We start from the raw sequence: 71,081 nt of genomic DNA, 5'->3' as shown, positions 1-71,081 counted from the left end.
GGGAAACGCCGCTGTAGCTTCCGATCTCTCTTGAAGTAGTAGTAGTCCTCATCAAAGATGCAAGTTACAGTAATAATAATAGTAACACTTTATTTCCATAGTGCTTTTCAATACAGGTAACAAAGCGATTAAAATAACTCGAGCATAAGACATTGAAAATTCTAAATAAATAAAGGTACAAAGACATCACACGATGAAAGCTTTTTTCAGTTAAAAAAGGGAGGGGGGGGTTGTCTTCAGAAGTGACATGAAACAGGAAGCTACCTGCGTGACTCTGCTCTCCTCTGTCAGGTTGAGGGGCGCTGACAGGCAGTGTCTACTTTGGTGTTAAACCTAGACCTTGGAGTGGCCAAGCAACTCACAAGTACTGTAAGGGCTCACCTGAGGTCTGCATCCTGCCAACAATAAATTATTGTCCGGCAAATATTTGTGCACTTTTCCAATTTACATGAATTAAATGAATCTTGACTTGGCTGCAGGCTTGTGAATATTTAGAGGGGGAAAAAACCCGCCAGGCCCTGTAATCATTTATTTCCCAAATAGAAAACAGGAAACAAACATAATCAATTGGTAAATGTTAGCTGTTGGAGTCAATATTCAATCACCCTTCAGGCTAAATTTAATGTAAGACCCAAGAATCATTTTTAATCAAGGTAAAGAACTGAAGCAATTTTGAACTGAAATTACACACAGCCAGAGAAACTTTGGAAATGTTCGTCCACTTTCATTTCTGAGCTTCTAGAATCATGACCCAGCGCTGCAAACAGACAGATCCCATAGACAAACAAACACTGTGATGTTTGCCCTGCAAGCTGTGCTGCTGTGATAGTTGTCCTCTCTCAGTATGTTATCCAAATGGGTCACAGCATATGCATCCACTTTACAGCTCTGATATGTATGGTTGATGCCCTTGTGATAACAGCAACATTACAGATGGCTTTAACTCTGCAGGGGAAATGTTCCACCTGCAGTGAAGTCAGAGGTCAGCTGCAGGAAGCTGTGTGTTAAAATTGATACTTTTAATGAGCACTTGTCTGTGAAATACAGACCTCTTCACTCTCTGCCTACTTTGTGAAGATTTCATTTACATTTTTTGATGAATTATATAATAATTATATATAATAAAAATTATATAATTTTTGCCTATAAATTTTGCATTCAATGACCTGTAATGCCCATGAAAGCATATACATTTATAAAAATGTTTGCAAATGCATTAAAAACAAACAAACAAACACATTTCAAACTCCCATATTATGAAAGCATTCAAATTCTCAACTCAGTACTTTGCATAGGCCTGTTTGGCAACAATTACAGCTCCGCTTGGGTAAATCTCAACAAGCCTTGCACAGCTAGATTTGGAGAGTTTATCCCATTCCTCTTGACGGATCCTCTCAGGCTCAGTCAAACTGGGTGGGAAGTCTGTGTAGAGCCATCTTGAGGTCTGTACAAATGCTCTATTTGGTTTAATTCCGTGTTTGGACTGAGCCTGAGACTTGCCTGAAGCCACTCCCAGTGCTGTCTTGGCTACGAGATTCAGGTCCCTGTAGTGTGCTTGTCGCAGGTTATTGTGCGAGCTGGAGTGTGTTTTCTTTAAAACCATAAAGGTGTCTTGATGAAGAGTTGTTCATCCTTCCGGCTGGCACTCTTGTCTCTGCTAAGGTCTCGAAGGCGCCATGTGATGGATCGCTAGGCTTTTGGTACCCTCTCTGACCAAGGCTTTTCGCGTTTGCTTACTCAGTTTTGGTCAGATGGAAAAATTACTGAAGCCACTTTCCCACTGGGAATACATAAAGCTTGAGAAATTGCTTCATGACCACATCCTGATTTAACCCCACCTCAACTTTTAGAAGTCCTTGGACTCCATGGTTTGATTTATGTCCTCACATGTACTGTGTACAGTCTTGTGTACACACAAGTGTGGGCCTAAATTCAATTTGAAATGCACCTGCCCACTGTGGAGCACCATGGCAAGATATTTAAGTTTTTGAGCCTTAATCATACTGCCAAATTACCAAAACAACTTATTTTAATACATTTAAACGAAAGCACGCTGTTGTCAAAAAAGCGTTCAAGAGTTGGTGAATGCATCAAATTCTGTTGCTAACCTTCAATTTACTGATACCAAAGACCAGATGATTTGATTGTGCCATGCTTGGAAAGAAACAAACAATACATGAATGTTTGCTTGATATGCGGATATGAGCTAAAAGTTTGGGTTGGTGGAAAAATATAGCTAGAATTGCAATTTATTTTAAGAAATAGAAAACAATCTAGTCTCACTTTTAATTACAACAGATGTGTCAGTTTCTTAACGCATGAATGATAATTAGCAGCGGCAACTCCTCTTTTACCTCAAGAGCACAAAACAGGAGTTGAAAACCAGAAACATGTCTCGAGATCATGATTGTATGAATAGACCTTGAATCTGTGCTGTCAGTGAGCCTCTATTAATTACTCTTTGTTTTCTGAATTTTTAGACCTTTTCATACACAGTACAGCTTTCTCACAACACAGAGGATCTATTTTTTGGTTTGTGGCATCATCCTAAGCAAAGTCTGTGGAATTGTGCTGTAAGATGCGTAACACAGAGGCGGGAGGAGTATCCAACGCTGTGTGAGCTTGGTTTCATCCACCTTACCCGCTGTGCTTCTCAAGCTGTCCAAGCTGACCTTTTTCCTGTTGTTGATTTGGCATAAAAAGCAGGGAAGAGCAATTAAATATACAATAAGAGTTTTCATGCTCCTCTCGCAACAGCTTTCATTCATCTATTTAACTATTGAAGCAAAACTATAGTGAACTGCAAAAGCTAAATTATGTAATTTAGCTGAAGAAATTAATTATTACAGTAAAATACATTATTGCATTAGTGCAGTTATGTATTTCACAGATTCATTCACCCTGGGGATGTAGTGGTACAGCACATGCTATATATATTTAATTTAACTATAGTTATCATTGATTTCATTTGATTTGATTCTTTTTCAGTTTGTTGTGGAAAAAAAAACCAATTATCAATCTTGAGAGTCTGGCTTTGAGTCACGCAGCCATCAGTCAACGTACTCCGCAACAGGACTTTGCGTTGCTAGATGGGGGGAGAAAAATGGACTGCGCAGTTGACATGTTCAACACAGCCGAAAAACATATCACTTAAACAACATTCCTCTTCTGGGCATTAGAAATAATTTTTTGGTTCTTTTGTAGAAGTACTCTTGAACCAGGGCAACCAGAAGGACTCTTTTAATATTACCTTTAGTCGAAATTACAGCTAATCCCCTCAGTGTGCCTTAAAAGCTCTGTGAAAAGGAAAGGAGTGAAGCGGGGATGGGGTCAACAAAATGAAAATGCCAGGCAGTCGGTTTAGTAGTTTTTTTGTTTGTTTGTTTGTTTTTTTTTTACAGACGCACATAGAGAGGTGAAATATTCCTAACACGAACAAGTGAAGATTGAAATGATCATTCCTAACATAGATCAGCATGGCAGTTCTTCTTGCACTGCAACATGACATGTAAAACACAGTTTATGTCATCCTAAGTATTCCTTATTACCTCGGCTGATTACATAGCTTATCCCCTGTCCCCTAGAAGCACAGTTTCATTGGCTTTTAACAAAAGTTCATGTTTAAAAGCCCGTGAACTTCGGCACATCAGAGGGAGCCACCATATGGCTCAGATCAAAACCTCCCTTTGACTGAAAAGAAAACTCGGCTAATTAAACGCTTCCTGATTAATTCAGCCACTCTAATTAGATGAGAATTTATTCCACATCAATATTTCACTATGTCAGCAGAAACGCTGCCTGGGCCATGGGAGAATAGAGGATTCTGCCTCGTTTTCCCAACCTGCCCCCACTGCCCCATCAATCTCTACAACACACACACACGCTTGTTCCACTTATTTAATAATTTGTCTTTCCACTGTGACATTTTTTCCCCTGGTGACTGATTTTGAGGAATGGGTTGATGTAAGAAATGAAAAGATAAAAGTTGGCAAAATATTTAAAGCTACAACTGGAGCCACGCAGCCTTTAAACGTCTGACGAACGGCACCTAAATGACTGCCAACACAAAAGCACATTATGATTTATAAATTTAAAATACGAATCATGTAACATCGTTGAGTAGTAACTTTTCTTTCTCTTTTTGTTTTCCTTTTTTCACATACTACTGTGTCTTACTGAAACCTGTAGCCTGCTTACTTATGTTGTGTGTCGACACATTTAACATTTTCTTTTCTATTCAGATTGAATTTTTCTTTGACAAAGAAATAACCAATAAGTTCCTCCAGCTCTTTGTGCCCTCACCCAGCTGATACTCAAAGACCAGCCACAGCCTAAATTATGTATAATTTTAAGCCTTAATTAAACTTAAACATGTGAACGATACAAAAATTCACTCGTTATTTATTTAGCTATAAAGAACAAAAAACTATTTTTGTGAATTTACTGTAAACATTTCCAAAGAGGATTCTTGGTTTTCGAGCTAGCTTCAGACATTTTATGCTCTTCCATATGCGTTTCATTTTATAGACCTGGGGGATGCTTTTGCCCTTTCCCTCACTAGTGACCAATTACCACTCAAGCACAGGCAATTTGTGGCCACCGAGGTCCAGGAAAACAGACCAAGGCAACTCTGGATCAAGTAATGTACAGGATATTCCACCATTTCTTCAGATGTTAATGGCACTTTACTGCAGCACTTAATACACAAAGAATTAAACACGTTAATATCCTTGCTAGTACACCCTTAAATACATCATTAATTGAGATCTCTGATGGTATAAATGGAAGTATAATCTCAAGATGTCTCCTTTTAACATCCTTGAGATCCCTGCTGGGGCACTGCTGGTACACTTAAATATATGGAATGTACAGTACAATACATGTATGTCCATGTGTTGTTCATTCAAAGAAACTTTAACTGCTTATGATTAACCAAAATGCTCTGCGAAATAACATATAAATCTGTCATTTCTGCAGACATAAAGGATGCAAGATGTGTCAATACAAGTTCTTAACAGTACTGTAAGCTGTGACTTTGTGCGAGAATTTTAGTTGCAAGTGCACTCAACATTTACCTGCTCCATTTTGCAGTTTCGAAAGAAATAAATTCAATGCTGTAGCTGCTGTTGTTGTTGTTGCTGTTTGCTACTGTTACGACTGCCGTCATACTGTTAATTGTTTGGGGGCGTGTGTGTTCTGTTCTCTCTTTGTTTATGTAAATAGAGGTGTGCTGTGACCATCTCCTGATTGGCGGGCATTGATCAGCTCCCGGTGGATGATTGGTTGATTGCTGGGGAGAAGTCAAGGATGAGGAAAGTCTGCTGCCCCCCAGACTTTCCTCATCCTCCTTACCTCCCAGCTGCCCACACTTCTGTTGCTTGTTAAGATCTTCAGTTTTGTTGGTTTCTGTTAAAGCAGCAGTGGGAGTGAGCTGCCAGTTTTTTAAATCTTCTTTTCTCCTGTTTTAATAAAATGGGCTGGTAAGAGTTTGTTGTTTGGTTTCTCTTCCAGGTTAGATTTTACGTCTTTCTCGTTGGACTTGTTTGTTTGTTATTTTGGGCCTTGGCCCACCTTTGAGTCAAAACAGCTCTGTTTATATGTTTTCAGAGCCCTTAGACTGGGCATGACAGTTACTGTTTGAAATTGTACACAGTCAATTCAGTAAGAAACAGTTTTTGTTGGTTTCTCTGGTTCCAAGTTGGCTTTATGTGATATGTTGTGATGCCTTGACAACTACAAAAAGTGTTTGGATTTTCCAGTAGATTTACATTTATGTATTTGTGTGTATGAGGTCTGTCTTTTTTGCTGGACCACATATGCATATTTTTACACAACACAACAATGTTGGATGGTTGCGTATTAATGACGTCATTGCCGCATAAATGTCACTCATGCTCTCCTCGTGGGTCATGTACGTTATTTTAAGGGTAAGCATTAATAATCACCAACCTCCTAATATTGGACTTTACCGCAGACCACAAACATCTGAAGAGATCACAGATGATGGCTTTCAGTTCTTCAAAGGAAAAAAAAAGGAAAACATGGTCATATATACATTAAGCAACTACTTTGAAATGATTGTGTTTTATGCAATGGATAACATCATTGGGTCTTTTTCTTTGGTTTGAAGAATAGGAGTCACCAACAGGAGGCAAGGAAAGGAAAAGAAGGAAAAATAAAACAAAAGCACAAGCAGATAAGATACGAAATCAAATAATAAAGGGTGGATTGAGACCGCAAAATCAGACGCATGCAGTAAGAAGGAGTCATTTTTTTTACTGCTACACAGGAGTTCTATTATTGATCAAGCACAAACCACTCATTTGCCCAACAAACAGCACATTCAAAGCTGGTGTGAGACCCATTTTAAACAAAGGAGATAATTAACCAAGCCCGCGGGCAGTGGTGCAGGGGAATGGAAACACAAATGTGCAGGACACTACCACTTTCGCTTCATTAGTAGTGTTGTAACCAGTGACTCACTCTGTGAGGTAGACTACTGTTGACCTTTGTAGTGTGCTCGTGTGAAGATAATGTGCTGTGTTCAGGTCCCAGGGATATACTAGTTTAATTCATCTTAGGTTTATACAAATCTTCTGGAAATGATCAGCCGAGCCCACTGACTGTGTATATAGATGAATGACGCATCTCAACTTACTACCACTGTACGAAAATGCAGCCAGAATCTGAATCTGAAGCTGCTTTTCATGACATTATGCTCGTGTCTTATGACATTACATAACTAATTACAACCAAAGAACAAAAGTGACTGAAACTATTCTTGGGAAAAATTATTTTGAGCGTTAATTTTTTCCCCAGACGTATGGGGAGATGATCGTGATGGTTTGGCTTCACTTTGCTCCTGATCGATACAGACTTTGTTAAAGTCAACATCAAACCCCATCTGACAGATGGCATGTGCCATTTAAAGATCTCACATTGTGTTGCAGGGTACACGTAGACTGATCTGTGCAGACTTTCAAAGATTAGATTTTTTGATAACTCTGAAATTAGTTTTCTCCAAGCCCGTCAGAACTACCCTCTTTTCTGGTATGAGCTGGAATAGGCCGTAGACTCTCGTGAAGCTTCAGATGATAAGTGGGAAAATATAGTCAAGGGATGGAGTTAAAAAAAAAATATGTGCACAATGTGTACAATACAAGTCTTATAAAGCACAAAGATTTAGTGTGGCATGGTGATGCCACTGATTGTGATGTCTACTAATACCAAGGTTCAAGTTCACTGTGTCGTAACAGTTTGGACTGTGAAAAAGCTAGCCAAGGCCTGTATGTGTGGAGCTGTCATGCTCCCTCCTCGTGGCTTCAGCCCACTTTCATTCCACTAGTAAATTGGGGTTGTGCTGTCTGAGTGTGTGTTTTGCTGTTTGACTGCTCACCTATCTGAGGTGTTTCTCTGCACCTTGGGACAGAAACGTGATCAGGATGTATAAGGGAGAGAGTAGAAGTAGTAAAAAGCTTTACTAAACAAAATGGCAGCACTATGACTGTTGCGCCTCACAGAAGGCGCGTGACACATCAAACTTGTCGTGGTCTCTAATGGCATCGGTTTGGTGTCTGGCAGCCTATGGAACAAAGCCAAACATATCAGTCTGACAGTGACAAATAGGCAATCTGCATATACACTGCAGCAATGTTTCATGTAGCCAAAAATAGTGGTCAGGCTATATTAAATAGTTAAAGTAATTCTTATTAGCTGTACTGTGCTCTTTCATTCTGAGAGGATAGGTCATTCATGTTTTATCGTCTCACTTCTTCGGATGGACTCCGTCCCTTCTTCACTCTGAAAGTCATACAAGGTTGGGATGTTTTATGTGCCATGATTGAGAATTATTACTATTGGCATTGGGAGTGGGCCATTTCAGTTTGTAGATGAATGATAAATATGTTGAAGGGCTACTTTCAAACATCATGGACAATTTTTTGTAAAAATGCTGATAGTCTGCTGTTTTATCTCTCGTAGCATAAAGTTAGGCACACCACCCCTGCCGCCGTCTCCAGAGTAATAAATAATCAAGTTTTAAATAAAAATTGTGAATAAAGAAACCAATTACTACCAAGACTGAAGAACTGCTGGGTTGAAGCTCATAAATTTGTATTGAGGAAACACAGAAAATACAAAGATGAAATGATGACAACAGAATAATAAAATGCTAAACAGAGGAGGCTGGAAACACAAAAAGTAAAAAAATTAAATAAATTATGGAAACGAATAAGCTAATAATTTTCACAGTTCGAAAGAGTTTTTCACTCAATAGATGTTGATTAATTTTAAACTCTTCGTCAAACACAACTTAAATGTAGGAAATGCACATTGTTAAAAAATGCTTATATTCACCAGATGTTTCTCCACAGTAGTGCAGTGTTTCATACAGGGGGTTAGTGAAATAAAAATGTGTCTGGAATCAGTAAGAAAAAAAATAGGTTCATGAAAAATAAAAATCTTCTTTACAAAGTCCTGAGATTTGGGGCTGTCAAATCTGGCTCTTCGTTTGTTTTCAGAGATAAGACATGGCCCAGGGGCCTGTATCACAAAGCTCTTTTCATTACCTGGCTTCACTTAGCCAGACATCAGTTTCATGGGACAGGTTAACAACTGGCTAATTGATGTTTTCCCAGATGTTTTCCTGTCTAGATCAGTGAGGTTCACAGAAAAGGGTGGGGTTTGCTGACCAATCAGACCCTGGAGAAGATGCAAAGAGTAGCGTATTACATGATGGAGGAGCAAAGTGTGATAGACCAAAAATATCAGGAGTACAAATCCATTATTCAGGCAAAGAGTAACACAGCTTCAGCAGCAGGTACCAACAAAGAATGCTGTCTCTGTGTAAATTATATATATAATTATAACATTAATTCTCCACCTATTAGTGAGATTAATAACAATGTATGTTCCCCATAAATCCATGTTTCAGATTTTTTCACATTTTTATCACTTAATTGACAATTTGAACCTCATTATTTCAGTTACAGCCCCAGTGAGAGTAAATGAGAAACAAATATAAGAACATGGTTCAAAGCGTACAGTAGTTCTCCTATAATATCTTGTAGGCTGTGTATGTGTCCCTGTTGTGGGCAATAACCAACATTTATAAAGCTGGACTTTTTTACAGTCTCTTTGTTTTAGGACGATCACAGTGGTAATGATTTGATATTGTTTGCGGTCCACAGGAAACAATGTGACATGAAAAAGGCGAGGGTGGGGGGGTTCTGCTCAGGATTACACTCCTGCAGAGGAGCTTGTCCTTTAAATTAATGAGGATCCCTCTTGATGGAGGCTGTAGAGGGGGTCACATCAGACCCTGGTGGAGGTGGCAGCTCACAAAGCACCACATTTGTACATGGAATGGTTCAGTGAGCCAATGATAAAACACTGGGCTGCAGAAACACAACCATTTACTGTGAAAGTAAGACGTATCTTCTGCACAGTGGATAGTGAGACCTCGACAGTGACCGCGCTGCCCCCACTCACAAAGTGTCCTCCAGAAAAGTAACAGTAAATTCAACCTATCACATACATTTACATACAATCTGTTGCTGCTGATCGTATACTGCGGGAAAAAAGGGAGACAGTCACAAGATGTAAATAACTATTCATCTCCATAGGCAGTGTGACATTGGCATTATTTTAAAGTGAACCATACAAAAAACAAAGTACTAAAGTACAAAGTGCTAAAGCTGCTGTACTTTGTATTTTATTTGTTTCAGGTGGGTGCTTACACAGTGGGAGCACTTTTCAAGGAAAAATTGGAGCTTGATAGAAAGTTTGAAATATTGAAGATCAAAAAAATTTAACTTGAGGTGGAAAAACTAAATAAGAATAAGAAAAAAGTTAGTTCAGTCATTTACTCTCAACTGAAACTGAAATTAAAAAAAAAGAAAAAATTAACTGTGTTTGACAAATGTGTTTTGTTCTGTTCCTACTTCCTGTTTTGTTTTGTTTTACTTCCTGTCCTGTCTCATCCTCCATGTGTTTCGCATGTATTTTACTACCTACGTTTTGTTGATCCTTCCTTTATGTGTGTATATTTTCTGTGTTCCCTTGTCCTCTGTGCCAGATTATCTTTGTACTTTTTGTCAAATGATCCAGCGTCCCTAGTGTTTGTCTGCATTCCCATGTACTGACCCGTTTTCCCTGTTTCTGGATTTACCTTTGGCCTGATGCCTCCGTGCTTCTGCTACCTGTTTTACCGACCCCTTTTTGGATTATGGGACTCTGCCTTTGTTGTTTGTTCTTGTCCTCTTGCCTTATTGGACTGTCCTCCTGTGTACTGAATCCTACTGATAAACAACTCTGAGCATATCCCTGTCTCCTGCCGTGCAATTGAGTCCATTCAGAGTTTGAGACGTTACAAAGGAGATCAAAGTGGTCAAAGCGGTACAGCTGAGAAACCAACTCGGGCCTGCAAGGGAGGATTATATGTGTTTGAAATTAAGATGCTCTGTGGAAGGCACCACACAGCTCCCCCTCGCTGGCCCACTGCCTACTCACCTAACTTGTGGGAAGAGTCATCATGATGACCGATGATGTAAGGATCAACATAGAAGTGGCCTTCTGTTAGCCTTGTAGGTTTGCAGAAACTCTGGTCACAATTGCACAATAACACATTCAATCTTTGTGACATCAACAATAAAAGCTTGTGGTTCTACTGAAATGATGCCTCTTTCCTCTGGTCTGGGAAAGAGCTGCTTTTTTTTTTTTTTTTAACTCAGTGAGTGTGTGAGTGAGTAAAACAAGTTGTCAGTGAAGTGTCTGACTTTTTCTCTTGGCCAGTGCTAGCTCAAAATGATATGGTGCATATATGCTCTATGATTGTCAGGCGTCATTTCTGACAGCTTCCCAAGGGTCTTCATTGTCACGACCTTCAGCAATCTTAGTTTCAATAACATGGACAGTAGTTATGCACCATGTGAGAGACAAAATGATCAAGATAAACTTTTCCTTCAAACTTTTCCTCTCAGTTAATTAAATATAGTAAATTTTTTTTTGGCCATTTCCTCAGATGACATGGGAATGAAACAAGATTCTCGCTGTGCTCGTCACCATTTTGGAAGTGACTGCTAAGTAATCCCAGATGGATGCATGTGCAGTGAATCAACGACATAGGCTGACTCGCACCTCCCTAAAATTATAATTATGTATTACAACAATGCGGACCCCTGCTATTGTGATTGAGCTTGCCTGGTTGTATTTCTCATTCATCTCCCTCAGTGGATTAAACGAACACAGAAGAACTTGCTCTGTCTCAATCAGGTCATTGGTCAAACATACAGCATCTTTTCTGATGCTTGCTCCTTTCACTGCCCCACAGTAATCTCAGCAGTTGTTAGCTCCAACTCCATCATAGCAAAGCAGATGCATCAAGTATATTGTAAAAGTTCTCAATGTAGCCAGAATGAATAATGCTGTAGATCTCATGCAGAGTTAAGTTTGTTGCAATTGTTTCATTATTTTTTCTTTCATGAAAAATTGCACATTTAAGCTTTGAGTAGAAAATGACAGTCATTAGTCTGTACTTGCTATAGAAGGTGGCAAGTTGCTATGAAACTGTGTGTCTGTCAATTTTAAGTAGTTTTATTGCACTATTCCAGAGTTAGTTTTTTGTTTCTCTTTTATTTTTCATTGACTTGCACCCGTTTACAGGGGCATAGTTGTTGGCGCTGTTGCCCTGCAACAAGAAGGTTGTGGGTTTGGTTCCCAGGCCTGTGCCGAGTTTGCATGATCTCCCCGTGCCTGTGTGGGTTTCCTCCCACTGTCTAAAGACATCATCTTTGGTTAATTGGTGACTCTAAATTGTGTGAATGCTTGTTTGTCTCTGTGTGTTTACCCTGCGATGGACTGGCAACCTGTCCGGTGTGTACCTTGCCCAATGTGAGCTGGTACTGCTCCCTGGCTTCATCAACCCCTTGACCCAGAAACAGATAAGCGGTAGAAGATTAGTGAGTGTGTCTGCTTGTTGCTGTGCTTTTCATGTGTTCCAGGCATATTCCAGCATCGGCTGCATTGGCCTTCTGTGGGGTCTTGGACTGGATATTAGATATCCAGACGAAAGCAAAATTGAATGAAGCGGCATTTTGGTAGGCCCTTTTTTGCCAATTGAATTATCAAGTGGCTATCAGCCTTTACAATTTTTTTCTTTTTTTTTTTTTTTGCAGAGCTTCTTGACATTTAACAGAGGGTTCGAGAGAGATGTGCGTGAATCATACCCTTGGTGTTTACATGAAAGTATTTTGTATGCATCTGGGTATTCTACTTGTTGAAAAGCAACAGTTTTTGATGTATTTATTTATTGCAATCGTTGAATATAAACATGCCCTTTGTTTCATTGATGAAAAAATATCTGCAGCATTGATTCAATGTAACACAAAAAAAGACCTGTATCTCTTTAAATCTTAGATCAGATCACTGATTAGTGTTTAACAATCAGTGATCTGTGATCTTTAGTTGGAAGAATTAACTAGAGGCTTACTGAGGCACAAGATAAAAGGTGCCATCTGGACGGTGTGAGGAATACTGTGGGAAAAGCTTCATCATTATGAAAGCCTTGTTGTATAATATCCCTTACATCTTTGCACATAATAGAAGCTGTGCCGTCAGCCGGGATTGGCTTCAGCACCTCCGTGGGGGGCAGCTCAGCAGCTGTTGCTCCACAACAGGAAGGTTGCAGGTTCAGTTCCCAGCCTGAGGCCTTTCTGTGAAGAGTTGCCTGTCCTCGTCATACTTGCGTGGGTTTCGTCCAGGTACATACATGTTTAGGTTAATTGGTGATTCTAAATTGTCCATAGGTTGGAGTGTGAGTGGTTGTTGGTCTGTCTGTCTGTTTCTGTGTGTTGGTCCTGTGATGACTGGAGACTGGTCCATGGTGTACCCCGCCCTCACTCAATGTGAGCTGGGATTGGCTCCAGCAGCCCCTGCGATCAGCGGTAGAAGATGAGTGTGAGCAGCTTTGCCAATGTAATTTTTCCTTTACATTTTCCAAAGACTTTAAACTAGTGCATACTATTCCTTAAGAAAGAAAATAAGGAAAAGCATATGTTCAAGCTGTTTATGTTAACTGACTGCTTACAGAGTACAGTGCAGAGCTCCAAAAGAATATTTTCTGTTCTAACTGCAGTTTTTGATGTCCAGACTTAAACAGGAGGTGTCTGGATTTTCTAACAAATCCTTTGTTATATTTCATCCAATGGGGCTCTTGTCATATTCATGTTTTCTCTGGTTTTGAGCTAACAGCTGACTTCATTTTTTCCCCTGTATCCACTTTGTCCTGAAATGTTGAGCAGAGACGTAAAAATACACAGAGTTTCAGATTTCAATCATCTAAGGTACCACCTGCAGCATCTTCTCGCAATTTTTGTGCTAGCTAATAAAGTGTGGAAATCTTTCAAGCTGGCAGGGGTCAGGGAGGCAAACTGTCTCATGAATAGTAAATCCAGCGCCAGCACAGCATTTCTTCATTTTCAAAGCCTGAGTAAAAGGGAACCTAATGAGGGGTCAGACATCCCTTGATAGATGTGTTGTGCCGACTGCGGCAGGCTGCACAAATACTGCCTCTGTGTTCTTGGAGAAAGGTGGATTTTTTTGTTTGTACTGTACATACCAGACTTCAGGGATGAAGAAAACAAAGGAATGATACTAATGACTAGTTAAGGCTAGTGAAAAAGCCAACCCAGTGAGATTAAATGTTTTGGGATGTTAGTCCTCAGTTTTATACTAAATGTTACTTAATTTTGCAATGAATATAAAAATCTAAATATAGCATTTTTCAAAACTGAACAGTATAATATGTTTGTACAATTGTCTATCTGATATTCCAGCAGCCAGCCACACGATCAACATTCATGATTATTTCCTGCCACCTGCTGTTTTGAGGCCATAGTGCAACACTGATGTATCAAAAATGTCAAAAATTCACTACACAGAGTTTTGAGAGAAATTGATTGGTGGCAGTGCCATGGAGTTAATTAGGACATATTCCATTGCAGAGGATTTTTTATTTAAAACCAAAAGCTTCATTCTTATAGAGCAGATCTCATTAACTGTGTACGTAAGTATACACTCTGATATTATTAATAAACGGGTGTCATATCGAAAACATCTGAGCCGGATTAAAAGCGTAAAAAGTAAAGTTAAAGACATTGGTTTTCGGTTTTAAGGCCAGCTTTTTCTAAACAAACTTCCTGCCAAGCCTTCATTCAGTAACTCCTGCTGAACTTCAGAAGCTGCCCGTTCATACCAGTTCTTCTGTTTATACTGAGTATTATTTTGATGCAAGGTGTAACGTCACTCTTTTCTTTTCTTCAATCGATTAGTTTGTTTTTTTCTTCAGAATTGCCGACTTTTTCAGGTTAAACTCAAAGACCTTTTCCCAGTACGAGGATACTCTCATACCTCCTGACTGACAAGATTTAACACACCAAAATTGTCTTATATTGATTGGGTCACCAATTTTCGCTCTTATTTTTTTCTATTTTTAATCTGCATAACTATGGCATGGTGTGTGCTGTGCCAGGAAATTCTTGTTATACAAAACACACCTTGATATCATATGATGGGAGGGGCACGAACAGCATAAAGACACTTCCTCGTTGACTCGTCCTCCATGCAGAACTTGGAGAGGCTGTAGAGCAATAAACGACAATTCAAGGTATGAAAACCTTTTTACTAGGCCGTCCAGGAAACCAGGAAAAATTACAAACAATAAGGCGATCAATCATTAAAAACCAAAGGGTTGGTTACTGGCTAAAGGACGAATATAGCATATAAACCTTAACTCAAAATGAACTGTGATACGGAACACCTGAGTGAATCGGTTTCAATGACTATGGATACTGTCTCTTTAAATAAAAAAAAAACAACTGTCGCTTCGTGTAAGGAAGTAGTCATGTCCATGCTTTTGCCTCTAAGGTAAAAAATTTAAATGAATATTTTTAGTCAAAAATGTATTTACATTACGTATATCAGTTTTATATCATCGTGGATACAACATTTTCAAAACATAGGCGGCGACGAGTGTGTTTTCTTTTTCACTGCACAGGTGTCAGCTTTCAGATTAAGTGCTAACATTTAGCATCTCTCTCATGCTGCAGTTAATATTTCACTGTGAGTTTCACTGTTTTCTGACACAGAAGACAAATATTTAGCTCTCTGTTTGAATATGATGCTTGTTTGCAAGCAGAACAACAACATCAGATCTTGTTCTTGCCTGCAAAGTGAATGGATCCAAGACTTTGAAGTGTTTCACATCATCCAATTTTGACCCTAACCCTATATGAATTTTATTGTCACGCCTCCATCACACCTTAACAATCCTGATCTGTAATTGTTGAAGACAAATGAAAGTATTTGTTCAACAGTCAATGTCTCAAAATGCAGACATAAACTTTCATAGGGGAGGTGTATTTTTCAAGTGTGTGTGTGTGTGTGTAGTGGGGGGGGGGGGGGGGGGGGGTTGTTACAACAAACTTTCTTTCAGTCAATCTGACTTTTTCTTTTTTTCCCCCCCAAGAAGCCTTATTTTGAAATCCGGTCTGTTCTTTCACAAGGACAGACCGGAAGTCCCCCACTGTTGTTGTAGCAGCTGGCGGAAGTAGCAGTCATGTCTACGGCGTATAGTTAGCATGGCCGTGCTAGCTACATCGCAGCCCATTTAAATGCTCCATTATTTCACCCGGGCCGTCCTTCTTGCTCTGCAACCATGAACAGGACGCCCCTGAAACGGTTCACCATTTTGCGGATGGCCCTGGCCGGCTCGGAGAAGACGGCGGCGGCCGACCCGGAGGACAGCGGGGAGACCTTCCTCCTGCGGGCTGCGCGGATAGCGGCGGTGGTCGCTCTGTACTGGTTCATCTCGATAACGATGGTCTTTCTCAACAACTACCTGCTGGACGACCGGGACCTGGACGCGCCGCTCTTCGTCACCTTCTTCCAGTGTGCCGTGTCGGTGATGCTGTGCTGGATCATGCAGCTGCTGTCCAGAGCGTGTCCGGGGATCATCGACTTCCCGTCGGTCAAACTCGACCAGAAGACGTCCCGGGAGGTGCTGCCTCTGTCGGTCGTCTTCATCGGCATGATCACCTTCAACAACCTGTGCCTCAAGTTTGTCGGAGTGGCCTTCTACACGGTGGGCCGCTCGCTCAGCACCGTGTTCAACGTGCTGCTGTCTTATGTGATCCTGAAACAGACCACATCTTTCCAAGCCCTGCTCTGCTGCGGGGTCATCCTGGGTACGGTACCGTGGTTTATTCCTTGTGCAGACAAAGTTGTTTAACTTAATCTGGTTAATGAGTCATCAGTCAAACTCACGACTCGTGTCCCACCGATTTCACATAAATGGGATGCGATAATAAAACCAAAATATATCGTCCAACTTTCAGTCAACACAATCAAAAGCAAATTTTCCTGTCTTAGTTCTAGGAAAAAAAATCTATAGTTCATATATTGTAGGTCCATTACTGTGGACATTCACTAAATTGGTCTGATATAACCTGTATATTATCATTCAATTCTAATGGCGTTCAACTTTTGACTAGGCTAGAAAATTATATAAATGTTTGTTTCTTCATTTAAATGAACTGTCTCCCAGTTATATTATTTAGTGGTTACTGAAACAGACATGCCATTGTTCATTGACTATCAAAATATGACAAACCAGCTGCTGCCATTGGTTTGTCACGTGTGAGAGTTTCCAATGTTGTGTTCCATTTCGTTTTAAATATGTTTCATGAGCTCAAACTTTGCAATAGCAGGCAGTGGCTGATGTGCTTCTGTGCACAGGTGTCAGCTTTCAGATAATAGCTTGCTTATCCTGGAGCTGATATTTGATAAGAGGGCAGAAGAACAAATAACTATTCCGTCTTAAATCCTAATTGCTGTGTTATAAACGCAAATTGGGATTTTGTTTTCATCATCCCAAGTCTTGACTATAATCGTACTTGTGAACTGGGATTTTTCTTCATTGTTATCTGACACAAACTTAGAACATTTAGCTCACAAAATTATCACAATAATGAGAACAAAAAGTTTTGTTTTTCTTGCCTGAGAAGTCTATAAATCCACATAATCTAAGTGTTTCACTTGCATGACTGTAACAACACAGCTCATTACTATCCTGTATGTGTCCTTGCTTCTCAGGTGGATTCTGGCTTGGTGTCGACCAGGAAGGTATTGCTGGGTCCCTTTCCTGGTCTGGTGTATTTTTTGGTGTACTCGCTAGCGCTTGCGTTTCTCTCAATGCCATCTACACCAAGAAGGTGATGCCTTCAGTGGATGGAAACATTTGGAAGTTATCTTTCTACAACAACTTAAACGCCTGCGTGCTCTTCCTGCCACTCATTCTGGTGTTTGGAGAAGGGGGTCGCATCATCAGCTTCAGTCGCCTCACTGACCTCAGCTTTTGGGGCATGATGACACTTGGAGGAGTGTTTGGTTTCGGCATTGGTTACGTCACAGGTCTCCAGATAAAGTATACCAGCCCGCTCACACACAATGTCTCAGGGACGGCTAAAGCCTGTGTACAGACAGTTATTGCAGTGGTGTACAACTCTTCAACGAAAAGCCCACTGTGGTGGACCAGTAACATGATGGTTCTCGGTGGCTCATCAGCCTACACCTGGGTAAAGAGTCAAGAAATGAAGAAGACTCCCCCTAAAGAATCTCAGGACACAGCCAAGGAAAAACTGCTTCCAGTGGAGAAAAGCGGCATGGGAGTGTAACCAAGCAGCTGAGAAAGCTGAAGCCTCTATTCATGTTGTGTGAGAATTATAAGATTAAGAATATAACTGATTTGTGATTTTTAAGTTGATTTGGGTTGTGTTTAATAGACTTGTGGGTTTTATACACTCCGACCTAAGGTATTTGTGTGTATATAATATATATTTATATGCTTCATATTCATTTGAGGCCTTTCTTTTTTAAATTATTTCTTTGTGAGATTACTGAGAAATATAATGAAATTATGTCTCTTGTGGTCTAGTCATCAGATGAAGAAAAAAAGTCAGTTTTTAATCTGGGGGGGTTGAAATTATTTACTCAGTTAAAGAACAATGGAGTCAAATTTAGAAAGTGTTTCTATATAAATTCTGATTTAAGTTTTATTAACAGGATTTGGACATGAACATTGCTGCCATTTTATACAGAAGTGCATTATGATCATGTTTTAAGGGCAGCCTTTAACTCGGAGTTAATGTTATCTCAAATAAGAATAAAGCCAAGACAGGATATGTGTAGTTTTATAGGGAGTACAACGGTGAAGGGGACCCTCATGCTTTTACCTCCAAAGAAAGCACTCCTTTAGCATTACCACTCTTTTAACCACAAGGTGGCGTATCATGTTCTGCAGCAAACTGTCTCTCAGCTGAGTCATACTTTTTAAAAACAGGAGGAGTGTGTTTAATTTGCAGAGGCATCAGTTCTCGGATCATGTGCGAATGCTGAAAAGTCTCTCGTTGTAATGACTGATTGTCAGTCATACCTGTTGAGTAATGTATCAGTTGACATACTACAGACATTAGTCTTCGAAGATGAAAATTAGGTGTATCATTTTTCCTTGTACTGTATTACACAGAGGGGCAACTTTTTTTATGATAAAATACATTTTCTGACAAAACTTTGGAGTGTTTCTTTAACTGTTTCTGAATTCAGTTGGATCAGTGAAGGATAAAAATGCAACTGACGTGAACTGCAAGCTGAAAACTGTCTTTAAAATAATTTTTGGGGCTTAAGGATTAGGCCATCAGTGTGTTACAGGGCTGTTAAATAGAGATCCTGGTCTGCCAGCCTCAGACTCACATATGAACAATTTAGACACACCAATCAAAACCAAATACCCTAATGTATTTGGAAGCTGGAGTAGCCAAAGGGAACTCATGTACTAAATCCTACCTGGTTGTTTTGGTCTATTTTGGGTTTGATGCTCAAATTAAGTGTCTGCTTCAAAGCCTAATATTCTAATAACTATTAATCTGTTCATTTATTCTTTCTACTTCTTGAGCCTCATTAAAGGTAGCAAGATCCATTTCAGTGAGAGGGCGTCCCTATCGTCTTCAATTGAGGTGTGCTGGATGAGAGTCTGTGGCCTTCAAAAGGAATATTCCTCTGAGGAACTGAGGTGAGGAGACAAAATTAGTCAAAAGAGTACCATGGGTAATTACATGGGCTATAAAAAACACTGGTCTCTGATGTCAGGAACTAATTTCACAGTCAGTTTGGCCTTGTGACACAAATGAGTTTTAGAACTGTGTCATGATGTGGAATAAATAATCTGCCAGCCTTCATTTCTCACATCTGCTCGGGTCACTTCAACATGATAAGGGGAGGAAATGTATTAAGAAATGACTGACAGTTCAAACGTTGCAAACATTAATAGTTGTCACTCGTGTTTCTTTATACACGTCAGCTCAAACTGTGGTTGTCACTGTAAATGGAAGACTCAATGATCATTGAAACTTTTTCTGTTGACTACAGTCTGTGTGTTTGTGTATTGAAAAACTTTCCTGCCATACAGTATAACCCCTGTTACATTGTTTAGTACAGTTTAATGTTCCCAGAAAGATTCATTGCATCTTGAACTTTCATTCATTGGATCTTTTTTTTTATTATTATTATTTTTGGACAGCTGAGGGCAGTAAAACTCCACTTTGATGTAATAGTACCTTCTACAATTTATCTGGGAGACATAGGAAACTAAGATTCGGGCAACATGAATGTTCATACTGAGTCATTTTTCTGCTGATATTCACTCTCCTATAGCTACATGTTGGACAAACTTCTCTGTCTGAAGCTTTCTCTTGGTCACATAGAATCCAAGTTTATCCAAAGTTGTTCTTGTTTAAAATATGAAAGTCATGCTGATGAGACTGAACCAGGAGAGGAAAGTTACAAGCTGTCAAAAAATTAGATATATAATATGAGATGAAAGCTGGGAAAACGGTGTGTGAACTCTTTGGCAGTTCCCAATCATTTGATTCACTGTTGAGTAGAAGTATTACTGTGGGTTTTGTCCCACATAGTGTACGTAGTCTTAAAAAGGAACAATGTTTGAGATGAGATTTTGGAAGTGTGTCTACCTAAAACATTTTCCTGATCCAATAGCATGTAATGGGCTGAATACCCAGTCACACCTATAAAGTCAAAACATATATTGATGTTCACTTGTGTGTTTGCAATGATAACTAGCCAAAAAATAAAAAATAAAAAATAGGTCTATATCCTGGAAGGACAACATGAAATCATGACTCTTTTTCCTAGTAATTAAAATGGCAAATCTATCAGTCAACTCTTACAAGGAAAAAAGATCAGATATCGCAACAAATAAGTCAAATTGTGATATTTGTAGACTGTCTGATCACAACCTGCTGTAATGGAGAAGATTAGGAAAGATATCAAATAATGGAAATTTCCAGGTAACTCCTCCGCAGTGACAGTTTAGGTAATGGAAAAGCAACCTTGGTCATGAAATGGGCTGTGAGGTGTATTTGTGTCTTCTCAGCGTCATTGCTCTTGGCAAATCCATGCAGACTGACATCATAAACACTTCATGGGTTCATTGGAGGCAACATCTGTTATCTGCCATGCAAGAGGTTGTGAAATTGTCGTGTCTGGAGTGACAGCTGGTGCACAACGAAGCGTCAGTGAACACATTTGGCCTGATGCATGTGTGTATATGACTTTTATAGCATTTGAAACAAAAAAGGAGACTTTACAATATCAATGTGTATTTTTAAACTAATCCACTTACTTGAAAACTGTCAAAGCAAACTGACAGATGGAGTTTTATTTTTTCTGGAGATCACTGTTTTCCTCATTGGGATTGTTTTATTACCCTCAAATACACTTTCCATTTCTTTTGCCAGCAAGTATTTTTCCCCTGTTACTCTTCAGCATGCAGCACTCACTCTGAACTCAAACCAGGAGCAGAGAAGCGGGGACTGGCTGCAGACCTGCCATTGGTTTGAGCTGAACAATCTCAAAGAAAATCCAAAGTTTTGACATCATGAAAGGAATGGGTTAAGGATCTCTGTCCGCTATGCTGAGAGGGGAGACTTCATCATCAATAGTTGCGCCATATTTTGAGCAGAGAGGAACATCTGCAGATAGCAAAGAGCTTGCACTACCTCCGTGGAAATTCTCTCGAAGTTTATTGCTGTGAGTTTGGCAGCCAACATGTTTACTTTCCTCTCATGGAAAGTGCCATCGCCCTCTCTGGTGGATCCCAAGCTTTACTACCTCTTCCTAAATCTATATTTTCATGTAACAGCTTGGCCCCATGGTGAGTAAAAGGCGTTTATTGCAGTTTAGTTTGAATGTTTTTCCTTGTAATACATAATAACAAAGTCTACATATCTCTTTTTTGAGAAAATGGCAAAACATTTTGAAGAAAATGTATGTCTCCTTATCTTAACTGCTGACTAACTGTGGAGATTGTTGAGATTGTTGACTCATCGTTGACGATGAGTCAGTTCTTCTGCTCCGACTGGTCTCAATTCATGCAGCAGACTCAGAGTGCTGCACTGAAAAAGAATACCACCAAACTTCTCCTGCTGTAGTCTGTACACGACCTTCTCTTCCCATTTAATAAAGATATTGGGCATATTACTGAGGGCTGAATGTCTAGGAGGCTCTTATATTTAATTTAGCACAGAAATCCAAAACTATTGATGGGTAGGATTTAACTTGATGATGATTAGCTTCTGAGCTTTGAACTGAGTCCGCTTTTTTGCCGCTCTGCTGTATTTTTTATGGGATGTAAGAGAACAATACAAAATGCTCAATAACATGTCTAGAACTCAAAACAAGATTGGGAGGGAAGTGAAATGCTACAGATTTTATCAGACGCTGGTGACCAGGATACAGCATGTCAGACATGATGACATGAACACAAGGGGAATGGACAAGCTGGTTGAGTCTGCATTTGGCTGGAGTCTGAACTCACTCAGGACTGTTAAGTGATACAGTATTTGGAGGACAATCAGCCTTTGTCCCCACTTCAATCAGACATCTATCTAGCTATAAAATTTCACACCAGGAATTTGCTCCGTCATTGTGAAATATAAAAAAAAATATATATATAAGCTAAGAAATTGCAATGTTAAGAAAAATATGCTATATGGATACATTTATGCAATTGCTGCATTTCCTACATTTCAATATACCCGAATGTAGAAACAGCAATACATTGTAGGATAAATATTTCTGTTTTCCATGGACTCAAGCAGGTGAAAAGGTAGGGTGTTTAGCTTTTTGAGACTGATCCATGGTTCTGTTTTTCCACAGCTTTGTCGGGGGACAACTGCCCGAGCTCTGAGTGGAGTGTCATGTGCCGTCCTTGTTGTGAGTACCACCTGATACAGTGCCGGTGCCCCTCAAAAGGTTCAAAGGTAGGTTACACTGTACCCTGCTGCCGCAATGCTCTGGACCAGTGTGACCCCTGCATCTATCATCCAGGTACACTCTCATTGTTGCTTATACAAATAATTTTATCTGAATAATGTTAATGTTTTAATAATATCCAAAATAAACAACTGTGAGATATGTCCTGGGACGAAAAAATGCCACAACAACTCCATAGTGTTTGGATCAATGATTAGCGTCAGATAAATCATTATGGTGCTACATCAGTCAATCTGAATTACAAACTGACGTCCTGTTTTTTGTCGTTGCAAGGCTGCAGTCTTTTTGAGAACTGTAAAATCTGCCATAATGGAACATGGAAAGCCAATGATGATTTCTTCATCAATGGAAAATATTGCACAGAGTGCCGCCAAGGCTGGAGTGGAGGGGACTGTAGAAGTAAGTTTTACTGCTGTGATGCAGCATTTCCCTAAGGCCTTATCTTGCCACACAACAAGCTGAATATTTAACGTGATAATGCATGAATCACACAGCGCAAACATTTCAGTAGAACGCAGAACTCCACCATGATGATTGTCCTTAAAACCCCTTTATTGCAATTCTTGATTTTCTTTTTAGATCTCATTCACGAACATAGTATTATCTGACCTGACACCATGTGCAGTAGTCATATATGAGGCCTATTTTAAATACAAGCACTGACAACTGATTATAGCATGATTAGCAGCAAGTTTGTGAGGTGAATGAGAGTCATTGAAAACTTTTACAATGTGTTTTAGTTCAATACAGGTGAAGAAAATGCAATCCATCATTTAAATCTAAAGCAATTTCATGTCTATGGGGAAAAGATAGATATTTCCAATTCATTTTGAGGCCGAAATCGGCTCTATGGTCCACTGTATGTAGACACCCACAGCCAAAATTGTAATACATCGAAAGATCACTTGGTGGTGACAATGTGTTGTTATTTGGGTTCAGCCAAGCTAGGTCCATAGTAATTTGCTAGTACTTTGTGTAACATCTAATTGAAATCTTTGAAAGTGCTCCTATTTAATGTTTTGCTATGAATTGTTATTTTAAGTCTCATGCTGCAGCACTTCCCAATCCCAAAACATTAAAATAAAAACCTGTGCAAGTAAAACTCATGATCATATTTTGCTCTCAATAGGGGAAAGCAAACTGGTTTACCTTGTTGCCACTCCTGCTTTTCAATCTTGTGGTAATTTTCCATTTTTTACTTTCCATGGCCCAGGGGAACGTACCACTTGGTCATTTGATCACGTTTAACACAGACAAGAGGAACCATTGTGGCATTTCTGTTGGCCTGTGCAACCCGTTTGAAGTGTGTGAATGAATGAATGACAGAATAGCAACTGAATGCTTTCACAAATGCTTTGCTCAGAGAACAATTTTAAGGAACAGGCCAGAAGCCCAAGTCATTACATTTGAAATCAAACCTTAATTTCAACACGGGCATTTTAGCAGAGACAGCTGAGAATTTCTTGTATCTTCTTTTGCTTTTTTACTCTGGAAAAACACAGATACCGGCTTGAATGCCAGCAGGATGTTATTAATCATGGGTTTTGAAGTAGCTGGTTGGCTCCTGTCACCCTCATAATTTTTTGGTTATTATCTGCCCTCTCACACAGCATGTCATATCACTGCTACTGCCTACCACAATGAAAATGCTGGGTTCGACTATGGTAAACAAATATTTGACAGGAATGGAAATTCATGAAATGAAAGTAATCATGGCTCTCTTGTGGCATTTAGTATGCGGTGGCATCATCCAGCGGGCTCAGGGTCACATAGCTCTGGAGAGTTACCCAACAAATGCTCGATGTGAATGGACTGTGCAAGCGCAGAGAGGCAGCAGCATTGAACTTAGGTATGTCATCTTCCAGGGTTGTTATTTTGATGTATAATGAAGTTTAACACTGAACTTTCTCAAAGAAAAAAGTATCTGGCATGTTATAAAAAGAACCACTGAGCCCCAAGTGATTCCGTAGTGAGACGGCTTTGATTAAAGAAAGGACTGGCACTCAGAATGCTTACACAGGCTTACCATAGTTTAGGCCAGTGGTTCTCAAAGCGGGGTTTGGGGATTGGCAGGGAACCTTGGGGGGTATCTCTGGGGGTCCCCAGCACTATAATTCACTATAAATACATCCTTGAGTATCACAATGACAGAATGTGTTGGTCATAGGTCAAAAACAATTTGTGCAGTTAAACTACAAAAAGCAAAACTCATATCAAATCATAAACCCCTGAACAAAGTGTACTTTTTCAGGTTAGGCTTCCTTGATGCAAAAAGAAAAAATTGAAACCCATTGTATCAAACAAAGACAGCAAATAAGCGAATTGTTTTGAGTTCGCTATAATTTCTCTTACATATCTGTCTCCAAATAAATGGTAACCAATTTTGTTCACAGAGTAACTTCTGGAGCTGTGACTCACAAATAGACCAGCACTTCCTCAGTTAGTGAATCTCTCTATGGGAGATCAACTCATTATATAGTAAGTCTGTAAAATGATGTCGAGGTCAAAGCAGAGCAGCTATACAGCCCTAGTCCACTTAGTTGAATTTTTCCCACTTTAGCACTTGGAAGGCTTCAGAGTTTTGAATTGGTCTTGAAAAATCTGTGACTTTGCCATTGTTTTGCTGCAGGTTTTCCCGGCTGAGTTTGGAAGCTGACCACAACTGTCGTTATGACTACGTTGAGGTCCGAGACGGCGACAGTCTGGGCTCGCCTGTGATTGGCCGCTTTTGTGGGGACCAGCCACCTCCTCCAATAAAGAGCTCTGGGAATTTCCTGCACATCCTCTTCACCTCAGATGGCTACAACAACTTTGATGGATTTGTTCTTACTTTTCAGGAGAGTTCAGGTATAATTGTCCTTGGTAACGTGAATGTTACCCGTACACTCCAAAGCAGTGGTGCTGTATTAAGCTGAATTTTAATATTTAACTTTCCTCTCAGCTCCACACTCTTTAAAAGATTTGATGGATTCACTCTGTGATGTTAGATTTCTCTGTGGAGTCCACATACACAGACAACGCATCAGTCTGATATATCCATATTCATGATATACTTTGCTTTAGCTACCTATTTCAGATATACGTGCCATGCGTAGCACAGCTCCTTTCTCTGTTTGCAAGCATTTCGCTTCTTGACTATTTTCTTTGTAACTGTGAGCATTTCAGTGTGTCCATGTGTGCAGCTTCCTACGCAGCGGTATGCAAAGGACCGTCAGTGACACTGATTTATCATACTTGCTCCATCGTGCTCCTCTCCATTTGCTTACTTTGAAGCAAATCCTCCATCCAACATGTATCCCGTTTCTAATTTTTTTTGCCATTAATATTAACTTTTGAACACTGACCAAAGCCTACTGAAGTGCTGCAGCATGAGACAAGGGCAAGGCCACTTCAACATTATTTCTGTAAAGCTCTGACCAAAGAGTTAGAGAAGATTAGAGATTTAAACTTTAATGGTATTCTGGGTGAAAAACAGACCAAACCTAAACCGTTACTTTTTCACTATCAGATTCCTCTAAGGTTGATGTAATTGACAGATCCTCCACTGGGATATACATAATTTGTGGGGTTCCTCAGGGCAGCACCTTGGAGCTATTTTACTTCTTATAACATATCCTGGTTTGAAAGCAGCTTGGATGATTTCTACTGCATTAATATTCCTATCTGTAAGAGGAAATGGCATTTCCAGGAGTCTAGTTGTTTCCTGATGACCTCAGGATATATTACTGATGAAGGGCTTTAGCTTGGCAATAATTTAATAATTTATTAAAAAACAAAAAAAAAAACCAAAAACATTTTAATCTCTAATGTTATCACATCCATCGCAATTTTATAGGTTTGAAGGAATTTGAACTGAATTATACATTTCAATTTACCATAAAAGAAAAAGTTTAATGCTGAGTAAATTGTCAAATTCAGTTTAAGTTTCTTTCTGTCGTTTTTCATAGTCAGAAAATGTCTTCACAGTTACAAGCAAGACCAATCCAGCGTGTGCACCTCCAGACAAACTGTCCAATGGATATTGGTTGCCTGTGTATGGCCTCAAGGAGGAGCTTGTAACTGTAAACTATCAGTGCCATCCAACCTTCACACTCATTGGCTCCCAGCAGAGGTCATGTCTTCCTAATGGCAAGTGGAGTGGCACAGCTCCCACATGTGTAAAAGGTACTTTTTCTTCGCTTCTAGTGTTAATTTCTCCTGTTTATGCCGCACAAAATTCACACAATGAGTTCTTATCTTGATTTTTAATGTATTCATATAGGCCAAACAAGCAGAGTCCATTGTACCCCTCCACCCAAACTGCTGAACGGCTACCACAGACCTGCTGTTGACACAGCAGGAGGTTCAGAGACAATCGAGTTTTTCTGTAAAAATTCCTACGCTTTGAGCGGAAACCACCTCAGCACTTGCCTCTCTAATGGATCCTGGAGTAGTGGGCCACCAAAGTGTGTGAGAGGTAGTTCTACACATTTTCACGCACACAAAAGAGCCCATTTTTCCAATTCATTACCATGTGACAGTGGCACAAAATGGTTAAAGCAGATTAAATGCAGCTATTTGTTTATATGACACATCTACTTTACTGTAAACAAAGGAGCAATTTAGCAAACAAAGTCCTGTGATGAGTACATAGTAAATAAATCATAGTAAACAAATGGTTGTTAAGGTTTATCAATGTAGAATATGTTTGGACATGATTATTTCCTGCTTGGAATCGTCCTTGTTTACGCAGAGTAACTTATGCTTCTGGATACAATGTCTTACGCAAAACAAAAGAGACTCAGGAAGTAATTCTTGTGCACTTACAAGAACCTGTTTGATTTGTTTTCACAGCCTGTAGAGAGCCCAAAGTGTCTGAACTTGTGCAACAAACTGTTTTGAAGCCTCATCTGAGTTCAAGGTATCCTTTATGACTGATTTTGCACTCATTTAAAGCCAATGTGATGATTTAGTTAAGAGAAAAAAAAATCATGTTGAAAACTACTTTGTGCTGATATCAGATCAAGCAGCAGTGTGCTTTTCTTTTTCCTTTATATATTTTTTGTTGTTGTGCCAGAATCAAATACTGAAGTTGTACAAATGATGGTTACAAACAACAGATTTTTTTGTGGCCACCAAAAAGGTTGAGACTTTCGGTGCATTTCTTCATATCCATATCACATCGTAGGTAATCAGGCATAGGAAAATGTTATAACATAAATCATGCATGTGAGTGTGAGCATAATTTGTATCCTTGGAAATTGAGCAGATGTTCATCTGTTGCAACTATATAATCACAAAGTCAAGCAATGTTAAAGGAACGCTTTGGTTTTATAATTCCATACATCAAATTCCTCCAAATCCAAAAATATTCTCAATTGAATTTGTAATGTTCGTGTCCTGGGGCAGCACGGTGGCATATTTCTTATTGTGAGACTGTCACCGGTTCAGTTCCTGGGCTTGGGGCCTCTCTGTGTGGAGTTTGCATGTTCTCCCTGTGCCTGTGTGGGTTTCCTCCAGGTTCTCCGGTTTCCTTCCACCGTATTCATGTCCTACATTAAGTGTGTGAAGTGCAGATAAGGAGACATTAACACAAACCAGATATCTTCCCCACAGAGAGGGTCCGAACCAGAACCACTTCTCATCGAGGTACAGCATACAGGATGTGTTGTCAGCTGGCTTCATTCCCTTTAGACGCTCCAGTGCAGGAACAGATGACATCTCTGTTGATGAGCTTCCTCGCGGCTTTCATTCAGTGTACACAAGTATCGAGTACAAGTGTGTTTCGCCTCTCTACAGCCACAAAGGGAGCTCCCGACGCACATGTCTAAAGACTGGCAGGTGGAGCGGGCATCATGTTTCCTGCTCACCAGGTGAGAGCAGCAGCTTGTTTATCAGAACCTGAGTCCCTTTCAAGCAAGAAGAAACAACAATGATGTATCTTCTACTTTAAAGTGTGTCAAAGTGCAATTACATTGACAGAAACTTGAATTTATACATGTGCTCAATATCACAAAGTAATCCACACGCATGGTGGCATAGTGGTAAGAGTTGTCGCCTCACAATAAGAAGGTTGTGGGTTTGATTCGCAGGCCAGTGGCCTCTCTGTGTGGAGTTTGCATGTTCTCCCTGCGTCAGTGTGGGTTGCCTCTGGGTACTCCAGTTTCCCCCCCACCGTCCAAAGACATCATGTTTGGGTTAACTGGTGACTCTAAATTGTCTGTAGGTGTGAGTGTGAGTGGTTGTTGGTGTCTGTGTGTCTCTGTGTGTTGGTCCTGTGATGGACTGGTGACCTGTCCAGGGAGACCCCGCCCTCACCCAGAGTGAGCTGGGATTGGCTCCAGCATCCTCCATGACCCAGAAATGGAATTCGCCACTCTTGATCACATTGGCTGCTGGTCTCAAAAAGTTCACTTTTCTATTTTCTTTTGCATCAAATGTTCAGTCCTACTGTTTCATAACTCTTTGTAAAAAAAAAAAAAAAAGAGCTTATATGACCGTTTTTGTCATAACATTTTGACACACTGTCTCTCCTCTTTCGCTGTTCCCTTCCTACAGTTTGTGGCAAATTTGACACTTTCAGTGTCCACAACCTCTCAGAGACTCAGTGGCCATGGCATGCAGCCATTTATATCCGCTCACCCCCCGATCGTACTGCCAGCACCCGTAGGTCGCACGGAATGAGGGTGCCCAACCAGCGGGAGGTCTCAGAGGAGTCCTCATTTTGGTACCTTGCCTGCAGTGGCGCTCTGCTCACCCAGCGAAGTGTCCTGGTGGCAGCTCAGTGTGTGACACACGGGGACGAGCAGCAGCCCCTCCACCCAGCCCATGTGAAGGTTGTCATACAGCAGCAGACTTCCAAGGACAGCCTGAAAAGCCAGCGCCACCTCAGGGTACAACACCGTCATTCATTTCAGTGATTTAAATGACGGTTAAACGTTAGCAGCAAATGCTTTTATCACATTTCTCCCACCTTTACCTCTAATTTCACAAGAAAATTATGAAACTGGTTACACTGTTAGAATCCATGGAAATTTCTGGTCATGACGGAAGTAGCAAACAAAAACTCCCATGACTCCAACAGTAACCGAACAGCATGAATTAACATGAACTTGTGGAAGGTTTGTGTTGTTGTTGTTGTCAATGGTCCAAGAAGTGATGAATCTAAATTAGCATTTTAACCTTCACATGGATAAGACTATATTTGTTTTAGAACTTGATCTGCCACATCTTGATGGACATTATTTAATCACAGCTTAATGCTCTCATCCACAACAGGTGTCAGATATTTTTGTGCATCCAAACTCTTCCGTGGCGCTGCAGTCCAATGTGGCTGTGCTAAAGCTAAAGGACAAGGCCAAGATCAGTGAGCATGTCCTGCCGGCATGCTTACCCACAACTCAAGGAGGAGAGATGACAGCGCAGGAGGCTTACACAGCAAGGTGGACTTTACCAAACAATCCCAGGCACCTGGGCCCCTATTCCGCCCTGAGCCAGACGAAACACGTTCAACTGAGCGATGTTGCTCAATGCGAAAGTGAATTAGCACAAGGAGAAACACCTTCCACTGAGATCAGTGACTATACCCTCTGTGCCTTTAGCAGGCCATCCAGTCCTGAAAGTCCCTGTCCCAGTATAATTCCAGGACTCACATTTGTGCAACCTGGGTTGTCATCAACAAGTGATGGTCAGAAGGAGACTCAGGGAGCTTCGGGCACAGGCTGGGAGCTGCTCGGTTTAGAGAGGTTCAACCACGGGGAAACGAGCTGCCACCAACAGACTCACACAGTCCAGACACGCATAAGCAGCTTTCGAGGCTGGATCGAGAAAAATATGAAATAGATTGTTTGTTTGTTTTTTTAATCTAACATGAAGAAACTGATGAATAGTCAATATCAATGTGAGGTGAGAGATGTTTTCCTGAGACTCCTTGTGTCTATTTGTGCATGTTATTGTTTTGGATCTGGGTCACCACCACTTCAAGAAATTCACCCACTTTCTCATTATGTCTCCATGCTACATTGCGTTTGAGCTCAATGAAAAAAATATATAAAGGAGATTTAACTTTTATTTTAAAATGAAAGTAAAAAAAAAACATGAATTTTCATACACTCTAACATCAAACCAAGATGTGTACAAAAGCTGGGTTCAAATCTAAAAAGTTTTCAGGAGCTGAGCAGGTGTCTTCATCTTCCTGACCCGTCCTTGAGCACTGAATCTCTGCCAGCCAGGCCTCTGACCTCTGACCACCCTCCAGGAAAAAAAATTCTAAGAAGGATAAGTCATTATCTGCACATAACAAGGCACATACATGTGCAAATAAGCATGCACTTATTTTCTACTATGTTGATATCAGAACTTTGCACATACTGCTTCAAGCTCCTGATTGAAAACATGCAGAATTTAGCTAAAGAAAGAAAAACACAAACATGCAAACAGTCCATCGTTCAGAATGTGGTGAGCGATCAGTTGCCTTTTTTCTATGCGTTTCCAAGCTGTGCATGTGTACATGTTAGTAGGTGTGTGGCAGTACATCATGTACAGACTGCATGCTCATCGGTCGCAGTAAATATGAACACCACCTGTGTGTCTGCAGCGTGTTTGCATGTGAGCTTATGGGTTCGTGAGTTTCTCTGCAGACTGTCCAACATGTGCTGTCATTGAGAAACACACTGAGAGGATTTGCTAAACTTAGCTCTTACTCCTGAGACGCAGACACCCGCTGTGCTCTCGGCAGCTTTGTACAGGACACTTTTTAAGCCCAGCCAATTGAACAGTGAGCAGTTCAGTGGTTGCTCTCTGGACACTGCTGGTAACCCACAGTTTGCCATGTTCTTGTTATGTTCTTTCCTATCACATAGAGATGTCAGCATTGTAAAATTCACAACAGATAACAATAGTTTGCAAAAATGAAAGAAAGAATCATTATCACCAGAAATCTGCACTGTACATGCAAAGCTGTCGTTAAGTTTGTGGATTTGTGGCTACTTCATGAGCTTGTGTTTAAATATTTTGCAGTGACAGAGGTACAACATGTCAGGCTGCTAAAAATGTAGCAAAAGGTGAAACTCTGTTAATCTATTACTCTTTAACTGAGGGAACACCCAACCCACACCTGAGAGGAGATACTGAGCTCTCAAATCCCCACCATCCCTCTGTCCGCGCATCAGTGTGCACACTGCATGTGCAGGCTGCTCTGTTGTTTTTGTTTTTTTTTTCCTTTAGGTTGCAAGAGGGAGGTGCAAGGGCTTCTGTATCTTAGGAGAGGAGGAGGAACCCATAGTAATACCTGTATGAATTCAGTCCAAGAAGTCTGAAAATAATTAACGCACTGACTTTAATTTTTACGTGCAATTGGAATTTACTGCTTTCACCTATCAGGAAGGTAAATTTAAAGAAGACACAGGTAAACCTCTTCTTCTTTTTGATGATGTTTGAGCTGGATAATTAGACTACATCGTTCCCTTTTGAGAACATTTGGGTACATGTGCAAGTGGCAATTAGTTAATTGCAAGAGGAAAGTTTTCTTCCAGCTTTGACTTCACCCTCACTGTGACCCAGTCTTCATCCTCTCTGTCATTGCCTGTGGATGATCCTAATTCCAGGTGCTATAGTTTAGACACAGTTGTTATAATGTTGTTAGTACTGTGACCCAAATCCAAGCACATACCTATATCGCATAAATCTATTCCTCAGTGAGTAAGTGAGTGAGTCATTCATTTTAGGTGAGGTTGGCAAACAAAAATCATGCATGCACAAAGTGGTGAAACCAGCTGGATTGGTCCTTCACCACCAGCAGAAAACACGATTAAAAGAAAAAACAAGATTAGAAGATGAATCACTTGACATCTCAGGACAGGAACAAATCGACTGGTGCATTTTATGGAAATGATATTTTCTTAAAGCAATGCAAAAACGGCTGTCCTTGGGCCAAGCGTGCATCATTAGAGATACGGCGCTCCGAGATTCACTTCCCCAACTCCAGACGAGATGAAGTTCAAAAGAATAGCCAGAGGGATTACACGGTGAATCTCAAGTACAATTAACTAGATGAGTTGCACATCAGACAGCTCCTTTTTTTAATGCTTCATTTTGATGAAAATGACTACAGACATAATGACATCTTCTTTCACCATAGAATAAATTAAACAATGCATTTTGGACAATTATATCTGTGGCAAAGTGTGACGTCTACAGAAGACAGAGTGGACACCTGCTGTTTCTTCTGATCATACATTTAGTACATTTAGTAATAACACACTTGTATAAAATAATCAAGAGTGAAAGAATAATCAGCCAGAGACACTAGATATCCATTATGTCCAACATGCAAATAAAAAATTCAATTCAACACTCTTGTGTGTTTAAAATCAAGGCAATCATGCACAAGAATACATGATGAAGTGGCTAATTAACAAATACAATTTTATTTTTCAATTAGTCAAAACTGTTCTAAAATCAGAGACCAGTCAAGTAAAGACACTTCTGAAGAAATATTTTTCACTCATGCATCGAAGAAACTTTCAGGTATCTTATAAGCGAGCTAACTGGGAGCCCCGGGGGAAATATCCACGTTCAATCACTAAAATGACATGTTGATGCAACTCCTTTCACTTCTTTCTTTCATACACGGGAATTGCGCATGATCATCACGTCCTGTTGCCTCAGATCAAACAAAAAAAGAAAAAATACTTCAAAAAGATATATCAACTATTTAAAATTGCAGAGATAAACGGAGATCCAGAGCTCCAGACAAATCCATCAAATCCTTCAGTTTTGGAGAAATCAATTTCAACCGCGCAAAACGTCAAATTCTGTTTTACTTAAACAAACCTGATAATTTTCCTGTAAACACAACATTTGTCATTACAAGTTATTGTGAAAAGGTTGATTAAATATTCTCTTGTGTAATTGAATGAATTGCCTCATTAACAGTTTCCCAGCATGTAAACACCTCCCTTTAACACATTTCCTCAGTTCGGTCAGTCTCTGCTTCAGATAACTGTGTAAACACTGTGACGACTCAGTTTATCTCTACAAATGCACACAAATCTACAGACGGATTAAATACAAAACATCGAAGCCATAAGTCTGAGAAGACCAATAATTATTTTCTCTGAACTTTTCCGTACAATTACATAAGTAACAATAACTGCTCTTTCCAGTTGAACAACTAAAATCCCACGTTCCTCTGTTTGTAGATTCACAGCCTTGAGCATGAGACAAATTATCGACCTCTAAATGTCCAATTACATTCAGTGCGCAAAGCTTTTTTCTTTTTTCTTTTTTCTTTTTTTTACAGGAAGCAGTGAAAGGTGAAAGGCAATGAGGGGGACCCTGACATGTGTCATGTCATGATTTCCAAAGGCCTCAAATGAGTTTTGGTTCTTTTTAATGGGCTTATGTGGACTATAAAGCTTTCATTCTATTTCAGCAGGCGGTCTGTTCATTAAATGTATAATGCACTTTACCTAATTTTGCAAAGAAAGAGCTTTCATCTCGTCAAGTTCCTTGCTTCATTGAGTCCTTGAATTTTTGTCATTAAATGGCATGTATGCCATTTAATGACATGCAGATTGGCCACAAAGTAAAGGAGGAACTTATATATATAAGGATTTGAGAAACAGGTTGATAATAGCCTGAAAATCCATGAGTCAGTCACTAATGGGATTGATGAGCATGGAGATGATGTGAATCGAACACTTCGCAGTCAGAGGATCTCAGTCCAGTTAAACACCTGCAGGAGGTTTTTTAACTAAAATTGTTAGAGAGCACTGTCACAAAAACATCAAATGAGGGATTACCTTTTAGAGGACTGGTGTGGACCCCTCCAGGAGAGAGGAGAGTATCAGAACGTATTTCATTCAGATTAGGACACCTCTCTCCACCAAAAGGTGCCTTGTAACAAAGTTCATACTTCTTTTTTTACACTTGTTTAACAAGTTTAACAGCAAACAGTGAGACCTGATTTACAGGCAGGTAGCTCAGTGTTGGAGCTATTTATTGCTAACTAAGTTTATGGAGTTCTTATGGAGGTTTATTTTTCTGGCGGCTGATTGTCACCTTTACCACTTTCTAGAATGAACTGATAAACAAACCTCTCACCTCACTGCTGCTCAGGGAAAAATTAGGATATCATCCTAGATGTATAATTCGCCTTACTCTGTGCAAGGAAGTTCGAGACGACTTTGAAATGAGTCGAAGAAACAACATTTCCTCCTCAACTTCTTCATCAAGTGGAGGATATAATGGCGGCGGCTTAGCTGATCTGAAATGCTTTAATTGTTTAATTGCTTCAAATCATGAGTGGAACAGGGTTATCAGCCGCGCATCATGATTGCAGTACAATTAGCAAACAGAGCCGCTATCAACCAGCAACAGCACTGGCTGTGTATATTCCATCCTGATGTGTGCAATCAGGGCTGCATTTATGCATGCATACTTTACATGTTTATTAAAATAATAATTATTGCTGATAGTTAATCATTTTGTTTTTTAACATTTTTATTCAAAGCCATAAGATCCTACATATCATTTTCTCTGATATAACATTCAAGATTCCCACAGTGTTTGGTTCTCTTAATTTGTGACTTTTCAGTTTATCAGTTGATATGAATGCTTGTTGGTAAGTGAAAACTTATATTTTAACAGGCCCTGATCTATTGACTGAATGATCATTGTAGAGCAAGAGACACATTTTTGCAGTCAACATAAAAACCTCCATGGCTTTATTGTTGTTCATCAAGTTTCCCCTGTAATTATTACGTACAGTGACTTTGCTGCTGTTGGTTGAAATACAACCATTTAACTGTGGATTTGTTTCCCTGTTATTTATACTGAAATCCCAGTAGGGGTTCTTTTCAGGCCTTGTTTGGGCACATGACAAATACAGCGACCAAAAGCTGTACATTCAGACACAAGTTCAGTGTGAACGTCCAATCACTGGGCATTGTGACTGAGACGTGATTTTGTTACGTGTGACTACACCCCTCCCCAAAAAAATAAAGCTTATCAAAACATGCAAGAGACTCAACTAGAGGACAACATTGGACATTCAGTGTCACTAAATTTATCATTGTGGGGTTTTTTTTTTTCATTATTTGTAATCATTATTTGTCATCTATAATAGTAGCTAGATGTTGAGGATACAGTACATACTGTGTTTTTTTCCTGTATTAGGTGAAAGAGAAAGGTTTGATCATTGGTCCATGACGGTGACACGTCCTCATTTGTTGGTTTTATATGAAATCTATCAGGGTGCTAACAGGCAGGAACAAAGGCTGTTGAATTTGTGAACGCGTCGGGGCACACATTCACTGACACTCCATCACTTGGGCAGGGTGAAGGGTGTGCTGTCCTTGTCATATTCATGCTACCAGGGCGTCTGGTATCAGGGATTATTCTAGATTGACCTCCCAATGAATCATGACAGCTATTTACGGCACACAACAGGTCATTACTATGTTATTACTTAAATGAGTTTGTTTTAGCTTCTGTTTATTTGTAGCCTCCATATTTGTGATACTCATAAGTAGGAGATACATTGTCGGGACTTAGAAGTGCAGATATATTACTGCCACATGAGGCATGAGGACATATCCCAGTGCTTTTGTGGAACTCATACACTTGTCGAGTGATCCACTCTCTGTGTCACAATGTACTGCAGAGAATGAGACCTTGGTTTTGTGATTTGTGGAACAGGTGTTCCAAGACATCACAGCTGTAAACTTGTTCCCTGAGTGTGTCTGATCCATCTCGGTGTGTATGTGTGCCGGATTAGCGTGGCTCAAGACAGATTAGTTAATTATAGACACCTGCTGTCTAAGCGTGGTGTGTGTTGTCAGGTGTTGTAGCATGAGGTTGGCTTGGTGCTGAGGGGAGCAAGGTGTGGAGCTGCATGGACAAATGCTGTGCCATGTGCTCTTAAATCGTCTCTCTTTTCCCTGTCGAAGCTCTGATGGGAATCTTAACACACACAAACACACACATGCACGCGCACACTTCTGTAAAGTGTCTGCCACTGAGCCCATTTATGTCCAGTATCTCTTAAAACTGCAGCACTAGAAGGCCAATTTCCATGGCCATCATCCTGTCAGTTGCCCCTGATGTGGATATGACACTGACAACAAAATTTCTGCATGTGCAACAGCCATGTCACCTGTGAGATGAAAAGAAACCATGGTCATGTCTACAAAAGAGAAGGCCAGTAAATACAGCAAAAAAAAAAGAAAAAAAAAAGGCCAAAGTCGTTCCCCTTGTAGCTGAATGTGTACCCAAACAGGGGAGCAGAGGAAACACACATTTTAAGAACAGCAATTTATGTAGTGATGAAAAATTTCTTCGTGGTGTGATCAGATTTTTGTCTACCTTTCCTTTTTTTTTTTTTTCAAATCCTCAAGTCATCTTAAACAACCCAGAATGGGTTTAAGCTGCGTACAAGCAAAAGCTTGAATTCCCATTAAAAACTATGAGAAATCAGATGTAGTTTATGTGTTTGATTTCCCCGTTAAAATTCTAATTGTAAGATTAAATGCTCAAAAAGTCTGATGAGGAAACAGCTGCAATGCATTTTTCTGTTTTGCCAACATAGTTTTGCTAAATTAGTTTTTGCTTCTTAATTTGGAAGTTATTGTCTGGTGTGGACTTCATGCTTAACAGTAATTAAGAGCCAAATGCTTACCCCTGAATTTGTGTGTCTTTTCTTTCAATTGGCTCACATGATAACGAAGCATCCGGATAAACCTGAGTGGAATGCATTTAACGCCACAATTACGGACTCTGGTAGTGTTGATAGTCAGTAACTTTCCAATCCTCACAGGGTGAATAGAAGATAAATGGGTCACTAATTGATGAGTGGAAAGCCAGTGCTCCTTCTCTCTGGGATAATCTTGTTCTTGAAGTTTCTCTCCTAAAAAATTGCTAAGTTTTTACCGTTGGCCGTTGATGGTGCCGATGTGCGGCACGTGGCCTTGGTGCCATTCTTTAGAGATTAATTATGGCTTGGTGCTTCTGATAACGCTGCCGTTGACTCAATGTGTTTAAGTCAAGGTGTGCAAAAATGAAAGCTCTGAAAGGAAGACCTTTACCGGCCAAGTAAACAAAAACAATACAGCAGAGGAAAGACAAAAAAGAAAAGAGCAAGATTAGCAACTCCTGTTGCTAATCTTGGCAGGCTGACTCCACCCTTCCTGTCTGGGAGCCTCCTGCCAAACCTCCAGGCACATCAGTCTAACTTTTACCCTCCTCCCCTGCAGCTGAATTAGCAGCCATCTGACATTGTGGATATACACTGGACGCTGAGGAAGAAGTGACCTGCAGATTCTTTGTCAGGACTGAAGATCCCTTTCTGAGGGGATACGAGAGATTTTTTTGCGGTTCTGACTGGATTTATTAATGCATGAGTGATGACTTGGTTAGCTTTTTCACCCGTGGTCGTGTAGTCGCTCTCCACAAATATCGTTTCAATCCCGAGCAATTTACAAAGCAGCTGGTAAGCATGATGAGCAGCACATCAGTAGTGTGTTTGTAGTGTATGAGAACGTTCATATCAGGTGGGAACAAAATGATGCAAAGCAACTTTACCTTGATGACGCATCAGTGATTTGATGCTGTTATATTATCTCAGTTTTGATTTAGTGTTTGTGATGCATTGGTGGATGGTTTGGGAATTTGTATCCTCTCCATCTTGTTTGGCTCTTTCACCCTTTTCACCAGTTTGGTTGGAGCTTGGACAAATTTTTACCTTCAAACATTTTTTCCAGCGTTCTTGAAGATTTTTTTTTTATTTTTCTTGGACTCAGCATTCTTTCCAAGTACCTCGTGTTGCAGAAATTTGGTGTCAATGCTGAAGTTTCTTCTTCTTAATCTCCTGCATAACAGTTGGGATACAGGAGGAGGTGACACTTTTGACTTTTCCTGGGAAGCCCCTTTTCTGTTACATAACCCTATGGCTTGTGTGCTGGAAGTGCTAATTTTATCCTCTTTAAAAGGCTTAAGTCTCAGACAGGCGTGATTGACTTGGCAGTTCCACTGTCCTCGCCTTGCATGTTCCCTGTTCCATGTGTTATTGAGAGAAAGTGGATGTTTACCACCTCAAATTAAAACTTTGTCCCGCTTTCAACTGTGATCTGCTTTATTTGACACATTTTGTTTTCTCCATTTCTTTTAATTTGCTGGTTTTTCTGTCGGGTTTCTCTGCCAGAGTTAATGCTCCAGGTGTTCAAGTCATGAAGGTCAAGTGGTCAAACGACACGGGCATTCACTGTTATGTAACTGTGCACGTCTGTACTCTACAGAGGATTTAAAGGTTGCACAGGGGAGAGCTGATCTTGAAGTCAAAGAGGCTTTACACCAGACAATAACAAACCCTTAGATACTTGTTGCTTTTAGTGACTGATGGAGTTGGATGAAGAGCTGTCATTGAGGAGATGAGATCCAGTATCTCAATAAAACAAGACGTTCTAGAGGCATAAAGCCAAGTCAGTGACTGTAAATAAAATTTACTCCGCGACGGAAAACGTCCCAATTATATTTATATGTTGTCACATCTTTATTTCAGCACACACACACAACAAAATAGCTCATATTATCATGAATTATTATACATAGCCTTTCAGCGGCAGCAGCAGAGGGGGATGATATGAATAACAGCTGCTGTTGTGTTTATTCAAATTTAGCAAGGAAAACTGATTCATTTGTTTAAAATGCAGATTATAAACATTTTCTTTATTGATTCTTTGCTGATTGTTTGAGAATGGCAGTTTCTAATTAAGAAAGGCCATCTGTGAACTTTTTACAACTTTGCACACGCTCAAATAGCAGAAAGAGCATCATGTGTGCACTTTTTTTCCCTAATTATGATCTTGTATTCAGTATTGTATATTCAGTAAGTATTGTAAGTAAGTATTTTTGTTTGTTTGTTTTTTTTTTTAAGCCCCAGATAGCTGCACATGAAGTTTACTATTCGTTTCATTATCATAAAAATAATTGAATCACTCTGACAGCCACACTCTTTATCATGTCATACCCTTAGCCCACTTTTGGAGCCAACTCAGCATTGGTTATGTCTGCTATCTGTTTAAAATAAGTTTAAAATCTGTTGCTTGTAGATCTAACAGCAACACTTTTTACCCACTCTTTTTGTTTTTAGTGCCAACAAAATGCAGAAGCAAGTGGAAGTCAGGATGGACGAGAACCATCTGGAGCCCATAGTGGACGCTCCAGAGAATCTGTGCGGCAGTTTGTGCGATAAAATCATGAAGAACATGGTTCTCACTCTCACAATCCTTGGTAAGTTTACTGCCTCTTTGGGGGAGGTTAGAGCTCTTCCTGAATTAGACTCTCGGACCTTCTGGCTGGGCTGTTGTCCATTACAATGATAGGCAAACAGCTACGCCAATGGGCAGTTTAACCTTAGCTACATGACTTAGGGGCTGTGGGGAGGCAATCCTGCGGAGATCATGTGAATTTGTCCAGAAAGGCTCCACTTGTTCAAATCCAGCACATTGGCGTGACGGCATTAATCACTATTTGCCGTGCTGCTCCACGTCATTTTTCATGGCACACCACTGAAATATCAAACAGGCTGACAGATTCTTTCTTGGTTAAAATAATTGGCACTCAAAAGACTCATGAAATGTTTTCTCCAATAATTTAAACTGTAATTTACAAAAGTGACAAAGTGCTGTTTTATTATTCAGTGTTCAGTTTTTTCTCCTTTATGCAAAAACAACTGATAAAGTTGTAAGGTATTCATGCTTTATGTATCACACACACACACACATATATATATATATATATATGGCTGGTTAGGATGTTAATTAAGATTGAGATTCTAACGAGAAGATTTTCTTCACTGCATAAGGTGTTGATACAATTTCATTCTTCTTTCTCGCCGGTTCAGGAGTGTTTCTAGGATCCATCGCTGGCATGTTGCTGCGGCACATATCCCCTCTCCCTCCTGATGTTATCATGATCATCGCCTTCCCGGGGGAGATCCTAATGAGGATGCTAAAGATGCTTATCCTTCCTCTTGTTGTTTCCAGTCTGGTCACAGGTGGGTGGCATACAGTAGCTGCTCCAAATGGTCTCTTGAACTCAACTGACCTAAAAATGATGCTGCTCGGGGGTTTGGGTTGCAACAGAAGAGAGAAGAGAGTTGTTTTTGTGTTTCTATTAATGGGCAACATTGAAAATTGCTCCATAACGTACATTTTGTGCATAAAGAAGCTCTGTCTGAAGAGACCATTGAGAGTATGAAACTACTGGACAGCAAAACATATTGATGTAAATGTATCTGATGTGCACGTCGATGCAGACTAAGAGGCTTGTTTCCTTCATATTACGTGAGCTCACTCTGTTTCCTTGGACACACATCTCTGCTTTTAAAAACCTTAATTTACAGTTAAAAAAAAAAACCTCGCCACCCTAGAAAATACAAAATTGTGATGTGATGATGAAGATTACCTGCAAATGTAGCATTGCACAGGCATGTAGTATGTGGTACAGTGAGCTGATGTATTTACAACACTCTCTCTTCACACCTCCAATAACCTCTCTTTACCGAGCTCAGTTATGCCCCATGCATAATGGATGTGCTGAACATTGCTGGTGTGCATAATGTGCTGTTCAGGAAGTTCAGTCTTTTTTCCTCCACAAGTCAGCAGGGAAACTGTGGATAAACAAAATCATAGATGAAAGAGACGAGTATTCAATTACCTGTGTAGACATATTGTTCTTATCTTTGCAAGTTCAGGTTTCAGCTTCGAATTGTGTCATCTGGCTTTGGACGGAATTCATATGAAAAAATCAGGTGCAGAATTAGATTTTCTGTTACTGTCACTGCAAACATGGGCTTCAGAGTCCAAATACGCAGCAATCTAAAGGGACAGCAGCATCTGCTTGGTCAGAGGAGCTGATCAGTTTGGTTGTGATGTGCTATTTGAAGTCACTCTATCGTCCTCTATTAAAGACAGAATACAGTAGGAACCATCCGATGACGTCGATTCTGGTTTTCTGTGAAACATATTCTGCTCACAGGACTTGCTGGTTTGGATGCCAAGTCCAGCGGCCGCTTGGGCACAAGGGCCATGGTGTACTACATGTCAACGACAGTGATTGCAGCCATCCTGGGTGTGATCCTGGTGCTGCTCATCCATCCGGGGAACCCCAAGCTGAGGGCAAATCTTGGGCAGGGAAAGAAGAACGATGAAGTGTCGAGCGTGGATGCTTTTTTCGATCTCATCCGAAATCTTTTCCCAGAGAACCTGGTGCAGGCCTGCTTTCAGCAGGTAGGAGTCTTTACTGAAAGTTTTCACCCACCACATAAAGTCTGACTCATATGCTCAGTTGCTCCAATTGTTTCTTGCTTTCTTTGCTTTGTGTAGATCCAGACCGTAACCACTAAAGTACAAGTGCCCACTAACAGGACCAGGGCACCCCCACAATTCACTGTCAAGAGGTCACTGCAGTTCAAGAGTGGGATGAACGTCTTGGGTAGGTGTACAGTTCAAAAACACAACCGCCGTGCAGTTAAAAAAAAGCTGAAGAATAGCCTTTTTCATTTTCAGTCATACAAAAGTAAGAATAGCACCGATTGGAGCAGCGATGCTCACCAAGGCCAAACATCTTCATATACAACATCCAGATTATTATATCCGGAGTCAAATTTGTACGCTCTGTAACAAACTGTGCAAACTGAGAGATCTCAATACCATGCCTGATTTTTTCATCTTTAAAGAAACTAAAAAAAAATAAAAAAAAGACTTTTCTTCTAATGCTAAGGATCAGGAATTGGAACAGCTTATCTCATCCCTCCACCACCTGTGGTGCACTTGGTTCAGTATTTTCTACGTAGTCTTATGATAAGCAAACAGACATGGAAATCCCAAATATCCCAGTAAAATAAAATACAGTAAAATGACCTTATTTACCCTATCACCTTAGCATTTTTTTTTCTTTTTGAAGTATTGTGAACAATTGGCCAATGAGTGATTAGTCCTTATTCCATGGCATTGATTTTCCATTTCATTGTCCTGCAGGTTTGATTGGATTCTTTGTCGCTTTTGGAGTCATCATGGGGAAAATGGGAGAAAAAGCCAAATTGATGTTGGAGTTTTTCAACATCCTGAACGAGATTGTTATGAAGCTTGTTAGCGCGATTATGTGGTAAGTGTCGTCCACCACAGGCATCAAACCATTCCTCTGCTTTCCAGAAATGATACTGTGTCCAACAACTAAAAGCAGAAGTCTCACTCTTACACACTCATACAAAGCTTTTCTAGTCATGAACGCATCCTGTGCCCGTCCTCAGGTACTCCCCAGTCGGTATTGCCTGCCTCATCTGTGGGAAGATCATCTCAATTGCTGATTTGGAGGTGGTAGCGAGGCAGCTGGGGATGTATATGGTCACTGTGATCGTGGGCCTCATCATCCACGGAGGCATCTTCCTACCGCTGATATATTTTTTAATCGTAAAAGAAAACCCCTTCACATTCTTCATGGGAGTGTTCCAGGCCTGGGTGACAGCGCTTGGTACAGCGTCCAGGTATGAGAAAATTTTGCCTTTGCCCCTGCTTTATATAGTAGGCCACTTCTGATTGAAGATCCCCCTCCAAATGTGCTGCATGTTTTCATGAATACTCTGATACACCTTATATCCAGGGTCATGTTTTAAATATCTATAACTCACAAGGAGTAACTATGGAACACTCAGCTTCTCACTTTTCCTCCATGTGAGATATTCTTCCTACACTTGATGTTTTATTAATGACACGAGATGCCCTCTTTCCTCTCCTGAGCTGAAATCAGTTCTTTCAAGTTCTTTTCTGTACGCTGCTCTGTGTCATCTACAAGAAACACTTGTCAATAATCAGAAAAAAAAAACCAAAAAACACAACAACTGCAGATTATCAATCAACACTATCTTTAGTCACACTTCAACGGAAAGCGATAAGCTATTTAAGTCTCCTGGAACAGAGGCCCAAAGGACAATACTTTTAAAAAATAGGACAACAGACAAGAGGCAATAGTCTTGATGTATTGTTATGATTAATTTTCAGCATGAACAGAGGAATGAGCATGACTCAGTCAAATTCATTCTCAACAGTTCTTCTCTTTTACTTCAGAAACTTTTTTTTGTGCCGAATTAGCTGCAGAGTTTTCAAAGTGAAAGCTGCGGGCTGTTTGTGACCATCATACTAAAGGATGTTCTTTGTTGTTATCCACAACAGTGCCGGCACCCTGCCTGTTACGTTTCGATGCTTAGAGGAGAACCTGGGCATCGACAAGAGAGTAACACGATTTGTCCTCCCAGTGGGCGCCACCATCAACATGGACGGCACAGCGCTTTATGAGGCCGTGGCTGCCATCTTCATCGCTCAGATGAATGGGATTGAGCTCGACTGGGGCCAGATCGTTACTGTCAGGTGAGAATGCGGCCAAGGAGGGATTTCACAACACATCTCTGAGTAATCACATTGCCAATAAATCACCTAATGGCTCGCTCACATAATGAATCGAATAAATATAATGAGTTTCCTTATTGCCAACGCTATATTTCCCCACAAACACTGGTGTATGGAAGGATTGAAAGGAAAATGGTTTTCAGTCGTTTCTTTCTTCTTGCTGCGATCAATCTTTTTTCTCGAGAAAAAATTCACGTTCCTCTTAGGGTTGTTTTGAAAAACAACAACAACAACTTCATGTCTATTCAGCTGGTGAAAATTCATAGAGTAAAAACCTTTTTTGAATACCGTAAGTTTCATGAAATCATATAATATCTATTTTCAGCAGTATAGTGAGTTGAGTCGTTTATGAAATATTCCTCATCATCCTCTTTTATCTGAAATAGTCGTGTGTTTGGGACCAAACGTGCTGACAGTTAAACGTGTCTCCTGTTCAGTATGACAGCCACCCTGGCCAGTGTCGGAGCAGCCAGCATCCCCAGTGCTGGACTTGTGACCATGCTTCTGATCCTCACAGCTGTGGGGCTGCCCACACAGGACATCAGCCTCCTGGTCGCTGTCGACTGGCTGCTGTGAGTTTAACATCAACACGCACAGCAGCAAGATCGTAACGCACAATATTGCATAATGACTCCACAATATGTGCTAATTGCTGACAGTTATCATCCTGTAATTCTCCTGTTAGCGATGAAACTCTTCGCGAATGAGACACATTACATGCACGGTGTGATTTATTCAATTAGCACTTATTCACAGCAGCTTCCAACACATTTCTGCCGATCGGATATTTCCAGCAATCCAGTTGACGCTAACCAAACAAAGAATCACTTTTTTTTTTTTTTATTGAAATTTTAAGATCAAGTGGTGATCGAGTATTTGTCCATGCAGTAAACAGTCATAGCAACAAGGCTCTTACTACTAACCTGAATCTTTTGGCGGTGTACAAATCCCACATCACTCTGAGATGGCTTTGATAGCTTTTCTCAAGACCTACAATTGCACAACAACACAGTGATATCATTTCCAAATCCAGATCCATCTATATGTAAATATAAACGGAGTCCTGGTACCTTCTTCTCTATTGGTTCTGCTCAATACAATGTTAATATGACTCAAGTGGGAATAAGACGTAATAAGATGCTAACTGAAATTATTGCAGATGTGTTGAGCCTAAGGCCAAGCTCTGTGAGGTTGTACAGTGTGGGTGTGGCTTTTTTTTTTTTCAGGTCATCTGACACAGATACTGGACAAATGTCACATGACATTTCACACAAAAAAACTATGGTGGAGGTGCAGGAAAGGCCAGCAGCACACATTACCATCTGCACAACATGAATGTCTCTGTGTAATGGCTGTTTTCGAGATATTTCTCTCAGTGACATCATTGCCATCTCTTGATCCAGGCTAAATGGGAAAGGTTTCTTTTATTTGCTGATTACTCTCCTTTAACTTTCCCATCACTCTCTTCTTCGCCACGCAGGGATCGCTTCCGCACCTCGGTCAACGTGGTTGGGGACTCCTACGGAGCAGGTATTGTCTACCACCTGTCCAAAGATGAGCTCGACATGTTTGATGCCCAGCAGACCCGGATGGATGACTTTGAGATGGCAAAGTCACAATCCTACTTTGAAAATAACACCAACCAGAATGTGTACACCCATCACAACTCAATCTTGATAGACGACTGCAAGGTACATTTCACGTTAACGGATATAGAGACTTGTATGTAGAAACTCCTCCCCAGCTCTGTCCATGTGCTTGTCCGTCTCTCTGTGTCTGTGTTTGCGTTTCTTGAGTGACTTCCTATATTGGAGTATTGGTGATTATGTGAACAGTAAATGTCACAAGAAAAAGCAGTTTTTGTGATACCAGGTTCATCAAAACCAAAGTTTGTTCTTTTTTTATATTTTTTAACCCTTTTCAAAAACTTTAAACCAACGGATAGCGTTGTCTTTGTACACAATTACATTTGACTTGTTTTTTATTTTGGTTATGTTTTCATTTTGTGAAGAATTGTTTTTCCCTTTTTCTTTTGTCTACTGAATTGGACATGTATTTGTGGCAGCCCTGACCAAATTACAGTTTTCAATGATTGTCCATCTATTCGAAGACTTTTTGTAGCCAGTGGTACACATAAAGACTGCTGTTTCACAATGTTTCATTGAAAGTGGTTCTCTCATGCCCACGTTGTCACATAGCTTTCAATTTTTGAGATTTTCACATGTAAAAAAAACAAAACAAAACAAAAAAACCTTTTGACATTTCATTGCCTGTTTAATGCAACTTTTTGTCTGATTGTAAAGTTGCATTGTGATCATTCCAATTACTGAAGTATTGTAATTCGGTTGGGCAGAGAATCCATAAAATACATGGCCAAAACTGGAAAACGACTCATCCATGTTCTTCTGTTAATGGCAAAGCACTGTGACGTGTACCAAAGTCTCAATATGTTAGTGTGAGAGAGGACATGCAAGTCTGTGTTGTGGATTTGGTCGCAAGGTCAGTGGCCTGAGTGTGATGAAACAATGGCTTCTCTGCCCCCGAGCGTTGCCGTTTGTGAATGATGGTGCCTTGGCCTCAGTAGTTAGATGTTTTTAATAATTGCTTACAGGTTACCATGGGCAAAAATGGCAGGACTGCAGATTTCTCTCTTGTTGAGGAGGAACCATGGAAATGCGAGTAAAGCAGCTTCAGATGCTGCTGCGCCTTACCCTGAGTTCCACCAGCTTTTAAGTTTTCTGCCAGGACAAGGACAAATACACGCACACACACACATGAACACAGACACACACAAAAACTCAAAAAAAAATAAATAAAAAAGAAATATATATAAATATAAATATATAAAAATTAGCAGTATCAACTGAAAATCATGCACCAAATTTTTTTTTTTTCTTTCGTTGGAGCAAACCTAAGATGAGTCACCTGTTAGAGCTTGCATTTGCACTAACTGGACACACACTGCGATGAACTGGTGCATGTTTGCTTGGAAGAATGAAACATTCAGTTGACAACACTCAGGGCCTTATGTGCTGCTACTGCAAGCTTTAGGAAAACAAGACGTGGTTGGATAAAAGCGCTTAGTGCGGCACCAATATTCAAGACGGTTAGATACTGCTTTACCTTTGACTGTTTGATTTATGGGATTACACCCTGATGTCGTACACATGGTCAAGCATTAGAAGCTAAGTTTAGGATTTAAGAGAGAGCGTGGCCTCTAAATGTGGTATCACAGTATGGTACAAGATGTGTTGCAGAGAGCTGTAAGGTAAATGAGGGCTGCCCTCCCAGTTATTTATCTATTTCTTTCAATTATTTATTTATTTTTTTATATATGTTCTTTGTCAATGAAGCACTGCATGCGTTACTGCCATCAAATAGTAAGCCTGTGTTACTGCGTGTTCCTGAAAGAAGGAGGAGGATTGACAAGGAAAAGAAAAATGGAGGTTCGAGGACAGAGAAAGAAACTCTCGGCAGGCCAATGCATTGCTCTGTGTTTTATTTCAAACTGTTTATTTCTTTGCTTTATGACAACCTTGCCTTGAAGATGTCAGCTGCAGAGTGCAGTCAGTATGATTTCTGGATGAAAGTTATTCCTATTCATCGATACCACAACTCAGGTTTTAGCAGGGGGAAAATGAAAACAGCTCCCCCTTCCAACTTTGCTACACTCTGAGTGAGGACGGCTGGGCCTTCCTCACAGAATGTTATTTTTTTTTTGTTGTTGTTTCCCAGATTATACTTTTCACACAGCAGATTTAGATTGAAGTGACAGGCTTGTAAGTGTTCATTAGCTGTAGTCATGTGCGCTTAGCAAGTACACACCCAAGTCTGCATCTAGGACTTCAACAAATTTGAAGCCATGACAACAACGTCATTACACGTTAGCTGAATATGTACATGTCCGTGTATCAAGTCTGTTTGCACCTAGATGAAAACTGAATTATTTCTTTTTCCATATAAGCAAAAGCTTGTATGCTCATGTTTAAAGTGCCTCCTTGCACTTTGTATATATATTCTCTTTAGATGAAGTGTATAAATCAATTGTATAGAATTTGACATTTTTTGTCCTCTATAATAATTGTTTTTGCTATTTTAAAAGTTTCTATAAAGACTCTAGTTATATACGCTGTATGCAACATTAGTTAAATGTTAATTTTCCTTTTAATGGGCCACTTGTTGTCTCAATAGCTTGTGAACCTAAGATTGTTTTATTTGCAAGCATACATAAAATTTATGTTTTCAAGAAAAACTACTGAACTCCAACTGGTTGTCAGGGATTGATCAATATTTTCCACCTTAAATGTCTCCATGACTCCATGTTGTTGTGATTTATTGTAGCTTTGGTTATTTGACGGTTGTGAGACCATTGCAGCAGGTTTGTATGACTGAGAATATTGGTGTTGGCAGCTACAGTGTGTCTACATGTCGCAAGACCTCAGCGCACTTTCCAGATTTTGGCTCAAGCTCCAAAGACCTTCCTCCAAAATGGAAAATGAGTCTTCCTCAGGGATTAGCAGCAAAACCTGTTCTGGTAGTTCACTGAAGCACTTTTCAGCATTTTGGCTCCTCAAGCTAAATAAAGAATATGTTGTGAGTCAACTGGCCCAGTGTAGTAAGTGTTTTCTATGAAGATGTGAAACTGTACAGTCTGTAGATCATTATATCTTATATTTTCTATCTTCCCTTTGATTCATATTGGGCCAGGAAAGTATCCAACACTTCTGTTGTGGCTGACATTCATTGTCATGCAGAACTTTCTTTTGACTTTGACTAAATGTGTGCAGGATTGAATGCACTCACACCATGTGAAACTACGGCAGAAAGTACACAAATATTTGTCAGGCAAATGGACTGAGATGTGTAAATGTTTTAATACTTGTGTGTAAATATTTAACACAAATAAATGTTTATTGATGAGCTGCCGTTGTTTTTATTTCTCAGATGAGGGCCGATGCGAACGTTCATTGAGTGCATTTTCCGTCAGCTGATGTGCTTCGTAAGGCTGTCAGGAGAAGCTAATGTGTTTACGTCTCCAGCGCTCAGAGCCTCCATGACAAATGCCAGGAAAACCGCAGCTAGATGCAAGTTACAAACACAGTCTTTAATAATATTATTACAATCATAATAAAATTATATTATGGCAAAGACACAGAAAAATAAAGTTCACAGAATTATTTTCTTGAATTGAAAAATATTTACAATCACAATCTAAAGATTTTCCAGCTGTATCTGAAATTATTGGCAGCATTTTACAGTTAATGGCAGATGTGATAAAAAAAAAAAAAAGAAAAAAAAAAAAAGCAACAAATTCAGCCAAAGTGTCGCCACAGTTTTAAAGTGAAGCACTGGTTAAAAGCTTTTGAAAGACAATAGGAAAAACCAGACCATGTTTTGTTAAAGAAGGGCTTCAAGTTCACAAAGTCCACAGAAACATTTGCTCATCCGCCTGGGCAGTTTGTTTGTTTGTTTGTTTTTTTCACAGATCTGCTCCAGACACAATCTTTTCGATCTGTGCTGAGTCTCAAGGCTCCAGAGGGTCTCTCTCTGAACCTCAGTGTGATGAAAAACTCTCTGGAAGCTCATCCAGGGGGATGACGGTGTACTCTGCTGCCTTCCCATTGTCCTTCGGCTGGTCATTGTGAAGGAACATCTCCATCTCTTGCACCCTCTGCTGGTTTAAGGAGCCATTTTTGGTCTCTAGCTCAGACGCCTGGGGTGGTCTATTCCACCTGCACAAAAAAGGAAGAGAAAGGAATTGAAATTGATGCTCAAAACATGTAGAGTAGAAAACATTGTTCAATGTTATCAGATTTTTTTTTAATCAGAAGTCTTACTTTTCTCTGGTGGCGATGGCAACGCAGAGCAATACCAGTGCTGCAAGACCGACAATAAAGCCAACGATGATGAGCCAACCTGGGGATATAGGAGAGAAAGGATTTTAAAAAAATGCACTGAATAGCAAGAACTGAATTGGCTCACGAAATAAATGTATTCCTGGACTTACCCGATGGACCGGAATGCGTCAATGATGGAGTAGGATTCACTTGTGGACCTACAGAGATCACAGATTTAAACATCTCAGTAAAGACAATATGATGCTGGCATGTCTGTTCGATATTGGAGCATTTGATGTGTATAAATGGCCTGATGGGATACTAAAACTATTTGCTTTGTTTTTCATTTCCACTAGTAGCTCCGTTACATACCTGCTCCTAATACCTGCTGTGAACCCTTTGGTGTGATGATAGTTTCTTTTGTGTTGGCTGATGATACAGAGCTGGTTTCTGTGGAGAACATAAAAACACAGACTTAAAAAAGGGTTTGGAAACTGAAGACTTTATGACTGTCATGAATTCAATTTGAAATCTAACCCAACACTCTTGAGATAAAGAGTGTTGGGTTGGAACACATTTTATTTTGTCTTATTGGCTTTTTATATTTTGAAGATTTGTTACAGTGTGATTGATGAACTTTTCAGAGCTCGACTGATTTACTGCGCTTTCATTAAAGTGACATTAACCTCAGTCCACTTTTTAACTGGGTGTACGTAGTTTTTCAGAATGAGCAGAAACCCTGTTAAGCAGGTTTAATTGTGTGTAGGTTATTCATGCGTAATGAATGTGCTCAGTAGATGAATATGGGATTTATTTTGCTATTTTCTTCTGTAGTGTTTGACATTGATATTGACCCCTGACATACCGTCTAACAATCCTGATCCTTCCCGTTCTGCAAACTGTTGTGGAACCTCCTTCAATATGGTGTCTGGTGATCTACTGGTGGCGTCTGGGGAGGGACACAAAACACAAGTTTAAAATCTTGGCAAGCAGTGACGACATTATGATATGATGATAACTATTAAATGGTATATGGTATTAGCCAGTCATTAATATGACACATCAGATACTTTGACATACCAATCATTCCTGAGCCTTCGTTTTGGTCAAGCCAAGTCAATGAAGTCTGATGTTCGATTGTGCCATCTGTGGAGCTTGATGATACAGTGCGAGTGGTCATTGAGTAGCTTTTACTGGTGTACTGATCTTGCTCCGCTCCATTTCCAGTCCCTGAATCTGGAAGCTCATTGGTCAGAGGTCCAAAGCCGGAGAAATTGTCCTCATCCAGCACAGCTGAAGAGGTGACACCAGACTTAAAGCTTTGGTTGGCAGATGAACTGGAGTCATCAGAGTCCATTGAGTGGACAGTGGAAGAGCTCTCAGCATGGGAAACACTCTGAACTGTGGTTGTTTGGTGGTCACCTCCATGTTGGGTTAACACGAAGGCCTGGTCAGCACTCCCCTCAGGTTCAGCAAGTGGCTCCTGGGTCACATGACCTGTTGTGGTTTTCATGGGTGACTTAGGCGTGAGCGAAGGTTTCGAAGGGTCTTCAATGAGGAAACCCTCTGTCATAGCCTCTCGGAAAAAACCATATTCACCTTCAGTGGGGATCGGGGTCAAAGCTGACAAAGACAGATGAAAAAGTCCACAGATCAGCTTAAGTGTTTACCTACCGGCCCGGACATGAATGGAAAGGAAAGTTACTAAGCTCTTTTTTGATCTATGACAAAGTGATCACACGCTGCTTATGTGCTTTTCCCCAAATTCTTGTATAAACTTGTTATGCAGCCCCCTTTGATAAGTTGTGGCAAGAAGCGGTAATGATTAACTCAGATGACTAATCATCCGTAAGTGTGTTAACAAAAGAGAGAGACTGTCATTAAAGTATCAGTTTTGTTAAACCAAGGCCCACTTTGACACGCCCAGTATACACAAGAGCAAACCGTGACTATTTGGCCTCAGTTGGACGGAAACCAGAACAGTCTGCTGACATCAAATTCAAGGAATGAGTTTTGAATTGTTTTTTTTTTTTTTTTTACCTGGATAACCATAGCTAATAGTGATGATATATTTCATATCATTTTTCCATTATCAGTTTTTAGAAAGTATTTAAGCATGGTACTTTATACATTTGTTCCATCAAATTTCAGTGGATTCATTTATATATACCTGATGGTTAGAGCTACTCCTTATAGTTCAAAATAAGAATTTATGTTTAATGTCTAATATACTTTTCTTTGGCAGGCTAATACAGACATATACTGTTATATATACTGCTGGCATATACGAATGAACGCGTTCCCTCTTAACATCTCAAATGATTTTATTTACATTGCTGATGGAGGCCCAAAGAAGTAAAATATTCAATTAACCATAAAAAAATAACAAGTCAAAACTTTGTTTATTATTCTTATATACTGAAGCATTTTCCTAAATATTTCATTTGTAAAATTAAAGTAAGCCTGATCTAATTGGGTACTTGCTGTTGCTTTTTGAACTCACAATGGTTAAAAAAAAAACTGATTAAATCAAAAGAAGCCTAAGCATCAAATCGCACAGCTCCACTCTTCATTTCTCCCCAGTCATGCTGAGGTCCACTGATCCCTATGAAGTTACTGGTTGCTGAAACTTTCGTAAAAAGTTCTTTGCTGATCTTTGGTTTCACCTTATTCAAGTCATAAGCATTAATGCACCTTCTGGAGCAGCTCAGAACATTTCACAAAGACCTCTTGTGTCTAATCTGGAGGTGCCAGCGAAACCTGCATGCTGGCATTGAAATTCTACACTTGCCGAAAGAGCTGGGCCGGAAACTTGAAGAGCATCTTAGGTGCAGGGAAAGCAGGGAAAGTGCTGACTCACAGGGTGAGAAAAATGACACCATGGGAATCATGTTAAAATTTCACAAGTCTGTACAGAAGAATTTCTCTATTTGTCAGCCTTGCATAACAATATAGCTACCTGAGTCCCGAGATCAACGAATGTCAGGATGCCAAAGAATTTCATTGACTATCATTGAATATCTCACAGATGGATGTGAGCAGAGAAACCATCTACTTGGATATGAAATTTGAAATGACAAAAATCACATGGCTGATAAAAATTACTCAGACACAGACAAGAAAAAATAGAAAAGTATTGATTCAAGTCAAAACTTTCAGCTATATACAAAAAATTAACAGTCTAAAAAAAGTAAAAAGGACTTTAACTTACTATTAACAGGTGTTGTGTGGACAACAGCAAGAAGTCCCAGAAAAACCCCCACAAGAAGATTCTGCATCTTCATATCAGAGTGACAGAGCTGTGGAGTGATGTTGATTGTTAACCAGTCAGAACTATTTGGCACACTGAACAGATAACTTGTGACACATGAATCATGCCTCCGCCTTATATACACAGCAGCAGGTAGGTCTGACGTCAGTACAGCAATGGCTGTCGACACACATTCAAAGGAGGACTGGCACACTGGAGAACACACCTTCATACGCACACACTTTCTCACGGTTTGTGGTTCTTTCTTTGTTTGGTTTTTATTTCCCCCTTTTTATTGGCCCTCCTCTTTAGTGCAAAATAAAAAACAAAAACAAAGCCAAACTGATAGAGATGACATATTGAAGATGAGATGAATTCAGTAATAATAGTAGTATGTTTTATTTTGAAATGACAGTACTAGAGAGATCATTTTTAAAGCTTTTTAAAGCTCTCTATCAAAAGAAATTCATGGTTTTGTTTTCCACAATTTCACAATCAGGCCAGTTTAAATGACGAAAAAGTGTGTGAAACCCATGACTGACATTCATTCTGTTATCATGTTACTGATAGATGGACATGTGAAATTATATATCTCCTTTTAGGTGGAAAAGAGCTCAGGTAAAGGACCTGAAAAACGTTTTCCTGTTCGTATTTATTTAGATAAGGGTGCTTCATTCAATAATAGTGGTTAATACAAGGATATACTTATCTGGTCCTGAAATAAAACTGAAAAGAATTAACTAAAAAAAGAATTAAGTTAAGTAAAGCAAATGCAATGATCACAACATTGTAGGATAGGTTAGGATAGGTCTTTATTTTCATTGTAAGAAAATTCAACTAAATTTTGTTTGGAGGAATCCTCAGATAGCAGCAAAAAATAAAAATTAAATAAATTAGTAAAAAACTGTCTATTACAAAGAGTCCAGTATTGTGCGAAGGCAGGTGAAGAAATGTGTGTGTTATCATTTCTGCAGTGTGTCCATTGCCCCAGTTGTGCGTGTGCTGAGCGTCCTCAGTCTACCTGAGGAAAGGGTGGTGAACAGTCCGGTCCGGGGTGTGAGGTGTCCTGCAGGATGCTTTTGGCCCACGTGAGAAGGCAGCCAAAGCAGATATCGCTCAGGTTCATTGTGCAGCAGTAGGAGCGTGCTAGCAGTTGATTAGGGAACTGATTTGTATCTGACCAGGTCGGGTCCTCAGATAAGTGCACGCCCAGCAACTTAAAACCAGAAACCTTCTGTCTCTGCTGAAACACAGTCGATTGTAGTGTGTTTTCCTGTTTCACCTGAAGTCGATTATTACGTGTTTTGTTTTCTTTGTGTTGAGATTGAGGTTGTTGCGCTTACACCAGTGGGACATTCTGGACCTCTTCCCATTGTTATGGAAGGGAATTTCAACCATCACTTAACTTACAGGAAATGGAAAAAAATGCAACTACTCTAGACCTGTGGGAAATCAAGTGATCACGGAAGACACGTGAGACAACCCCACCTTTTTCTCAATGGTGTTTCCTTATCCTCCAGCAGCCAGGGATTTGAACAAAACTACAATCTTCCTTTTGGTATTGCTTCATAAATTAATTACTTTGGACAACTTTGGACCTCACTGGAGAGAAACCCAGAAACCTAGTATTGTCTTCCTGCAGGCCATGTATGTCGTAGCTAATGACTGTTGTGATACGCTGGAATCAGTTTGAAGTGGATATGTGACTGCATCACCTCAGGCTTCTCTGGCACATTCATGACTACTACATTAGTCACTCATTACTCAGCATGTGTGTGTCAATGCCTGTCCAGACTTGAGCTCCACACCTAGTATAGATTCAATTCTGTTACTCTTTGAAGATTTATTACCAACAATATATTAGCTATGACATATAACAGGACTAACCTTGGGACTGAGAGAAGACTATTCCTTTCAAAGGGTTGGCGTAGTCAGCATGTACTGGCTAGACACTGAAAGTGACTAAGGATTCAAAAGTTCCCCATAATCGGGTAGTCTAATGAGTGTTTGGGTAACAGAGGAGGATCTACATGTGAGCAGTTAAACCAAATATGAGCCTGAATGAGGAAGTCAATATTCATTTTGATGAAAAGCTGCTTTTAGTCAAATGATTTCAATATGGCCATTGTCTTGAAATTCAAATAGCTAGATTACAAAAAGATTTATTAATGTTTTTTGAAAATTGTTCTATTTTGGTGCAGTAAAATAACATGAAGGTGGTCTGGGGAAAAGCCTGAGACGTAACTATGAAGGCTAACTGGCAATGAGTTTCATCATCCTTCAAACCTCACTTTTCAACTCACATAAGGGTGACTCAGTAATGAGTGAATTCTCATTTTAGATCTGGGCTGTTTCTTAACCTTTTGATGCATTTACAGCCCCAGCAATATCTCGCTTTGGTTGAGCATTTTCAGTTTTTCAAAAGCATGCCTTGATATGAAAACTGTGAATATCTGGCCCCTGCTGTTGTGAAGGTTCTCTTCAGAAGTTCAAGTACATTTTAGTCTTGAAAAGTGAAACTGCCTGATTTAAAATAAAAAAAACACGATTGCAAGTACTATAGGCCAAAACCCTTATAAAATTTAAGAGGATGAGCTTTGATGCCCATATTTTTTCTGAGTGGCCCTCTGAAAAATATCAGCCCACACACATCCATGTCAGTATTATCTGATTTTCAAACTCTAAAAGATGGCACTGTATTTTCTCTGTGTGTGTTCCTGCATAATCATATCTCGGGCATGTGCTGTTCAATTAGCAGCTAGTTTCCTAAATTCAGTTTTTCTTTTTCACCGTTAACACACACATCACATGCCATGGCTAACACCTCATAGCTACCACTGCTGTGAAAAACCAAGGGAACTGCCCAGAGACTTCATCACCTCTCTTCTGTCGTGGACAAATATCCTGTTCAATTTGCACATTTCTTATTGTATCAGAACACATAATAGCAGTGCACATCCCTTCTTTTGAGCTGAACATACAAACTACACACAGAAAGGCCCCAGGCCGGGAACTGAACCCACAACCTTTTTATTGTGGACAACAGCACTAACCACTATGCCACCTAAGTGTATTACTTATATCTAGCTTATATCATCCAACTCTGGCCCTGTCAAAACAGAAAATGAAAAGGGTGTCTAAATACAAACACATGGGAAGGTAAAATGATGTTTCTGCAGAAAGGGAAACATTACATTCACGGCACGTTCACCCCCCCAATCACCCTGTAATTCACCACAAGCCTCTATATGATGGCCCGGTGCAATCTGAGCTGAGTGCACATTTTTATTTTAAGTCACAGAGGTGATTGGTCTTCGTTTGCACAGCAGAGGTCAGTAGATATGGTGAGGGGAGGATGAAGCTAAAGGGCTTATATCAAATCCTTTCCATTTACAACCTTTTAACTACACCTGTCATATCAGTCACACAAATAGAGGATTTATATCTTTTTAATTTCAGTTGCTCTCTCTGCTCACTGTATATCTGCCAATTTCTTTTTTGGCCTGAAATAAGTTCCTGGTCAACTAGTTGGTGACTCACTAACCATTACTCTGAATTCCAGGGAACAGATTACATTGAATATTAAAAGTGCACGGACGCCCTGGTACACACACAGTCATATAAAGATGGAAATGTTGCTTCTCTGGGATTTTCTTGAACTAGATGGATTTGCTGTCAAGGCTTACAAACTATCAGCACTTAGTCAAAGTTAACTGTGTGTTTACCCGACTGTGAAATTTGAATATCACAGCTTAACTCACATTGTTTGACAGAAAAGGAAGGAGAAACAGTTTATAGTCAGAGCAGGTTTCAGGCTTTGCATTAATCACATAGGTGACAGTTACACATCAGCAAAGGGAATGGATTACATAGAGCTGTGCAGAGGCGACATACAAGAGGGAACATGTGCGGTATGCAACATCCATTAAAACATAGGTTTGAATTCATTACAACAAATATCAGGAAGTCCAGAAAAGTGATTGTCCTTTCATTTTCAATCAGCTATGTGATTTGCAGTTGCTGTTGCTAGATCATGTATGACACTTTGTTTTTCCATACTGTCCTAGCCAGCAATTCACTTTGACAATAGAGCAAAGCCTCTTGAAGTCAAGTTCAATGAGTTTTTTCATGACTTGGAAGACACAATAGCAGACCTCCTGAACTATCCAACCATCTATTCACAGGAAATCGCATTTAAGACACACCCAGTTTTTGTTTCTCTATGTTTTTAATTGTTACATGTCCTCTACAAATCTCGATTCTTTTGGACCATTTCATGTCAATACTGACAAACTTTTTTCAGAGATGCCACTCCTTTTTAAATGTAGGCTAATTACACCTCAGAGGGCTTAAGAAAGGGCAGCACATAGGCAAAGTGGTTTGTGATGTTGCTGTACAACAAGTACATCAAGGCTTTGGTTTCCAGGCCTGGGGCCTTTCTGTGTGGCGTTGGAATTTTCTCCCCGTGCCTGTGCGGCTTTCCTCTGGATACGCCGGTTTTCTCAAAGACGCGCTCATTTTGGTTAATTGTCCGTAGGTCTGAGTGTGAGTGCGAGTCAAATCAAATCAGATTTATTTATATAGGGCCAAATTATTATTTAGCTGATTATATGCGGGAGGGGGAGGAAGGTGGGGGACGATGGCGGCTGGGTACCTGAGTTCCATGTGTGCGAGTGGTTGGTATCAGTCTTACGATGTATGAATTACTTAACTTCATTCCTTTCATTCCTTTTTTCACCAAGCTCTGGCTCCAGCAACAGAAAGCAAAAACACCAATGACTCTCTGTCTCGTCACATAGTTTATTCCACTTAGGTTAGCATGCTCAACACCTAACTTTACCCGAGGTCTTCACTGTATAATAGCAGTTCACTATGGCGTCCAATCAGCCTCAAAGACATTGCACTTCTCATATTATAGTGTCCTGTAATACAAAGATAACAATGGTTGAAGCTATTAAAAATATCCCCTTTAATGTCTGAACTACATGGTGTGATGTGGGAGCTTGTAGATCAATAAAATTTCAATAATCCTTCTTTGTCTGTATTTGTATCTCTTGTGCTGTTGGAGATCTTGATGACATTTGACTTTTACTATGATGAGCACTGCGGCCCTCAGTGGCATCTGGCAGATTTAAGAAAGCCCAAAAGAGGAGCTTCCTCAGACTTTGCACTACCCTTTCCCACGCACACCGCTCTTGGAGTCACCTCAACAGGAAACAAAGCCAAAATGTGATGAGGAGTGGCTGTGTGGAGCAATTCTTTCAAACTTGGCTCCTTCAAGCCAACAGATATCATGTTCAGACTAGATAGCATAGAACTCAACATGCATTATGATCTTTTATGACACTTCATGAATGAAACTGTTACCCATGCTTGAATACTTGCCTGTATTGGGATATACAACATATCCGGTGGTGTATATGTATTGTATTTCTGCATGATCCTCAAGATGGGTTCAGTGAGGAAAAAAAGGAGGAAACAGTTGCTGTTATTTACATAATTTAGGACAAAAAATATTTAATAAATACCATGGCAATATAATATAACAATAGGATATTAATTGTCCAGCCAAAGGCCATCAGTGTTTGAATGTGTCTGTTTTTATTTGTTTAATTTTGTTTTCCTAGCTTTGGTTACATTTACAGTATGTGTGTAAGTAGAGTTACTGACAACAAAAATGAATTAAATGCTTATAGGTAAATTGTACAATCTCATATGAAGCAAAGAAACATTTAATTAAGGGTGATGTAAAAAAAAAACCAAAAACAGCAAGCCATCTCTCTTTACAGGTGTTGTTTCAGTGTTGAACATTGTGGAGACTTGAGGAGACTGGAGGAGATTAAGAGGATAAAAGGTAAGCTAAAGGGATAGAGTACTAGATTTGTTGTCTGTCGTAAGGGAAGTAGCAGTAAGACCAGATACAAAAGTCTTTCAGAACAACATGACCTACAGAGCCCTGATCCCTGAGTGCCAATCATGAAGGACCTCTGAAATTACATGAGGGAGGCAAAAAACACTGACAGGTTGGATTCGCAGAAGAATTGTGGAGAGTTATTTATTTATTTATTTATTTTAAACAGCCTACATGAACACTTCCTGAAAAACTGAGCAGCTGCTCAAGGGAAAGAACTGTTGCTTTTAAAAGACAAAAGGGACTCGCAATAAATATTAGCTATTATCTGAAGTAAAGCTTTTCTACTTTACTGTGGTTTCTATAAAGTAAATTTTATACACACACACACACACACATATATATATATATATGTGTGCCTCTCCGTCGCACATTGATGACGCAGCGCGGCACTCGACTCGGATGCTATCACGCTGTGCAGCGCAACAGACAGATTTTGTAACGCAGCTGAGGTAGGAAGTTGTGTTTTCTGCACATTTACGGCTCCTTCAGTCTGGCGTTTAACTACCCAAGTCGTGCATTTTATCGCAGCGCAAAGCAATTTGTTTTCAAAGTCAGTCAGTCGAACTGCTGTAGGAGACGAGTTAGCGTTAGCACAAGCTAGCTGCACAGGACTCAACTTGTATTTCATGATGTTTCATCAGCAGAGTTGCTGTGCTGCACCGAGGGCTGCCCATTTTCGATTTAACTGTGTTTCTGGGAGAGTTACTCCAGTGTTATGTGCAGGTCGTACACATCTAACCATATGTCTTTACTTCAGCCAGCAGCTCAAGCTTCATAAATCATATTCATACGCAGGTTATGGCTCACTGTCCTTTTTTTACGGTTACTGCCTGGAATCACATCCTATCACAGCCAAATATCAAACATACGAAATGTCGATTTCATTCATGTCATGCAAAATATAATCAACAAGGGAAAAATAACCAAGAAGTGAAGTCTGACATTTAAAAATCAGGACTAATCAAAATTTCAGCTTTTTTTTTTTTTTTTTTTTTTTGCACAATCAGCAATTATAATGAAGTTTAAAAATTATTACTATTATACTTTTTCAATCGTGGGGTTCATAATTTCTCATCACTTCAAAATCAAATCAGTTTTGACATTCTTGAGGAGCTTGGACTTTTGGGGTCAAACAATAAAAAACATTTGAGCACACCACCATAAAGATAATATTGATCAACTGAAAGTTTACAGTGACTGTTAAAATGAAGGCAGTATCTTATCTAATCGGAGATGCCTGTTGTATCATGCAGATTTGTATTTGTATTTAATTCAATATTTCACTCCCATATTTCACTGTTGGGCAACTCGTGTAGCCCTTTAGTTCTTTGTTGCTAAAGACAAAGTTATGCAATGTTATTTTGCATACTGTATCTGAAATAGTCTGGGTATTTAAAAGGTATTTGAATGGAAATGTGTATTTCCAGCGGTCCACAGTTTAGCCCTGTTGTCTTCACTTTCTGAATACCCCTAAAATACAGCAGCTTAATTGAATTTTAAACCTCAAATCTACTTTGCATGATAAAACAACCTGTCATTCACCACAAATTCTGAGAATATCTGGTTTTGCCTCTTCACACTGCAGAAAGACTGCATTCGTTTTTATTGTAACACACCTTCTTGCTAAAGGTGCATAGGTGTAAAAATTCATTTTGCAGCAAGAGATGGCACTTATATAGCCTATGAAAGTAGCAGAAATGTGCAGAAAGCACTTTTGAATATATTTTATTGAACTGTTGAACTTCTTTGTTGTAATTTTTTACAACAAAAATTTGGCTAAAAATGTTTAATCTTACCTTAGTAAGAAACTAGAAATGTTTGTTGGAAAAGTGTCATGTGTGGGGTCATTGGAGGGGAGATGCTGCACATGTGCAAGAATGTAATAGTTTTGTCTGAGTTCAGTCGTGTGTGTGTGTGTGCTTTTGTGTTTTTTGTGCTGTGTAAATGATTGTACAACTGCCGGGTCAAAAATGACCCCTAGGACAAGCTTTGTACCCTTTTTGTGTACAACTGTCATGGAAATAGGAACAAAGACAATTTTTCACATTTTCTAATGCTTGGGTCACTGGAGGAAAAGTCATCACATTTCAAGATGAACAAAGACGATTTGGGGGTTTTCTGTGCTGTTAAATATGGTCTCAGGTCATTTTTGACCCAAAGACAACACAAGGGTTAAAACAGGAACTGAGCTTCAGGTCTATAGATCAAGGCATGACACTGTAATCAACCACAACTAGTACAGACCAAACTAGTACTGATAATACGCTTTAAGTATGTGCATTATCATAGTTTATTTTGTCATTTGAAATACGTTTATAACTATACCTCGAATATCTTTACTGTAGTAGTTCTTAAGTAAAAAAAGTATCTTGAAATGCTGCACTCATTCTGGATACCTGTGTGCTGACCTCTTGTACCATATGGCATTTGCTTCATAAAAAAAACAATCAAGTAAATAACATGATAGTTTTAGAAGTTGAAAGTATAGTAAGTATTGAAGAAAATAGAGGCTCTCTTTTTCTTTTGACTATACAAGATTGCTATGTTATGCTTTTATTTCAGCCAAAACCCCAAAGAGTGCAGCAGATCTCTGATAAGCATGCAACTTGGCACGAAGACCCAGAATTTGCATACTCAGTGTTCTATGACGTGCAATTGCTTGCTGATGAGTAAGTACTGATTTGTACAGAGTTTCTAGAAAAGTTGCATCTCATAAATTAGCAGGAGGAGGCTTGTATCAACCATTTTTATTTTTATTATATAAACACAAAGATAAACTTCTTCATATTTCAAAGGTTTCAACAAACATTCCACAAACTAAAAGTTTAGTTTGAAATCTACAAACAAAAGCAGAGAATTATTTAAAAATGAATCCTTATCATCAGAATAATCTCTTCATATGAAAAATGTTAAAAGTGTAGTCAAATCTGAAATTAAACGAAACACAATAAAGAAAAATATATTGTTTGCATTAATTTCCTTTATCTCCAGTATGTTAATACAATCACTTTGTTTGTATACTAATTGGCTGTTATCTTCAAAATGGGAATTTTTCCATTCAAAAAGGGATGAAAAATGTCAATGTATACTGTTTAATCATAGCAGTTCACAAAAAACTGAAAAATATGTGTTTATCAATTAAATAGCTCAAGGGTAAAAAAGGACACCAACTTTACATCTCTTCTTGAAGTAGATCTCTGAAACTTTTGCCCGTTGAGGTTCATAACATTAGCCAGCTAAAGCTAACATTAGCTTATTCCCCACCAACAAACAAGTTTACTGTAAACTCATAAAAGCTAACTAACACTATTTACCTGTCAACAATGTTGGGAGGATCCTGTTTTAGCTGTTGGCATTTCACAGCACAACCCATTTCTTATAAACTGCCGATGATCACGTATATAACTAGATGTCAGTACTTGAGCCAACCAGCTGATGGGAAACGGTTTTATTGTGAAAATCTCTTTGTTGTGGCATTATCGTTCTTATCTGCTCGCTTAAAACGTATTATAATTAGTATACCCTATTTAAACCCAACAACATTAATCACAACAAGGAGAAGGAAAATGTTTCTAACAGATCCAGCTATAGTTGAACTTTTTCATTTTCTTGTATCATAATGGTGCAGACATTGACAACTCTTAGAAATATCTGGTTCCCATAATGGTTGGTTCTTCATCCTCGTCTTGCCAGCTGCCTTCAAAGGAAGCGGCAGCTTCTCACTTGCTGACATGAGGTGTGTCAGAATAAGGAAGGAGAGAGATTAGTAAGAAGTTCCAACTTATTTTCCACAGTGTGTTTTTGTCAGTATTTGTTTCCAGATTGTTAGCGCTGTTGCCCCACAACAAGGAGGTTGCAGGTTTGGTTCCTGGGCTTGGGGCATTTCTATGTTCTCCCCGTGCCTGCGTGGGTTTCCTGCCACTGTCCAAAGACATGCCATTAACACTATTTGGTCACTCTCCGTTGCCTGTAGGTGTGGGTGTGAGTGGCTGTTTGTCTCTGTGATAGGTGACCTGTCCTGGGTGTACACTGGCCTCGCCCAATGTGAGATCTGGGCTCTGAGCTCTGGGAGAAGATGAATAAATAAATGAATGTTCCCAAACAGGCATAAATCAAAACAAGAAACAAGACACTGACAGAATTTGGCTTCTTTGTTGCTTGATGCCACTTCATTCGACACTAAAATCGATGTTGCTGCAACCCTTTCCCAGGCACCGGAAAATGTTATTAAATGTGGTCAATGGTTTTTTTTTTTTTCCAGGAAGATGTCAGCTTTGTGTGGCACCAGCAGCAGCTTCCAAGATGTGGGTCAAGAGGTCACAGTGGAACAGGCAAGAACAACATGATGTATTTTTATGAAGTCTGATACAGGATTATACCTGAGCTTGACAGATATCTTGAGTTTTAGTATTTTTGGAAGATTGCAGCTCATTTTTCAATGACAACTCTAATAATAAGATCTTGCTGGTATTGTGACACAGTCCTGAAACCATAATTGGGGGAGAGATAAAAAGGAAACTGGTGTTTATTCTATATTCTATATCATCCATGAAAAGACCAAAACCAACAATGTGCTCAGGCACAAAGTCGAAAAGACCAATTATTCCCATTGAAGATCTGCAGGAAAACTATATCAAACTGGAGTAACTAGTGTTCTCTTTATGGGCCATTTTCAGCTTTGGCTTAAAATGTTTTTGATTTTCTAGTAAGCATTTGAAGGCAGGAAGGTAGATTCAGATGAGGCAAAGTCAAAATCAACCGCTGGAAAATATTGGAGGTTGTACGTAGGAATATAATTGTTGGTTCTGATTTTTAAAACAAATGGTTTTTTTTTTTTTTGGTCTGATGTTACAGGAGCATCCACGAGTCCTCATCCCTGAGCTGTGTCGACTCTTCTACCAGCTGGGATGGGTGACAGGAACGGGCGGTGGGATCAGTCTGAAACAGGGGTCCGTAGTGTATGCAGTCTGATTTCACATAGAAAATTGTGGAGGATCTGGAAATACATGTTTTTGTTATTTTATACATTTTTTTCCCCCAAATGTTTATCAGTTAAGCGTGATAATATTTTCCATCTTAAAGGGGTTTTCATTCCAACCAACTAACTGACATGCGCTCACTTAACTTCCATTTAGCGTCACATCAGACCAATGAAATTACCCAACAGGTAACAGTGGACCAATGAAATTGTTCGAATGAAATTAAACGCACGGTATGCTGACAAATGTGCCATGAGCCTGATCTGATACATCCACTCCAGCAGTGTGCATGGACCTATGATGAAGACACGAGGCCACAGTTTTGCTGTAATGAAAGAGAAGTCTAAATGAACACTGACAGGTTATTAGAAACGTCTTTGAACTGTGATTATTTTGGAGAGCAGCTACAAAGAAATCACCGCCCATTAGCAAATCCCCGCTTGAAACAGGCAATGCAGACGTTTATTTAAATCAGCTGAGGTAACTTGATGAAACCAAAATAAGATTTACTGACTGTTGCTCCAAGTACGCTGGTATTTCATTCAGAGAGGAAAAAAAGACTTTGTGACTCGATAAAATTTCTTTTGATCTTGTTAAATGATTATACCTTTTAGATTCAGGTGGAGAATAAGCAGTTATTCAGCTGTGCAGGGTATGACTCCTTAAGAAAGGTGTAAACTGACAGAGTGATGACTCTCTCTATTTTGCCTTTTTTTTTTTTCATTAGAAAAAACAAGACATTTGAAATAGCGCTGAAACAATTACTCACTAATTAATTTGAAAAATCAAATTACAAAAAATTATTGAGGCAATTTTTTCTTGAATGAAAGCTTTATTTAATTCATTTCGATCACATACCACATGCTCTTGCTGTGTTTCCCATGGGCTGTTATTACTGACACACATTGTTTCCAAATTTGCAATCATAGAAGAGAAAGTTATGGTGATGATGATCTATGACACATAATGTGGTAAAGCAGAAGTATCAGACACATCAATCGTCTGGCTAATTGTACTCTGTTTTAAATCAGTGCTTAAGTGGTTCAGCTCCAAGATCTTTTTTATGAAAACAAAGCTTTGAGAATTTATTCACTAAATAAAGATAAATGAGTGCATGAAAAAGTGGAGACAGAGGAGACAGTAGTGCTGTCAGATGTTTCATACAAAAATTCAAATAAGTGTATTTCTATTTCTGTGAGTGCAGGTCTGAATTTTAAGTTTTGGAGCCCTATTTTCACAGTTGCCTTTTTATGACTCAGAAATGAGTTGGAGCCTCGCGCAGCATCGCAAGATCTTGCACTCAAAATCAATAGGCTATTCCTTCATGTGGTGTGTTTGTGGCTGGATGAAGAAGAGCGCCGTGGTTTTATCCTCTACATTCTCTGGGGAAAAGGAAAGGCGCTCAGTTTGCAGTTAAATAACATTATCACATCTGTTTAGCATTGCGATTCTGCATTTACTTAACATCTCAAGCTTTTTTCCCCCATCAGGTTTCAGAATGTAAACCTTTTCAAATATGACAATACTGCTAGAGAAAATTTTATATGTTGACACACAATTCAGTTGTTAAAAGATTGCATATGTTTTAAGTCCTTTTCAGGCAAATGAAACAACAGCCTGAAACACAATTTCAGCTATTATAGGTTCAGTTAATTCTTTGCTCTGGGAGGCCATGATGCTCCATTATATCATGATTGTATTGTCTTTTGGGATTAATATTTACTATTTTGTATGTTTTGTGACTTATAGAGAGCATATCTACATTGCACCATCAGGTGTTCAGAAAGAGAGAATACAGGTGAGCAGGCTCCAGCCAGTATATGAAAGTTTGCTTCGATGAATAGAGATGACTCATGTTTCAAATTGCTGTGCTTAAGCTGGGGTTGAGGAAGTTAAGGTGAAATTTATGCCTATTTGTAATATTTATGTTACTCAGCCTGAAGACTTATTTGTGTGTGACTTGGAAGAGAGGGACATCAGCTGTCCACCAGCCTGGAAGAACCTGAAGAAGAGCCAGTGCACACCACTTTTCATGAATGCCTACACTATGAGAGGTGAGTCGCTCTGGTTCAGTCCCACACACTCCACCCATAACAGGTCCAGTACAAACTGTATGTCAACTTGAACACCTGACAAAGCACTGAACGATGGCACACTCAAGCTGAGTTCATCACTTTTGTAGCAACTCTTGAGTTTTAATTTTCAATGGACTTATCCATCCTGGTTGCATTGTGTATATTTGAATTAGCTTTCTAAAGTTGCTGTCTCATAATTGGAATCAAAACAGTAAAATCCTCCACTCCTCTTACACAAACAATTACATTTGTACAAAATGTAATTGTTGCATTTGTTGTAATTGTTTGTGTAAAGATCTAGTTTATTAAATATCTACTAGGTCTGATAAATTTACTATCAAATAAAATGCGAAATCATATTTCACTGCTTGAAAACTGCCTTGATTAAATACAAGATCACTTCTGCATGTTTAGAAATGTTATTCTTTAGCCAAAAAACAAACAGGATTACACAGATACGATTCATCAGCTGTTTAAAAATGGCATTGTAAATAAAGGTCAAAGAGGCTTTTTCTTGCCTTGTTGTCTTGTCATTTGAGAAAGTCAATACCAACAGATAAATCTAAATCTGCTTTCCCTTTGCTAAAATTCAGGAGCACAGGCAGTGATACACACTCACTCCAAGGCTGCTGTCATGGCAACGCTGCTGTATCCTGGCAGAGAGTTCAGGATAACACACCAGGAAATGATCAAGGGGATTCGTAAGGGCACCTCCGGGTCCAACTATGGGTATGTAATCAAGCAGCAAGGATTTGTGAAGTCCAATGAGGTCCCGAACATTTTCATCTCTCAATCAAAAGGAGCTCTGTTAAGTCCTGCTCGCAGAAGCACCTTGGCTCTCATAATAGAAATGTTTAGTGCTTTGGTGGAGGATGGCAGCATGTGAACACAGTGTGAATTTGCAGACAGTGAATTTATAAACAATGTGGGCTATTTATTTCTTTCACACTGCTGTCCAAAATGCATGTGTGGCGCACCTGCCAAGGAACAAGTTCACTTACTATCAATCTGATAGTGGAAATCTCCAGCAAAGCACGGTACTGCGGCTGCCAAATTTGCTATGGGAATCGACTACGTCTGGCTTGCATTCATCAAGGCTCAAAAAAGTGTGGTACAGTGGTAAATCAACTGAGCGTGCTTTCATCACATTCAGTGGATATTTAGATGTAAATTGCATGACAGTATGAACTCTCTCTCTTCATCTGTATACACAGAAATACGCCCTGACTTGCTTCACTTTCTGAATAGATTACTGAGATTACAGGCCCAAACACGTAGGTCCCAACCATGACTTCAATCTCTACAGAGTTCTCTTTTTAATTCATTATCTTTCATACACATAATCTTGGTGCATATACCTGAACAACCTGTACCTGTAGTCATTTAAAATGTCCTTATTCTTCAGTTGAGGGATTCAGCTCACAAGTGTACGAAAAGCCTAATGGGAATATCACTATAAAGCTTTACAGTGAGCTTATTAGTCATCAGTGTGACTCTTTAAAAAGAGAAAATGTCACAATGACGTTTTCCTACTTCTTCCATCTATGATTAAGGCAAGTCAGGAGCCTGCTGGGTAGGGGCACCAAAAAAAAATATCTATTTTTTTTCCTAACCTGAATAGTTTAGTCAATGAAATTGGGGGGGTGGGTTGAAGGTTGAAAAGGAACTGCAGTGAGGAACTCACTCAGGTTCCAGGTTCAGCACCAAACCTGATTCACAGTCAGTCTATTACTGGTTCGATTGCCTCACAATCAGAGGACCTGAAAGCAGATGGGGGTTCAAGCTCTTGTGAACAGCCATACAGAGACTATATCTTCTTTCTTAGCTTAATACGTTTAAGCCCTCTAAGTTTTCCTTTTTGCACATTTCCAGGTATGATGACAACCTGGTCGTGCCCATCATTGAAAATACTCCAGAGGAGAAGGACTTGAAAGACCGGATGGCTCGGGCAATGGATGAGTACCCAGATTCATGTGCAGTCCTGGTCCGTCGACACGGGGTCTATGTCTGGGGAGAATCGTGGCAAAAAGCCAAGACCATGTGAGTATTTACCTCCCACTATTATTAACCTTTCTAATCATATTTATGAGTAATAATTAGGGCTGTCAGTGTTAACACGTTAATCACTGCCTTTTTATTGATGAAAATTAACTTCTTAACAGTGACAGCCCTGAATATTAATTTTCATTGTGTTTTTTTCTATTTTGTGCCTCCACTGCACCCTTAACTTGCTGATTCTTGACACTGCACATGTCATGGAGGTTAAAAAATTATTTGCTTTTGTTGGTTCCTTTTACTTCAAAAATAAAGAAAGAAAGAAAGAATCATAAAAATGGCTCATGAGTTTGTGTAAAGTGCAATCAAAATATTTAATATTTCACATTTAAGGCAAGTTACATTTCTGAAATAGACATTGCGTTCCTTCAGGCCTATTACACTTCACTGGATTTAAAATAAATCAACAGGCAATTTCATAAAGTCATTTTCTTTGGTTCCCAATCAAGATACATTGGTGACAACTGCTTTACGTTGTTACAGCCCACAAAAACTCAATCCAGCCATCATCCATTTCAGTAATCCATCCAGCCTGTGTTTACTAAAAAAAAAAAAAAAAAAAAGCAAATGTTATACATACGTCCACCTCCTGTCATTTATCCTTCTGTTTCAAAAATATACAGCGAAAAATCTGCATTTTTCAGTCATATTTAGAACTGGTAATTAAATAATGATGAATCCATAGCTACCCCTCCATTCAATCTGATTAAACATTTTCATAATTGACAGCCCTATTAATTATACATGACAATAGATGCACTGTGATCACAAGGATTCATTTCCCTACATTATATTTTTCTTATCTGACTCAAACGCTGTTGCATTCTGCAGGTGTGAATGCTATGACTACCTCTTCGACCTCGCTGTCCAGATGAAGCAGTGTGGTCTGGACCCCTCAGCCCTCCCAGCAGAACAAAAAGGAATACTTTGACATTCACTGCTGCTTTTTAAGGACACTTTTATTGCAGAGTTGAGTTCAATCAGGAGAGCAGATTGTAATCATTTCCCTTTCACACTGGCTGCCTTCAAATTTGATGAAATTTGATCGTAAGGGCAGATTCAGCATTGAAAGAGATTGAATGCCTGTAACCCGGAAGCACACAGAGGTATGCCGCAAAGCACTGTGGAACAACTCATGAGTGAACAGCTGTCAAATCAGCGTCCTGAGGTTCAAATGCTTTCCTATTCAAGTTTGACTGCACTGGAATCAAGGTGTACGTCAGGCGTGAACATAGTGCATTTCACTTGATATGTGCTGGTGGTTATCTGCCTTTGCTTCAATCAATAAAATGATGGGGTATGAATTCTGAGTCACAGAAATTCTTTACAATTTTTTTTACCACAAAAAATAATCCCAAAATGAAACTATAAATCCAATAATCCAATGTTCTTAGGCATTCTCTTATTTTATTCATTTTTTGCATGTATTCTGTCTTGAGTTTGTAACATCTTTGAGCACCTGTAAAAGTGCATAACAAATAAAATTCATTATTATTTTTCTTTTAAAAACAAGACTGACAGTGCGGAAGCGCATTGCATTCACTGGAAAATTAGACACATTATCTCATAATTACGAGATCCTGCAGAAAGAGAGCGACATCCGTCACGTCAGACTGGGCTTTCCTTCTGAACAGTCCTAACGACTGAACGAATGCCTGCGCAGTGTTGACATACTAACATTAATACCATCCAAATTTTTAGGTAATTTAAGTATTTCCCAGTATCTCAAACCAAGAAGATAGTAATAGCAGATTAACTGTGATAGCACCATTCTTGCCGCTGAGAGAGGATTACTCTTGATGGTGAATGGTCTGGTGAATTGTTTCAAGCCATATTTTGCTTTCAGCCTTGCAAACACAGTACCCACACAAATGGCAGTGGTCATTTTGTGAAACACCTTTCAGTGAAACTAACTGACCCTTGGGACATCCTCTCATTCCCATTACAACATTCAGGCACAGGCAGGTCCTTTTGGCTCAGCCATCACAGAATGCCAGTATATCTTTGAACAGCACACTTTCAGTTGTCTGCATACGTCTGTCATGAAAGCTGGAGCTGTTGTTGTTTTAACAACCCCCCTCCCCTCCCACCACTGTAGTCAGTGGAAACGGAGCACTGTGAAACGCTGCAGGCTCAGTTAAAATTGGAAAAACAAGAACTGCACAAAAAGAACAAAAATATTCCTTCTTGGTAGCACTTAGACTGCCAAGATTCCCCAGTTTTTGATTAATGAGGAATTCTAGGATGCTCATTTGTAAAAGAAACTGAACGCCAGCCCATTACATTAAAATGAAATGCAAAACCACAATAGTATAAAACCTCAACTGTTGTACAAAACCCCCCCCCAAAAAAAAAAAAAATTGGAGAGACACTCCACGGTGTCAAAGATTGGTACCTACATTTCAGCGAACTCCATGGGTCATAGCAAATGTTGCTTGTATTATACAGTCCAACATTCATTCCATTATGCATTCAGATAAATATTTATTAACTGGCAACCTGTGAAGTTCAGCAAGGTTCCATGACAGATGTCTGAGCAGTATTGTACCATGTCCACCATGCTGTGGACCAGGGGCTATTATTTGTAAGGACCTTTCTCACAAATACCTGCTGAGTGACTGAAACCGCTGTAAAATGCAGAACGAGCCCGGTGCTACAGTGCATTGTTTGTTACTTTGGGGTTCAGCAGTAAGAAAGAGGTAATATTTTCACTGACCAGACTGAGCATAAAAAACTGGGGGGTTTCTGACAGTAAAAAAAAAAAAAGAAGACTTTGAATAGGCTGGATACAAAAAAAACAAAACATGGATGTAAAAAAAAAAAAAAAAAGAAGTACCTTTGATGTACAATAGAAAGCTCTGAGCAAAAGAACAGTAGAATCAGCAACATGTTGCTAAACCATCAAAGCAAGAGTACCTATTCTGAAATGAAATCCTACAAAGAGTAATCCCAATGAGACTTCTTAATATGAAAATGTAATCTGCTGTGTAGATGAAGAAAGGTGGAAAAAAATTCTCCTTTAGTAAAGAGAAAAATGGAAAAGCATCCAAAAATGCACTTGGCACGGTACCTGATCAGGAACACTAGAATATATTTAGTTTTTGGTTTGTTTACTTTTGTTTTT

The 71,081-nt window shown here is 39.5% G+C and overlaps 5 protein-coding genes across 6 annotated transcripts; 4 read left to right on the top strand and 1 right to left on the bottom strand.

Moving 5' to 3' along the window:
* The first annotated feature begins 15,501 nt into the window (after window positions 1–15,501).
* slc35c1 (solute carrier family 35 member C1) lies at window positions 15,502–20,172 on the top strand. Its single transcript, XM_029498671.1, has 2 exons — window positions 15,502–16,241; window positions 17,149–20,172. The coding sequence occupies exons 1-2, from the start codon at window positions 15,713–15,715 to the stop codon at window positions 17,727–17,729; spliced, it is 1,110 nt and encodes a 369-aa protein (XP_029354531.1). The 5' UTR covers window positions 15,502–15,712; the 3' UTR covers window positions 17,730–20,172.
* A 928-nt stretch (window positions 20,173–21,100) lies between these two features.
* pamr1a (peptidase domain containing associated with muscle regeneration 1a) lies at window positions 21,101–31,607 on the top strand. Its single transcript, XM_029498670.1, has 11 exons — window positions 21,101–21,283; window positions 22,288–22,458; window positions 22,678–22,803; window positions 24,139–24,253; window positions 25,034–25,251; window positions 26,371–26,568; window positions 26,666–26,860; window positions 27,238–27,304; window positions 28,000–28,256; window positions 28,942–29,276; window positions 29,662–31,607. The coding sequence occupies exons 1-11, from the start codon at window positions 21,178–21,180 to the stop codon at window positions 30,223–30,225; spliced, it is 2,352 nt and encodes a 783-aa protein (XP_029354530.1). The 5' UTR covers window positions 21,101–21,177; the 3' UTR covers window positions 30,226–31,607.
* A 7,932-nt stretch (window positions 31,608–39,539) lies between these two features.
* Window positions 39,540–46,530, top strand: LOC115040909 (excitatory amino acid transporter 2-like). Its single transcript, XM_029498040.1, has 10 exons — window positions 39,540–39,672; window positions 40,286–40,438; window positions 41,422–41,672; window positions 41,769–41,877; window positions 42,423–42,549; window positions 42,695–42,928; window positions 43,614–43,808; window positions 44,285–44,419; window positions 45,328–45,538; window positions 46,459–46,530. The coding sequence occupies exons 1-10, from the start codon at window positions 39,543–39,545 to the stop codon at window positions 46,528–46,530; spliced, it is 1,617 nt and encodes a 538-aa protein (XP_029353900.1). The 5' UTR covers window positions 39,540–39,542.
* Window positions 46,531–48,932: 2,402 nt separating this feature from the next.
* On the bottom strand, window positions 48,933–53,029 carry cd44a (CD44 molecule (IN blood group) a). The gene is made up of 7 exons (XM_029498747.1): window positions 52,896–53,029; window positions 50,765–51,307; window positions 50,550–50,633; window positions 50,057–50,134; window positions 49,855–49,902; window positions 49,685–49,763; window positions 48,933–49,579 (listed from the first exon to the last, which is right to left on the bottom strand). The coding sequence occupies exons 1-7, from the start codon at window positions 52,966–52,968 to the stop codon at window positions 49,402–49,404; spliced, it is 1,083 nt and encodes a 360-aa protein (XP_029354607.1). The 5' UTR covers window positions 52,969–53,029; the 3' UTR covers window positions 48,933–49,401.
* A 6,197-nt stretch (window positions 53,030–59,226) lies between these two features.
* On the top strand, window positions 59,227–69,376 carry apip (APAF1 interacting protein). 2 transcript variants are annotated; one of them, XM_029498003.1, is made up of 9 exons: window positions 59,250–59,297; window positions 61,411–61,517; window positions 63,110–63,179; window positions 63,703–63,797; window positions 65,577–65,625; window positions 65,764–65,881; window positions 66,496–66,631; window positions 67,775–67,942; window positions 68,789–69,376. In XM_029498003.1, exons 3-9 carry the CDS (start codon window positions 63,114–63,116, stop codon window positions 68,886–68,888), a joined length of 732 nt encoding a protein of 243 aa, XP_029353863.1. In that variant the 5' UTR covers window positions 59,250–59,297; window positions 61,411–61,517; window positions 63,110–63,113; the 3' UTR covers window positions 68,889–69,376. The 2 variants fall into 2 exon arrangements, with proteins under 2 accessions (XP_029353860.1, XP_029353863.1); XM_029498000.1 differs by lacking the exon at window positions 61,411–61,517 and having other exon boundaries at window positions 59,227–59,297.
* The last annotated feature ends 1,705 nt before the right edge of the window (window positions 69,377–71,081 follow it).

The sequence above is a fragment of the Echeneis naucrates genome, chromosome 3 (genome assembly GCF_900963305.1).
Source record: "Echeneis naucrates chromosome 3, fEcheNa1.1, whole genome shotgun sequence".
NCBI lineage: Eukaryota > Metazoa > Chordata > Actinopteri > Carangiformes > Echeneidae > Echeneis > Echeneis naucrates.
This window is presented reverse-complemented; position numbering and strand designations above follow the sequence as displayed.

Bases quoted from the DNA above. Each gene is read 5' to 3' on its own strand.
- slc35c1 (XM_029498671.1), top strand. From the start codon at position 15,713: ATGAACAGGACGCCCCTGAAACGGTTCACCATTTTGCGGATGGCCCTG. The intron at 16,242-17,148 runs GTACGGTACCGT...CTTGCTTCTCAG, and splicing joins CTGCTGCGGGGTCATCCTGG to GTGGATTCTGGCTTGGTGTC.
- apip (XM_029498000.1), top strand. From the start codon at position 59,248: ATGCTATCACGCTGTGCAGCGCAACAGACAGATTTTGTAACGCAGCTG. The intron at 63,180-63,702 runs GCAAGAACAACA...CTGATGTTACAG, and splicing joins AAGAGGTCACAGTGGAACAG to GAGCATCCACGAGTCCTCAT. The intron at 67,943-68,788 runs GTGAGTATTTAC...TGCATTCTGCAG, and splicing joins TGGCAAAAAGCCAAGACCAT to GTGTGAATGCTATGACTACC.
- pamr1a (XM_029498670.1), top strand. From the start codon at position 21,178: ATGTTTACTTTCCTCTCATGGAAAGTGCCATCGCCCTCTCTGGTGGAT. The intron at 26,861-27,237 runs GTAGTTCTACAC...TTGTTTTCACAG, and splicing joins GCCACCAAAGTGTGTGAGAG to CCTGTAGAGAGCCCAAAGTG. The intron at 27,305-27,999 runs GTATCCTTTATG...TCTTCCCCACAG, and splicing joins AAGCCTCATCTGAGTTCAAG to AGAGGGTCCGAACCAGAACC.
- LOC115040909 (XM_029498040.1), top strand. From the start codon at position 39,543: ATGCAGAAGCAAGTGGAAGTCAGGATGGACGAGAACCATCTGGAGCCC. The intron at 39,673-40,285 runs GTAAGTTTACTG...TCGCCGGTTCAG, and splicing joins TCTCACTCTCACAATCCTTG to GAGTGTTTCTAGGATCCATC. The intron at 41,878-42,422 runs GTAGGTGTACAG...ATTGTCCTGCAG, and splicing joins GAGTGGGATGAACGTCTTGG to GTTTGATTGGATTCTTTGTC.
- cd44a (XM_029498747.1), bottom strand. From the start codon at position 52,968: ATGAAGATGCAGAATCTTCTTGTGGGGGTTTTTCTGGGACTTCTTGCT. The intron at 50,135-50,549 runs GTATGTCAGGGG...TGTTCTCCACAG, and splicing joins AGGATCAGGATTGTTAGACG to AAACCAGCTCTGTATCATCA. The intron at 49,580-49,684 runs GTAAGACTTCTG...TTTTTTGTGCAG, and splicing joins GCCATCGCCACCAGAGAAAA to GTGGAATAGACCACCCCAGG.